This window comes from Bidens hawaiensis, unplaced genomic scaffold, assembly GCF_021521415.1.
Source record: "Bidens hawaiensis isolate Kalapana, Puna unplaced genomic scaffold, B.hawaiensis_p1.1 tig00072518_1, whole genome shotgun sequence".
NCBI classification, from domain to species: domain Eukaryota; kingdom Viridiplantae; phylum Streptophyta; class Magnoliopsida; order Asterales; family Asteraceae; genus Bidens; species Bidens hawaiensis.
Window position 1 is genome coordinate 1 of NW_027502676.1, and position 60,971 is coordinate 60,971.

Sequence of the window (60,971 nt, forward strand, 5' to 3'; positions counted from 1 at the left end):
TCAAATGGTGTTATACAAGTGAGAGCTCATATGATGAAGCTCGTAAATAACTTCAACTAAAACCGAGTGATGGTGTTTTTATGTGTAAATTCCCGATTATTGGCTTGTTGGTGGTTAATAAATTTTTCAGAAGTTAGTTAGGTATCGTCTTCATTGAATTGACAAATCATGTGACCTTGTGTCTCTTTTTTTTCTGACCATTGTTTGGCTAGATTTTGCGTGATATGTCAACATTGCTTTATGACACCAGAAGCCTGTTTAACATCATTTACTACTGCTCTTAATCCACTTTGAACTTGTGTTTTTCTTCGTGGTTGAAATGTGAACGGTTCGACAAATACAAAAAAATTAAGATATATTTCACCCAAAGAGATAATAAACATGCTTATACTCTACTCTAACTTCAAGTGCAAACTATATCATAACGAAAACTGACGTCTGGTTTAAAATACGAATATCATTGTTGGAACCCTCAACACCAAAGGACGCATGTCAAATCTATAGATCAAATGATGCCCAACTTCCACCATTATCGCCAAGGGTGGATGATCACCTTCCATGAATTGATTGCGCCACGTCGTAGGCCAATTTGTAATTCCCACTCGGTTCATGCACATCATATAATTGTTGAACGTCATTCAACTTCGCTGTTAAATCACGTCTACATCTTGCATCAAATTTTTGTTGTCCGAGTAACAACACGCCTCTCTCCAAATAGTCAACTTTCTCACAAAGTTGCAAAGTTTAACTTATGACTTATAAGAAGATAAAGTAAACAATCCCAAACACCCCCGCTAGTTTCTAGCAATTGGTTTTTAGAGTTATTATTATTATTATTATTATAATTATTATTCGTTTGTTTTTTTTTTTCACATGTCAATATAGTGTCAACCAAAATGGGTTTTTACATAAACGGCAGTTTTTTCACTCTTAATCTTATTTGATACAAATCTATATAAAGTTTCCAAAGTCATCAATTCTTTTAATTTTACTCTTTATTGTTTTACTCCTCTAGAATCTATCTACGTTATCGCCCGCAAGACAAAATTATTGGAATATTCCAACATCATTTATCCTTTATTTGCCATGGTTACCTAGTTAGTACCGTTAGTTTGTTTGGTTCATTTGGCTCTAAAAATGAACAAATATTAATGTTGTAAGAAACTATGAGATGTCTTGATTCTTTCTCTGAATAGATTTGGTTATTTATCATGTTGGTATAACTTATGATCAAATTTATTACATTATCGATGCCATTCATTGTTCGGTTATAGTTTTTTTATGGTGAATAGATATTTGTTTTGGCGAGCAAGCGTAGTGAAACTGATTGCGGGACTAGATGGGGAATACTTGTGTTGGGCTAAACTTTTTAGAAAGAACAAAGAAGAAGAAGCTAAAGAACAACCACCGCCATTGTTCGTCCAACACAAACTGCTCTGAACAAATAAAGATCCCTGGACCACATAAACAAGAACAAGAATATGTCAAACCCAAGAAAATCAAATATGTTACTAGTGCTCGACTTCAAACCGATTCAGTCTTGCAAAGAAAAACTGGAAACTTGAAAGATTTCTTCACTTTGGGTGAAAAGTTTAGGCCAAGGGAAGTTCGGTGAAGTGTTTATCTGTATAGACAAAGGTAGTGGTGAACTATACGCATGTAAATCGATTACCAAAACAAAGTTATTGACTGATGATGATGTGGAAGACGTGAGGCGGGAAATTCAAATAATGCATCATTTAGTTGAGCATCCTAATGTAATTTCAATTAAAGGGGAGTATGAAGATGATATAGCAATTCATGTTGTTATGGAATTGTGTGTGGGTGGTGATCTATTCAATAGAATTACCACTTATGGACATTATACTGAAAGAAGGCGCGGCTGAACTTACTAGAGTTATTGTTGGGGTCGTCGAGGCATGTCATTCTTTGGGTGTTATGCATCGAGATCTAAAGCCTGAGAATTTTGTGTTTGTGGATAAGAGAGAGAATGCTCTTCTTAAAAACTATTGACTTTGGAGTGTCAGTTTTCTTTAAGCCGGGTAAACTTAAACATGCTTGTGCATAATACATAGCTAATTTTAATACGCATAAGAATTAGTTGAGGATAAATATAAATGAGAAGGCGACGTAGTTACATGTAACCACTTTGTGTATTACTTATTAAAAACTAAAAATAATAGGTTAATGCGTTTACGCGGGTCTCATCTTCTTTATTTAAAATTGGGTTTGTATCGAATGTCCATCACTTTTAAATTACATTAACTTTTGATGGATTGACGCTAATAGTTTCCTTTTTATAGGTGAATTATTTCATGATGTGGTCGGTAGTCCATATTATATTGCACCAGAAGTCTTGAAACAAAGTTATGGTCCTGAAGTGGATGTTTGGAGTGTTGGGGTGATCGTTTACATTATATTAAGCGGGGTGGTTCCTCCATTTTGGGCCGGTGAGTAGTCACGTATGTGAAGTTACATAAAATTTGCAACTTTTGTTTAAAAATGTGAAGTTGATTGCTTAAAAATATATCTATTTATATTGTAGAAACCAAAGCAAGGGTATATTTGAACAGGTCCTTCATGGCGATCTTGATTTTTCATTTGATCCATGGCCCAACATTTCTGATGGTGCTAAAGATCTAGTGAGAAGAATGCTTGTTCGAGACCCCCAAAATCGTTTTAACTGCACATGAAGTTTTACGTTAGTCTTACAAATCATATGTATTCTCATTTAAAAAAAAGGTGACACTGTTTATTATTTTTTTTTTTCAGGCCATCATTGGGTTCAAACTGCTAGCCAGGCCCTGGACAAACCTCTTGACTCTGCGAGTTGCGTGTTGCCGTTTTCAGCCATGGATAAGCTCAAGAAAATGGTTAGCATATCATCTTGAATGATAAAGCCTAAAACACCCATAAACACATGCTTTTTAATCTTTTTCAATTTTTTCACCCATCATTCAACATACATTATTTCTAAAAATCTACAAACATTCTTACATGTATATACATTTTTCTTACATCCTCTCTACTTCTTACATATATTTTTTTATAACCATTATTGGCTTTTTTACCGTATATAAAATTAAAAATAGTTTGTTAGTAAAAAATTATATAAATTAAAAGTTTCATATTAGAGATACAAAATAGTGTAAATTTGTTTTTTCCAAACAAGTTTTACACTATTTCTCATTAGATTTGTATGAGAAAGTTCATTTAAGTCAATCTTTGTCTTGGAATTTGTTTTGTCAAATTTCTCTAATTTCGTGATTTTCCCAAAATATATAAATTAGACAAACTATTAAATCTCATAGTCTACCTTGCTTAAATGTTGACTCAGGCATATGGGGACGGTAACAGACCAACTGATTGTGGCGAATTCGTGGCTAGAACGTTGAATGCGAATAACTTATAAAAATGGAAGCAGTTATACTACCAGTTACCGATAACGAGCTTCAACATGCTTGTGAGGAGTATGTCATATTGTCATAGAGCTGCTCCATTCGAACAGTTGATTCTAATTATATAGACACATGGGATGGTGTTTGTGATTATAAAACTGATATGGATATAAAAATGTCATGATAATGATAATGCAACATTTGATTTTCTTCTAACTTATACTCTTAACCATTCATATTCACACAGTTTAATAAAGAACGTTATAATCAACAACAAAATAGTCCAAGGTGATGTTGTTTAGAAACTCAAACTTCTAGGTTTCACAAGACACACCTAAACTCCATTCATACTAGAAAAATTAGTATTTATAAACTTCAAAAAGTAGTACTTACTATGCTCAGTATGTTTGGCTCTTTTTTACAAGCTTTATTAAGTTGAAACTAGATTCATTACAACTCTTGTTTAATGTTGACATCAATATAACTTCAATGTTAACCTCATTAACACGGGTAGTAATTGCATTAGTAAATCTTAATGGTGATTCAACCCATTTATGCATGCAAACGAACTAAACGTTCAGTGAACTCGCTTGACAAAAAGTTCATTTATGTTTTTTTTATTTAATAAACAGTACGAACATGAAAAAAAATCTTTCCTCTAACTAAACGAACAAGCATGAACAGAAGTCGCGTTTATTCATTGAGGTGGACCAATGGTTGTGGCGCGTCGGTCGGTAAAACGCGAGTGTTGGTAAAAACCTGACGTTTGTGCAAATTCGGTCGGTTTTTGTCACGTTCGTTACATTCTTGAGCATAGGCCCGATGAGATTTGTTTAAAAAGATGGAATCAAATGGAATTGTTCAAATGAACAAGAATATGTTAATTTTCCTTGTTCTCACCACTATATCTATTAAAACACAGCCGAACAAAAAACACACCACAACTAAAATAAAACACACCGAACAAAAAACACACTTTCCATATCCACCGTCAGATCAACATATCTAAGCGCACCAGATTACTTCTTACACTTCTTAGACAAACTTCACTTCTTATTTTAACCCCACGCCTATATAACATTCATTATCGTTTATTTAAAATACAAACAAACGACCATAAACGAAAACAAACATACTCATTTTCTCAATGAATTGGTTCGTTTAAATGTCCGTGTCCATTCATTAAAATCATTCTTGTCTCTTAATAATTTATAAACGGAAATTAATAATCACGTTTTAGCAAGTATATAAAGTACGAAATTAGAGTTAAAGTTATAGAAGGAAAGATCTATATCTATAAGCAATAAACATGTAAATTGACCCGTTACCTACAAAATTCAAGCAATAATACTAATAATAATCAAATCAATTCAATTCAATTCAATCCAATCCAATCAGACGTAATTTCTGGGATCGACAGACAGAGACAAATCCGCGAAGAGAAGAAGAAGAAGATTCAATTCAACATATTATTATTATTATTGTTATTATTATTCCGTTAGTCTCCGCGTAAATCAAAACGAATAATAACCATAATTCAACATTTTCAACATTTGGGTCTTTCTTTCTTGCTTCCACTTCCTTAAACTCCAATTAAAAATAATAATAATAAAAAGAAGAAGCTAAATACCTGGTTAGTATTCTTGATTTGCTTGTATGTATGATTTTGAATTGCTTTGACTTTAATATGAATAACGTACGATTGATCTCAATAGATTTGGGTGTTTATTATTTGGGTTATATATTAACAACCATCAAATTGCTCAGTTGATCGCTGTATATATGTTAGTTTCTTGATTCTTGCTAGTTGTCATCATCTGCTCATAATTGTTGTAATGGGTTTCACTTATTTAGTTTTAGGCTCGAGTTTGGCTCGTTTTTAGCTCTTTTTTTCTAAACTCGAGCTTGGGCTCGGTTGGTTTTATTTATTATTATTATTATTATTATTATTATTATTATTATCATTATTTTATTTATTAATTTATAGACATTCTTAATTATTTTTTATAAGAAAACCTTGAATGAGCCTAAGCTCAGCTCAAGCTCGTGTATTCATGTGCAATACCTTAAACGAGCTAAAGCTCGGCTTCTAAAAGAATAAAACTTAAGAATACACAAGGCTCTCGAGTTTGGGCTTGATAGCTAAACGAGCTTTATTTGAGGTTTGAACTTGGCTCGGTTTGTTTTGAGTTTTTTTTTATCGATCTGATTCAAGTAACTCGTGAGCGGTTTGGTTAGTTTGTAGTTTGTACCCTATTTAGTTTTGGTTGTTTTTGATGATCAGTTTTGTTTTCATCGAACAAGTGCAGTGAAATCTGGTCCGGTTTAGATGGGGAATGTTTGTGCTGGACCGAACTTTTCAAAAAACGGGTTTTTTTCAATCGGTTTCAGATGCAATTTGGACGACCCGATCACCGGACGAACCTCCACCGACACCTAATGGAGTAGAAGTTAAAGAACAACAACCACACAAACCACCGGAGCAAATTAAGATCCCAAAACCCGAAAAGAAACAAAACCAAGATCAAGAATTAGTAAAACCCAAGAAAACGAAACGGGTCACGACTGCAGGGCTCCGAACCGAGTCCGTCTTGCAAAGAAAAACCGGAAATTTGAAACATTTGTTCACATTGGGGAAGAAGTTAGGACAAGGGCAATTTGGTACAACGTTTCTTTGTATAGACAAAAGTACAGGTGAACTATACGCGTGTAAAACGATTGAAAAAAGGAAGTTATTAACCGATGATGACGTGGAAGATGTGAGGCGGGAAGTTCAAATAATGCATCATTTAGATGAGCATCCGAATGTTATTTCGATTAAAGGGGCATATGAAGATAATGTAGCGGTTCATCTTGTTATGGAGTTGTGTGCGGGTGGAGAGCTTTTTGATAGAATTCTTGCGCGTGGACATTATACGGAACGGAAAGCGGCTGAACTTACGAGAACTATTGTGGGGGTCGTGGAGGCTTGTCATTCTATGGGTGTTATGCATCGGGATTTAAAGCCCGAGAACTTTTTGTTTATGAATAAAAGAGAGGATGCGGTTCTTAAAACTATTGATTTTGGATTGTCGGTTTTCTTTAAGCCAGGTATTATATCACAGTTAATACAATTTTATGTACTACATTTTACTTTAAGACCATTTTTTATTTTTTAATTTTTTTTGCAAGTGAAACATTTCATGATGTGGTTGGAAGTCCATATTATGTTGCACCAGAAGTCTTGAAAAAGAATTATGGTCCGGAAGTGGATGTTTGGAGTGCCGGGGTGATCGTTTACATTTTGCTATGTGGGGTTCCTCCGTTTTGGGCCGGTGAGTAGTTAACTATGTGAAGTAATTTTATAATTTGAATGTTCATAGAACCCATGGTGGGAATATAAAGTTATAGTTGTTTGTTTAAAAAATTGTCTTTTTGATTATAGAAACCGAACAAGGAATATTTGAACAAGTATTGCATGGTGATCTTGATTTTTCTTCTGACCCGTGGCCAATCATTTCTGATGATGCTAAAGATCTAGTGAGAAAAATGCTCGACCGAGACCCAAAAAGGCGTTTAACTGCACATGAGGTTTTATGTGAGTCTCACAAATCATTATTTATGAATTTGTTACATTTTTAATAATTATGCATCAATTCAAGTACAAATAATTTTTAGTTGTTTCATAAACTAGGCTCATAATGCGTCATTCAAATTAGTCAACTTTTGACTCGCTGGACGAGTCAACATATTGGTTATTGAGTACAGTTGGATTATCGGGTCTCCTACTTCATTGTCGGTTTCAGGAATTGAATATGTGGACTTATAATACAAGTACTTAACTAATTTGGCCACTGTTATTGTTATTTTAATAATAGTTTCTGTAACCATATTTAATAGATTAGTTATAGTGTTATACGCACCCTCGTTACAAAATTATTTTTTTAAAATTTTAATTTTTTTCAGGCCATCCTTGGGTTCAAGTTGACGGTGTGGCTCCAGACAAGCCTCTTGACTCTGCAGTTTTGAGTAGAATGAAACAATTTTTAGCCATGAATAAGCTCAAGAAAATGGCGGTCAGAGTAGGTTGACTTCAAAAGTCAACACACGTCTTCGTTATATAGTGTTTATTAAACACACAAACTTGATGCAGGTCATAGCAGAGAGCCTATCAGAAGAAGAAATAGCCGGGCTGAAACAAATGTTTCAGATGATAGATACCGATGACAGCGGTCACATTACTTTTGATGAACTTAAGGAGGGATTAAAAAGAGTCGGTGCTAACCTTAGGGAGTCGGAAATATATGATTTAATGCAAGCAGTAAGACCTAAATTCAGTTACTTCTAAAATGAGTTATTTTTGCATATATTAATAGGAAAAATATTGACTCTCATGGTCAAACTTGCTCAAATTTTGACTCAGGCCGATGTGGATAATAGTGGAACGATTGATTATGGAGAATTCGTGGCTGCAACGTTGCATATGAATAAAATAGAAAAAGAAAATCATTTGTTTGTGGCGTTTTCTTACTTTGATAAGGACGGAAGTGGTTATATTACTGCCGATGAACTTCAACAAGCTTGTGAGGAGTTTGGCATAGACGTTCCCTTTGAAGAATTGATTCAAGACATTGACCAAGATAATGTAAGTTTCTTATTCACAGAATCCTAAAATAGCCTCGTTAACCACCTATTTTAATAAAATAGTCACTGACTTTTTTATTTTTTATTATCATTTTGGCAGACAAATAATATTTGGCTATTTTCATGATTTTCTCTTAAAATCTTAATACTATGCGTATGTGTCTGTAAGAATGTTAAACGAGTACTTGCTCACGATTTATTTACATGGTATAAGGAACGGATCGCAGGTCTCTGGCCCGATGATCCTGCCTGAACTAGAATCTAGAGGCATCGATGGCGGTTTCGCGAAACCCTCACTTGGTAATCAATAGTCTTTTGAACTTTATTTACGATTTATTTGGTTTTTATTCAAACTTTTCAGGATCTGATACAATACTGTATAACCTTTATACGAAGTTATCGTGATTTAGTTTGAAACTAGGTTTTCAGAAATGCGCGTTCCGTCAATTTCATTCTCAAATCATATGATAGAATTATGTTTTATATGCTTTTTAAGCTTCCATTATTTCAATGTTATTCTCAAAGGTTGTTGAACAGAAACAGGATGTGGAGCACCATTGGTTTGTTCATTCTCCCCGATTTGCAAAGCGGTAAATTGCTTTCTGTTATTTTCATTGAATTTGTTTGTGTTATATAATAAATTTCTCCGTATATGTGTAAAATTTGTCCATTTTATGTGATTTACATTTATTTTTGGATACAATTTTCTTCTAACCTAATATAGTTATTAGATGACCACATAGTTGATGCCCATCAAAGAAGATGAGGAGAATCAAAATTACTATGCATATACAAGAACTTTTAGTCTAACTTCTGACATTTATAGGTATCATTCGTTTTTTATATACTTCAATTATTAATTGATATTAATTTTAGTTGGATCTGATTTGGTTTCGTTAAAAATAATAAATTTTGTAGAAGTACCCGATACTGAGAGTTCATTCGTTACGCAACCACCTGTCACACAGTCCCCGGGAAGGGCCAGCACGCAAGCTAGGTTAAAGCAGGTGTAGTAAACTAAAGAGTTTAGGTGAAAGCAAAAGAGCCTACAAGTATTCATTTCTTTCTTTAAAATTAATTTCATTATTATTAATATTAAACTTATTATTACTGTTATTATTATTATTATCATCAGTATTACATACTAAATATGCTTATCTACATAAATTGAGTTGTATAAAGCTTTCCTTTTATATTTAATAAGAGAATGTAAATTGGCATTTTAGATATCTATCGTGCTTACTAAAACCAGTTGATTTAAATCTCTGTAATCACTATTTAATCTCTATCCATTTCACTTATTTGGGTTTGTTTTGGATTGTTTTGATTTGCAGGAACTAATACTTGGATCAATTGACATAGTGGATGCAAATTCTATATCCAGTGGTTATGTGTATTTCTCTACATGCTCTGTGATATGTATTAAGGTAAGGATGCTTATTATTATTATTATTATTATTATTATTATCATTATTATTGTTTATCATTTTCATTTTTATTATCATTTCTGATTATCTGTTTTTTTTAGAAAATGAAGATGTTATATACAATGCAGTCAAGAAGAAGGATCTGAAACTTGTGCCATGCATATGACTTCGGTCGCCCAGGTTATTCTTTCTTTCCTTTTACTTTATTATTATTATTATTTTTGTTTTTGTGTAAAATTGTAATTACTGTAAGGGATATTTAATAGACAATAATGGTCAGAGGACTAGAAGAGCGTTTGTCTTCTAAACGGGATAAAAGTCATGTTCTTTTTGGCGACACAAAGGTTTGCATCCTACTATTGATAAGGTTTTGCATGGTGTTTGATAGTTGTTGTTAAAATAATCATATTTCCCTTATTAAAGTGGTTTTGGAACAGCCTAAACGAAGCTAGAACAACTCACTTTTATTAAAATAGGATTACACTGAAACTGACATGCTTCAGTTATGTGAAGATCATCATGCAAATCGAAACCGATAATTTGGCTATGGTGTCGGTTCCGTTAACCACTGGTTATTAATCGGTTCGGGTCATTTCCAGATAGTTAACCGATGTATTTGATTTAAATTTTAAACAAAAGCTGGTGACACTTTTCAACCTTTTTTTATTGGTGATAATTTTGAACTTTTGGGACTTAATAACATTATTATGTCAGGTTGCTATGAAATGGATGTCATTGCATCTAAATTCTATGAAAATATAGATAAATTAGTTGTGTCATATCAAGAATGGAGCTTCATATCATTCAGAATGCCTTTCAAATATTAGGTAATCTTGATCATCTTTCATTAATATTGTTATCTTCTTGAGTACCTGATCTTTAGTGCTTCAAATTATTGATCTTAATTTTGTTTATTAAGGCTGGAGCTTGTGAGGATTGAAGAAGATTTCGGATCAGCTGCCGTTCTCCCGTTGAACCTTGCTTTGCACCATGAGACACATGCTTTTTATGAAATATGAGATTCTGCTATGGTGATCTTTTTGTGTGTTATGAAACTTATGATAGTTTGGGTTTTTTTTTATGTCAAGACTTCTTAACTTGTGGTACTTTACTTATCTTAAATACTTTTATGGTGAAATGTATATGGTACATAGAAGTGACTGTATTCTTTTAATCTCGAACAAGACTCAAAACTAATTTTCGTACTGGTAAATATTAGACTTCATGCGCTTAGTTCCTTTTATATTAATCACCTTTGTTTTTAAGTGGGTGAAAGCTACCACTTTATCCCTTGGGATATAAGGTTTAGGTATGCTTTGCCTACCTCCCATTGTCTGTAGACCCTACTAATAACTTTACTGTGTGAGATTTTTTTTTCATGAATCGTCTAGTTGTCTCTGTATATGATTTATTTGTTACTGTTATACAATTCATCAATTTTCATGTTATTGGTAACGTAGTAGTACCATATTTTAGTATTTGTTTTTCTGTTTTGTTTAGATTTCTCAAGTAGCAGTCTATGTTTTTATTTTACTGTGCATTTATGTCTGGGTATTGTTTGGAGCTGCGCTTCTTCTTGGAAGCAACTTTTCTATGACTACAGGCTAGGGGTGGCAATCTTGACCCAAATCCTTTCAAACGGGTTAATTTGAGTTTTAAAAATTAAATGAGTTGGTTTGGGTAAAAGGTTTTAACTAAGGGGGTGTTTGGGATTCCTTATTTTCATCAACTTATAACTTATAAATTTTTTGAAAAGTTAATAAGGTGTATAAGGTGTTTGGTAAACCATAAGGCCTTTTGAATTTTAACTTACGGTGATGGCAAAATAAATGGGTTTTGAAAAGTTAGGAATCTCTAACTTATTAACTTAATGAATTTGATTTACTTATTACACCCCTCTAACCCTCAAAACCCATTACACCTCTTTTAAAAAAAGTGTCTATTTTAGTCATTTTGGTATTCCCTAACACATAAGCTAATCCAAACATTTTTTCAAAAACTTCTTTTCAAAACTTCATAAGTTTATAAGTCCTTTTAACAAAAAGTCTTTTTTCACTTAAATAAGCAATCCCAAACACACCCTAAATGGGTCAATATGAGTCATTTAAAATTCCATCCTTTTAATTTTGGGTCAAAATGGGTCGACAGGTTCAAAGAAATGGGTCGATGTGGGTTAGTGTCCTAAGGAAATGTGACAGATTTAGGATCGGAACGGGTTTTTGTACAATACAGGTTTTGACACGAAACGGGTTTCAGATTAGAACGGGTTCAGTTCATGTTTCAAGCCAACACGAGTTTTCATCCGTGACGGGTTGGGTTTTGGTTTTTTTTTGGTCGATTCCGGACTCGTTTTTGTCTGCCTTTTCGGTTTCGTTTTTGTTTGGTTTGAATTTTTTTAGTTCCGTTTTGATTGTTTTTTCTATTTCGATTGATGTGGTCCGGTTTTGGCTTTTTGTTTCATATTCGTCGGTTTTTTCGGTTTCGGTTCGATTTTTGGTGGGTTTTTTTTATGGAACGAGGACAACATAGGAAACATGTTAGTGTTTTTACTTTTTTTGTTTATGATTTATATTTTGAGTTATAATTTTATTTTTGAATATTTTTTTGAAAGTGGCGGAAGGTTAATCAGGCATCATGTGATGGCGTTGATAGCCGAAAGACAAGGGCACATGCACCAATCAGTCGGTGTCCCGATGATTGAGTGCTATGTGCCTTATGTCCAAGGATTGATGCAAAACTACTATCGAGCCGGGGGTCTCACCGGAAGCAGCCTCTCTATCCCTATGGGATAGAGGTAAGGCTGTCTACATCTTACCCTCCTCAGACCCCACCATAGCATTGCTATTGGTGGGATATACTGAGTACGATGATGATGATGATGATGATGATGATGTTTTTAAGTGGGTGAAGAGAAGCAATAGAAAGAGATGTAAGTTAATATTGTTTTTGCCTTCAAAATAGAGTATATACCATTAGAGATAAGCAAAAAAATTGGTTCCGGACCCTTTTGGCCGGAACAGGAACCGATTTGGACACGCCAGAACCGGTTCCACCAATACCCAATCAAAACCAGACCCAACACTACCTGAAACCTGATCAAATACCCGAACATACTTAGAACCGGTTCATATCCGACCCGGTTTTTGACTTTTGTTTACCACACCCGAAAACGGTTCCTACCAGGTTCCAGTTCCTGCAAATACCCGGTTTGTGCACCTCTATATACCATTATCGTACCGATTCAAATCGATGCCAACTACTTACCCGCCGCATCGCGCGGGTTTTTATATATATATATATGGTTTCTTCTAAACTGATGGCTATCTAAAATCAAATATTTGACCATTTATTATCTATAATTTGAGTTAAACAATAATTTTTTAGTTATTTTTAACAACTTTAGTGCAACTGGTTGTCGAGGGACTTTAAAAGAGTTACCACCCGCATACAACTCATCTTACCCCAAGTTTAAATCCTAGAATAATGGTATTCGTCCCTATTAACGAAACACACTTTATTGGAATCGAACCGAGACCACAAGAAGATCCCACAAAATTCCTGTCACATGCATGGTTTAAACCTTACACATCCCCTAACCTCAAAATTTTTTTAAAATCCAACATCAAACAAAGAAAGTTACAAAATGCTCTAACAATAACGGTAATAACAAATGCTCTAACAATAACGGTAATAAAAGAAACTCTATAATATTTTACTATTAACAAAAGTTACAAATGTTCTAACAATAACAGTAATAAAATAGATTATACTACGAACAATTACAAATCTTTACAAACAAAAAACTGTGATTTAAGTATTTATGTTTTTCTTAAAAAATATATATTTAAAAGGCTATTGTCAATCGCATTAATTGGAATAATATATTTTTGTTGAAAATTTTAACAAACAAATCTTCCCCGCCACTGAGTGATGGGAGGGAAATCCTGAATTTTAAAAGTTACATATTGCTCCCTATACTGTTAACTGTTTGCCTTCTTGTATTATTAATGTTTGCAATTCATTTTCTCATTGTACATGAAATAATTTCTCTATAAAACACTAAACAAATATTACACTCACTTCATTACAAATGATCATATGAGAATTGTATAGAAAATTTGTGTAAAAAAACATAAAAGTTTAAAACTTAGGATTACTTAGCACGTGACCATTTACGAAAATATATTTGAATGTATTTTATTAATAATATGAACATGCTATATGTTACAAGTGTAAAACATTAAATACATAATTATTAACGTATTCCTTACGCGCTTGTGCCAAGTTTTGTGTTTAACTGCATACATGATTATAACTTGTGGTTCCAATCCATGCAATACAGATAACTATAATTGAATGTATATGATTAATAGTACGAGGCTTGTACACTTAAGTCACAATGACATTTTTCAAATTTTCAAATATGTTATCATTAGCTTATTCCTTATGTGTGCATGCCTATTTTTGTGTTCAAGAACATATACAGAGTATAATTCATGATCCTAATTTATACAACGTGTGTCTGAGATATGCAACGTAAAAGCATTAATGCACAAATAACACAGGTTAAGTTATTAACGGTTAAGAAATAGATAAAATAAACACAAAGCATACAAAGACGAACTACCGTAATACCAATCTACAAGAAAACATACGAGAACAATTTTCTTCATAAACACGACTTATCACAACTTTAAGAGGTTATCGTACATCTAAAGGGTGTCTTACGCAATTAAGCATATTTCAAAGGGTCTTTAATAAGTTAAACCATAATATCCGCTTCAAAATTTTCTCTCTCTGACGCTCCTGATTTCGATATATCTTATTTTTATCATTTAAAATGTGATAAATTAATAATATTAATAATAATAATAATAATGGATCAATTCATAACGGTGAGATAAAAACCCTAATTTCCCACTATCTCTCTCTCTTTCTCTCTCTACGCAAATCCTCTGTCCACAGCTCCAATGGCCGACGGCGTAAGCACCTACCAGAGCGGCGGTGGAGCCGGCGGAAAGCTCCGGAAGAAACCTAGCCGCCGTAGTTCTCACGCCACGCCGTACGATCGACCTTCAACCGCAATCAGAAACAATAATAATAATAATAACAATAATAATAATAACCCTAGCTTGTTAGCAAAGCTTGTGGACCCTGCGTCTCGGCTGTTATACGCCGGTGCTGATAGGTTATTTGGCGTGTTTCGTAAGCGGCTTAATTCTCAACCTGTACAGCGTCTGACAGGTTAAAAGCTTTTTTTTTGTTAGGTTAGGGGTTAATTGAATTTGGATGTGGAATTAGGTTAATTGATTTCGTGTATTGTTTATGTTGATTGTGTCTATTTGCTTAAGAAGCTAGGGTTTGTTTGATTGTATTTGTTAATACCTTGTAAAAGTGCTTATTTTTAGTGCCAGTTGATAATAGTTATATTATTATGGTGGATTGTTTTGCTATTGTTTGTTACAATGGCTTATATTTGGTTAGGTTTTAAGAAAAGGTGTGTTTTTAATTATATAGGGTATACATTTACATTTGAGTGGGCCTAGTTTTGCTATTGAATTGATGAAATTTTCATAGTGTTTGCCAGGTTAAAAGCTTTTCTTGATTAATAGGGTATTTATATTATGTGGAGGAATTAGGTTAATTGATTTTTGTGTGCGACTGTTGTTGGAATTAGATGTGGTTTTGTATGGTTTATTGGTTGTTTATGTTGATATGCTTAGGGTTTGTCTGACTGTATCTGCTACCTTGTAAAAGAGCATATTTTTGGTGCCACTTTATAGTAATTCTATCATCATGGTGGATTGCATGTTTACATTGGCTTATGTTTGTTTTGGTTTCAGAAAGGCCTGTATTAATTGTAGGGGTGTGCATTTAGATTTGAGTGGGGCTTAGTTGAGCTGCTATTTGATTAAAGCTTTAGTGGGGATTTGTTTCATGGATGAGAATTGGGAATAGTTTTTCTGTTAATACTAAGTTTGTTGTTATGTTTGTGAATGTTCTTTGAAATCACCAGGGGTATGTACTATGTAGGTCTCTGTAGATGCGATAATGGAATGTGCTACATACAATCATACATCTTATATCTTATTGCTCAGTTTTTGTTTCACTTATGTTTATACCTCACAGCATAAATGATGGTTGTCTGGTTTTATTTTGTGCTCATTATGTTCATCTTTGTAAGCTTGCCATTGAGTCAAAAGCGACAGACGTGTAAATTAAGTTGATATAGAAACATAGGTTTTCAATAAATTTGGTTTTAAGAAAAGTTATATGTATGTATATATATTCTAACCAAATCATGCTTGACTATCATAACGAAAGACCTTTTATTTTTTTATTTCACTTTTGTTAGAGCAGCTAATTAAGTATCTAGCTTACAGGACTATTTATGAGTGTGACTGTTTTGTGTTGACTTGAAATGATAATAAAGGAGAATGATTAAAAATGTTGATATCATTATTGATTTGGTAATTGCTAAGCCAATAAATTCATAACCCATAGTAGAGGTCACATCGTTGGGGGATATAACATCTAAGTTGTATGGACTTCATTGTTGTTTGAAATTTTAACTGAAACAGAGCAGGGTCATTAATCAAAAAGCTGACATTATTTCTATTCACATTGCAGAAGTTTTTAAAATATGTATTACTATGGGTCATAAAGTATGCATCAGTCACTAAGATTAGACAAATTTTAATTATAGTGTTAGAATATTTACTGTGGGCAACCAATCAAGTTTTTATCATTATGATATTTGATAAGTGGTTTGATACTTTCCCGCTACCTGTTTTTTTAAATACATATATATATTTTTTAATTCTTTTTACGTTCCTCACTATGACTTTATTGTGATCAGGGACTAATGAAGAACCAAGGAATGGATCTCAGGATGCAGTTCTAAATGTAAGTTTATTATTTTTCTAATACATTTTTTCTTCCCAAAAGTTACTTTTGCTTTGTTGTTAATAGATACTCTTTTCATCATCATAATCTTTATATGTGTTTTTGGCAGTCTGCATTAAAGAATTCTGCTGTAGTAGTTGAACCTAGCACCAATGATGGTGCACCTGAGATATTAGATCTTGAGAATATGCTTAAACAGAAGACTTTTACCAGGTTAGTTTTGTTGTTTTTGGGCCAGTTACAAAACATTGCCATGATCTGTTCTAGGGTCTAACATACAACAACAGTAGGAAATAAACTGAAGTAAGCTTACGAAAATTGCATACTTGTGCAGATCTGAAATTGAGCGTTTGACCGCATTGCTGCATTCAAAAACAACAGAGTCGAATGTTGTTGAAGCGGATAAAGCGAAGTTTCTCAGCACATCATATTATGTTTCAAAACCTGATGCATTCACAAGTGGCACATTGATCAAACATGTAGAAGAGAGGGAGATTGTGAACTTTGATGCTGCAATTTCTACACCTGTTGTCAATTCAAGAGTAAGTTGTATTATTTTGCTTGTGGTTATTTGTTTTAGTTTTGAAACTTCATCTGTAATTGGATCATCATAGGCCTTTGAAGATGATGTGGCTTCACCTGCTGAGCTGGCAAAGGCCTATATGGGGACTAGGCGTACAAAACTATCTCCAATAACCCCAAGGTCAAACAGCCATGTACCAAGACAAGATTTAGTGTTGCTTAATAACACAAACACTTTTCTCAAAACACCTACCACATCACATACACCAAAGACTGCAGTTGCTACCAAGGCTTATGAAAATGGTTCAACAACCTTTAGATCTCGAGGCAGATCTGCTTTATACAATATGCCACGCACACCGTATTATAGAGGTCCTTCAACTTTAAGTCAAAAGGTTAGATGAACCTAAAGCCTAATCTTCTTTGACCTTGTGTAGTTGTGTTATGATATCCTTTTGACCTTTTATTATTTCGCTTGATTTTAGGGTGTGGCTTCACCATCTGCTTGGGAACATGAAGGGTCAATTGGATCAAGCAGAATGGTATCTGTTTACTTGATGTACTATTGTTTTAATAACATGCTTTTCAGTAACTTTTAAGTTTTCATTGACTTTTCAAGTTTTTACTTCAGGCTGCAAAACGTAGGAGTTCTGCACTTGATGACATTGGGTCTGGTGGTCCTATGCGTAGAATTAGACAAAAGGCTAATTTACCATCACACCAGAGTTCTTTATCTAAACTTGGTACAAGTCAAAAACTTTTAAGGAATGAACTCGAACCAAAAGCTTTAAAGGCTGTAGAGGAAACTGGGGAGATTGTTAAACGAAACCACAACTATGGTTCTGTTCCTACAGAGTCTAGTCAAATGGCGTTAAAAATTTTTGAACATCTCGATAGAATGAGCCCAAAGGAAAAACCTTCAGGTTCCAAGCTAGCTGGAATTACTGAGAAAATCGACTCACCAAAAGGGTTATCAAGCTCTCAAGATAAACAGAAATCAGAGGGTAAACAGCGGTTGTTGTTTTTGGATGCTCGTGAGTCAACTTTTCAAAGCAAAGTAACTGTTGAAGAAAATGGTTCAAGAAATGTTAATGGAAGTTTTACAGCGCCGGTAAGTGGTAATGCACCAATTGTTAGAAAAGCTGGTTCTACAAGTAAACGAGCTTTTTCGATGAGTGCCCATGAGGTAGGTTAAACTTGTGATCTTTCCATTGAATATTTTACCACTTGCAACTTGCAAGTTAGAAAAAAAGCAGTGTTATTATACTTTTTTTTTTGTTTTGTGAAGGATTCTTTGGAGCTAGATGATGACAACCAGTCTAATGGGCATGCATTTATCTCACTAGATGAAAATAAGAAACTCGGGACATCTGTGTTAGCAACTAAAGATGTTTCTACTAGCGTCGGTCAAACTGCATCACCTCGAGCTGACCCAATTTCAGTTACACCTGAGTTTAAAAAAGGGGTAGTATCTTCTGATGGTTCTGCTTCTAATACCCAGAATACCGGTGTTAACTTCCCTGTTTCAACGTCGCCAGTTTCTCAACCAACTTCTATAGTGGATACAGTTACATCTCAAAATAAACCTACAGTGTTCCCAACTTTTGGAACAAGTACTAGCAATAGTGCTGGGCCTTCTGGAGTTAAAGCGAACGCTAGTCCTGATGCAAGACCACCTGGCTTAACCAGGTAATTAAGTTATTTTACTGCAAATTACGTTATTTTTCGCTTATAAGGTGAATCTTATGCGCATTTGTTTTTCTGGTGCTTGGCAGTTTGATTGATTCAACCATGAACGGAAATCAAGCGTCATTTTCAGCTTTCAATAAAGATGATAATGTCAACACTCAGAAGTCCGTAAGTTTGTTTGCTAATTCAGGATCACCATCGTCTGCCAAACTCACAACTACATCAACCGGTGGTATTTTTTCATTTGGTGCCTCAACAAATAGTTCAGGTATTGTTAACGGGACTTCTGCTTCAGGTACATCAGTTTTTGCTTTTTCATCTGTTCAACCTTCTGGAACCGACGCAAACAAGATTTTCAGTAGTAGTTCATCAACAGTTATCTCTTCTGCCACTACTGCTTTTCCACCCTCTACCACCACCACCGCTACTGCCACCTCTTCAGCCATCAGCAGTTCTTTTCCTACATCCATGCCGGCATCCATATTTAGTTCTGGCTCTGCAACTGCTTCTTTGTCTTCCGCCTCAACGGCTCCAACTTCACCTTTTGCCAGCACATTCGCCACATCGAGCAATGGTGGTAGCACATTTGGGCTCAGTTCATCATCAGCTACGTTAACCACCAATGGATTTCAGGGTAGTACACAGGCAGCATCTACTTCAGTTACACAGGCAGCTCCATTCAAGTTTGGTTCAGGTACAAGCGAGGTGCCATCATCCCCTTCAGCAAGTTCTCTTTTTAGTTCTTCTGCTCCGAGTTTTGGTCTTACTTCTGCCGCCATCCCATCAGAGATCAAGCCTGGTGGTTCAACCAGTAGCACCACCACCAACATATTTGGTTCTGGTTTTGGTTCATCACCTAGTTTTGGTCTTAACTCTACTGTTGCTTCATCAGAGACCAAATCTGCTAGTTCCACCAACATGTTTGGTTCTGGCTCCAGTTCAACGCCTAGTTTTGGACTTAGCTCTATTATTGCTGCCTCATCAGAGACCAAAGTTGGTAATCCCACTACAAACATGCTTGGTTCAGGTTTTAGTTCAACACCTAGTTTTGGAATTGGCTCTACTGTTGCCACATCAGATACCAAATCTGGTAACTCTACTAAGAACATGTTTGGTTCTGGTTTCACTTCAGCTCCTAGTTTTGGAGTTGCTTCTGCTGTTGCCACATCAGAGACCAAATCTGGTACACCCTTTTCGTTTCGGGCATCTTCTACATCTATGCCTTCTGCTAGCAGTTCACCTTTCATGTTTGGATCATCTAATGCTAATGCAGTGACAGCCCCTTCAACAGGATCTTCTATGTTCTCATTTTCTTCAAACCCGGCTCCAGCTTTTGGAAACCCAACTCCTGTTTTTGGAGCTTCACCCACTAATAACAATGATAATATGAGCATGGAAGACACTATGGCTGATGACATCAACCAAACACCCACCCCATCGATTCCTGCGTTTGGTCAAGCCTCCAGTAGCACACCACCTCCTTTCATGTTTGGTTCAGCCACTCCGACCACACCATCAACGGTTCAGCCACCGGGTTTCATGTTTGGTGCACAGACAAACCAACAACCGCAAGTGCAAGCGCCTTCCCCGAATCCATTTCAGGCACCACAGTTTAATGCAGGAGGAAGCTTCTCCTTAGGTAGTGGTGGTGACGACAAATCTAATAGAAGAATTGTTAAAGTTAAAAGACAGGTCCGGAGGAAGTGAACAAACATGTGTAAACATCACTTGTTATGGCTTGTTTCAACTTGTGGCAGGTAGATTGTTCTTGTATCTCATTTTTGGAGGAAGTGTTTTGTACGAGGCTGATCGGTATAATGTTTTCGTTTTTAATTGTGTATTCATGTAAAAACATACAAGGTAAAGACCAAACCTTTCTAGAGTCATAATGCTAATATAGCTTGTATTTCTGTTTTTTTTAATATATGGATGCTTTCTTTAGCGTCATTTGACCATGGTTCCATATACCATTGATCAACCGATTCGTGTGCCTTTGGTAGTGTGTTGGGTGCTCATTTAATAATGATGCAACTGTTTTTGTGTCATGTTTATATCAATATGTGTCAAGTGTTAACTACTCTTAGAACTGTTTATAAGTTTATATAAAACAGAAGTGGAGTATATGCTTTGGCATCAATTAGAATAAAGATAAAATAATGGGGAACAATGGGCCATGCAATGATCATATTTGTGAAAGCTTAGGTGTTGTGTTGGTACCATAAACTCAAATTGTGGTGTGTATAACTGTATATGATCAAATATGCCACTCATGATAACATGTGGGCTACAAGAGGGCTTTTAAACCACTTTTTCTCCATAGTAGGTCCTTTTATGGTTACTTTGGTCAATTCATAGTAGTGGACCAGTCATACTACCCTTGATAAGAACAAATACATTGGATACAACTGTTGTAATTTGAATAATATAACAAGCAGACACAATACAAAAAGTTAACTGTCATGTGTGTGAACTTTTAATAACAATCTTGCTCCCTTTTGAATATGACACTTGAATTGAACATACACTTCTAGAAGTTCTCCAACAAAAAAAAAAACTACTAATTGAGCCCTTGGTATGTTGCGGGGTTTGTCGGATTTTAACATGATCGACATGTGTAATTAAAACACTAGCAATTGAGCCTCTACTATGTTGCGGGGTTTGTCGGGTTTTAACACGATCGAAGCGCCTACGTGTAGAGATTTTTTATATCACTATAAATGCACTTACAATTGACGAATAATTCTACCCAAACCCGTTTTAATCTGAAATATTTTGTCCCGAACTTGTTTTAACTCGAACCAAAATAACCCCTTTTATGTGACATGTCCTGACACGACATGTTGCCTGACCCGACCAATACGTGTTTTTAAATACCAAATGCATTATTAAAAGAAAATTAAATAAAAGAAATTTACATAAATATTAAATAAACTAATTAATAGATATGAAATATTATGCTATTATATATTATATTCATTGAATATTTTATTAATATCGCAATATGGACAAAATGGTAAATGATAAGTTGTTTATGCATCAAAGTTGTATCAAATTCATCAAATATTTTTCTTACACGTCTAAAAACTGGAAGAAAAAAACTAACCCGTCCTAACTAAAAAATAAGTAAATATTTTGTTGAATATGTAATATACTAGATATAATAAACAACAAATAAATAAATTAAACATATTTATTAATTTTATATTATTATTATTATTATTATTATTATTCGAACATAAATACTTAGTTTTTTTACTTTAATAAATTCTACTTTCACAAAAGTTTAAACAAAGAAAAACGACCACTGACCAGTTTAAAGTTTATTGGTGCAAAAAGAAAAAAAAAATTAAAAAAAATCCAATGGATGACATTCCATTAATTCAGCTACCACTCCTACAATTGTAGAGAGAAAAAAATGGATCATAAAGCTTATTTAACAACTTGTGTCACATTCCTTTCACTTTAGTTAATTTTACATTGCTTCAATCCATTTATTCAAATCATTAAACTCCATAAATGGCCTCATCAAAACGAACATTTAGAATGTTTGTAGAAGAAGAGCTAGGCATCTTCCCACATTTCCTTCTATGGGCTGTTCTTGAATGGATGCTAATCGTCTCGCTTTACCTCGACGGGTTCTTTACGTTTATCTCTAACAAATTCGCAGACACATTCGAACTAGACCCCCCGTGCGTGCTATGCACACGCGTCGACCACGCCTTATGTGGAAAAAACCCGAATTTATATTACAATGACTCAATATGTGACTCTCACAAGAAAGACATATCATCCTTAGCATATTGTCATGTCCATAGAAAGCTTTCGGATATTAGAACCATGTGCGAATCTTGTCTTCTTTCGTTCGCGATTGAAAATAACTCAGATTCGGATAATAATAATAATAAAGAACGAGACGTGGATGATCGCAAACCACCCGAGAACAAGGTTAAAAATGTTAATAAACACGAGAGGCCAAGAGCGTATGACCCGAATTTGTGTTCGTGTTGTGGCGAGTCTTTGAAGCCGAAACAACCTACTAAAGAGTATTCTACAAGTTTGTCGAGCCTTCGTGCGTCTTCGTTGATGCCAGCGAGTTCTCCTAGAGCTTCGGCTTTGTTCCTGTCTTCTACGCCTCGGGCATTTTCTACGTTAGGGCCCATGACGTTGCCTAGAGCGTCTTCTGCGTTGATGCCGGGTTCTTCTCCTAGAGCGTTTTCTTTATTGTTCCCCACGTCTTCGCCTAGAGCGTTTTCTTCGTTAGCGCCTATGTGCTCGCCTAGAGCGTTTTCGCAAAATCGATACACAGAATTCAAGTTTGCAAATGATAATGAACCGGACATGCCCGAGGACTATAGCATGAATATGAAACGTGAGTTTACCTTTACTTACTATGTAAAATAAAAATAGAAAGTGAAGCCTGTTTTTTATGTAAAATACAAAGTCCAAAGTTTATTATGTAAATGTTTTGGTCAAGGGGCAAGATAGATGATTTTTCCTTTCTAAATTAAGTTTTTATTTTTTTTTAATTTTTGTTTTTTACAATAGTTAAAAGGTTTTTACAATATTTTTCCTTTTTTGCTTTGTAACGTTTACTAATGTAGAAGAAATTGTTGTTATTAATGGACATGTGTTAACTTTCTAATGTGTCACATGGCACATGTTTGAACGTTTTTATCCATACTTAGATGACGTGCTCTGTAGTAAAGTGTAAACGAACAGAACGTTCGGTGAACTGTTTGACGAGAAATTTGTTTATGTTCGTTTGTTTAATAATCGAACGAACATGAACAAAATATTTGTGTTCGTCTAATTAAATAAACGAACATAAACACAGTTTCGTTGTTCATTTATATTTGTGAACGTTCGTTTATGTTTGCTTATTTAAGTTCGTTTATTTATATTCGTTTACATATTAATAGAAAATAATTAAATATTATCTTGAAGAGTTACTTAATTGTTTTATATTTGTTCATTCGTGTTTATTTATGTTCGTTAATGTTTGTTTGTGTTAATTAATATTTGTTTATATATGTTCATTTTTTTGTTTTTCTTTTTGTTCAGTTATGTTCGTGAACTATTCGTTTAGAAGTTAAAAAATAAACATAAACGAACACAATAATGCTCATTTTTTAAATAAACGAACACAAACACAAAATAATTGTTCGATTAAGTGTTCGTGTTCGTTTAATCTTAAATGAACAACACGAATATGTCCTTTTTGGTATTGTTCGGTTCATTTCGAGTACCAGTTCTGGACCAGTGATTTGGCTGTCACCCACCTCTGCCCAGCAGAGAGGTGATCGACACTTCCGTCCGTACAGTGCTTCAAACGGCGCTGCTTTAATACTTGCGTGGTAGCTGTTATTATACGAAAACTCTACCAAAGGTAGGTGAGGTTCCCAACTTTTTCCGAAATCCAACACGCATGCACGCAACATGTCCTCTAAGGTCTGAATAGTTCGTTCACTTTGCCCATCCGTCTGAGGATGGTATGCTGTGCTCATATCAAGACGGGTGCCTAGTGCGCTTTGCAGTGACTTCCAAAAGTGCGAAGTGAAACGAGAATCTCGATCAGAAATGATTGAGACAGGCACTCCGTGTCTAGACACCACTTCTTTCATGTAGACGCGAGTCAGTCTTTCCATTTTGTCCGATTCTTTAATCGCTAAGAAGTGTGCCGACTTAGTCAACCGGTCAACGATCACCCAGATGGTATCGCATCCCGTCGGTGTTTTAGGTAATCCCGTGATGAAGTCCATTGAAATGTGTTCCCATTTCCACATTGGAAGTTCCGGTTGTTGTAGTAGGCCAGATGGTTTCTGGTATTCTATTTTGACTCTGGCACAAGTCAAGCATTTGCTCACGTAGGTGGCAATGTCGGCTTTCATGCTTGGCCACCAGTAAAGTGCCTTTAAGTCATGGTACATTTTATCTGAGCCGGGGTGGATAGAATATCGGGACTTGTGAGCTTCGTCCATCACTAGCGTTCTCAACTCTCCGTATCGTGGAACCCAAATCCGGTTCTCAAAATATCGGACCCCGTCCGATTTGGTTTCAAGTTGTTTGTTCATGCCCCGCATGAGTTCCGATGGAAGATTATCATCCTTCAAAGCTTCGAGTTGCGCATCGCGAATCTGATCGGGTAAGCTGGTATGAATCGTGAGTTGCAGTGCTCGCACTTGCCTGGGTTTATCGATTTCTTTTCTGCTGAGAGCGTCGGCCACTACATTGGCCTTGCCAGGGTGGTACTTGATGGCACAATCATAATCCTTAAGCAGCTCGACCCAACGGCGCTGTCGCATGTTCAGCTCCTTCTGATCGTAGATATGTTGGAGACTCTTGTGGTCGGTGTAAATGGTAAACTTGGTACCATACAAGTAATGCCTCCATATCTTAAGAGCAAACACCACAGCTCCGAGTTTTAAGTCATGGGTCGTGTAGTTCTTCTCGTGAATCCATAGTTGTCGAGAGACATAGGCTATAACCTTCTCGAGTTGCATCAGCACACAACCGAGACTTTGTATCGATGCGTCACAGTGTACCTCAAAATTCTCCGTTCCCTCGGGGAGGGCTAGAATAGGGGCGCTACAGAGTTTGGTTTTCAACAGTTGAAAAGCGGATTCTTGCGCGTCACCCCAATTGTACTTAGTACCCTTGTGAGTCAGAGCGGTGAGGGGTTGAGCAATCTTTGAAAATCCCTCGATGAAACGTCGGTAGTAGCCAGCCAGTCCTAGGAATTGCCGCACCTCAGTCAAAGTCTTAGGTGCTTCCCAGTTTTTGATGGCCCCTACCTTACCGGGATCGACATGGGTACCGTTCTCGTTGATCACATGTCCTAAAAAGTGAACCTCGCGAAGCCAAAATTCGCATTTCGAGAGTTTAGCATACAGTTGTTCATTCTTCAACAATTCCAGAATTAACCTCAGGTGTTCTTCGTGGTCAGCCTTGTCCTTGGAATAGACCAGGATATCATCAATAAACACAATCACAAACTTGTCGAGGTACGCCTTGCATACTCGATTCATGAGATCCATAAATACGGCTGGTGCGTTAGTTAAGCCAAAAGGCATAACCGAAAACTCGTAGTGACCATACCGTGTTCTGAAAGCCGTATTTGAAATATCTTCTTCGCGCACTCTTAATTGATGGTAACCAGATCGCAGATCGATCTTCGAGTAGTAACTCGATCTTTGGAGCTGGTCAAACAGATCATCAATTCGGGGTAAAGGATAACGGTTCTTGACCGTCACCTTGTTCAACTCCCGGTAGTCGATACACATGCGGAAAGTCCCGTCCTTCTTTCGGGCAAATAAGACGGGGGTTCCCCATGGCGATGAGCTAGGTCGGATAAAACCTTTATCCAATAAATCTTGCAACTGAGTGGACAGTTCCCGAAGCTCCGCTGGTGCGAGCCGATACGGGGCTCGTGCTATGGGTGCTGCACCGGGTGTCAACTCGATTTGGAATTCGACTTGTCGTATAGGAGGGAGTCCAGGCAAATCCTCCGGGAAAACTTCCGGAAAATCTCGCACAATCGGTATCTCTTCAATTCGCTTCTCCTCCGCGGGTTTCTCAACAATCTGCGCCAAAATTGCCGGATGACCCTTTCGTAGATACTTCTGCGCCTTCATGAGGGTAATGACGCTGGTGGTCATGCCGCTTCTCTCACCCCGGATCGAAATGATCTCGCCGGAAGGGGTAGTAATGTGGACTATCTTGTCATGACATATAATCTCTGCTCGGTTCTCGGATAACCAGTCCATGCCGACAACGACATCGAAACTACCAAGCGTAAAAGGTATGAGGTCGATATCAAAAATATGACCTGACAGTTTTAACTTACATCCCGCAAGTACATAAGTCGTTACTATAGTCTTACCGTCAGCTAATTCAACAGGAAACTTAGCATCTAACGGGGTTGGAGTTAGGTCTAAGAGTTGACTAAAGGCTTTCGACACAAAACTCCTATCAGCTCCAGTGTCAAACAATACAGAAGCAAAACAATCGTTCACAGGGAACTTACCAGTCACCACGTACGGATCATTGCGGGCTTGACCCGACCCAATAACAAAAGCTCTTCCTTTACCATTGTTTCCACCACCACTGCCACTTCCATTACCTCCATTGTTGTCGTTCTGTTTCAGCTTGGGACAATCTTTCCTGAAATGACCCTTCTGACCACATTCGAAACATCCCTTAGTCGTCATAGGTGGTTTAGGAGCACCCTTTGTCGCAAGGTCTCCTCTACATTCCTTTGCCTGGTGACCCATCTTTCCGCATCTCAGACACTTGACACGGTCATACGGGCCAGCATGATGATAGTTGCACCTGTTGCACTTTGGATATTTCCCAGCATATCCGCTCAAACCCTGCCCGCCACCGTTGTTATTGTTGTTGTGACCCTGATTGTTGAAGCCCCGAGTGAGTTCGAGCTTACGGTAGTGTTGTTGCTGTGGGGGGTTCGAGGATGAGGATCTGGTGTTGTCAAACTTTCTCTTTCCATTGCTCGGGTTGTTGTTGCTGTTGTCAGTAATCGGGTTGTCACGGGCTTTAGTGGTTGAACCCCTAGGTGGTAGCGCACCTTGGGTCACTGCTTGATCCGTCAGTTTGTGAGCTAACCGGATCGCTTGTTGAATCGTGGCTGGTCTGGAAGACGTCACCATGCCCTGAATTTGCGGTGCTAACCCATCAATATACATTTCAATCCTCTTACTCGGCGGGTCTACCATCCGTGGACACATCACAGCTAACTCGTGAGAACGGGCAGTGTAGGCTTCGATTTCTGAACCCACCATCTTCAATGACCAAAACTCTGATTCCAACTTTGCAATCTCCTCCCTAGGACAGTACTCTTCTCGCATCATGTTCTTGAACTCCTCCCAGTTCATAGCGTTAGCCAGTTCCAATCCAAGGATCTGCACGTTTGAATTCCACCAAGTGAGGGCAGAATCTTCAAGTGTTCCAGCAGCAAATTTGACCCTACTGGCAGGGGGACAATTACACATCTTAAACGCCGATTCGGCCTTCTCAGCCCAACGCAGGAAGCCTATAGCTCCCTCAGTGCCCTTAAACGTACTGGGCTTGCAGTCAAGGTAATTCTTGAAGGTACACGTTCCAATTGGACCTCCAGCTTGGTTCTGGACATGTGCGGCTAGAGCGGCCGCCGCGTGGTCGTTCAGCAGAGTTTGGAGTTCGGCTGCAGTCAAGTTGATGTTACCACGTCCGTGTCCAGCGTTTCTTCCTGCCATTTCCTAGAATCACAGCATAAAATGTTAAACATGAATTTTTCTTTCATATGAAACACACCATACATGTAATAAAAGATAGGTAAGAAAGAAATAAGAAACAAACATCACATCACAAACACATATTAATCCAAATAATAATTCATGATTAAAACCATTGTATTCGCTACAAAGTATTTAAAACCAATTCTTAAAATCATAGAAAATAATAGTTTGGATGGAGACAACCCCTCCATCTAGGTGTTATCATCCTTAGATGTCATCGTCTGAGGACACCTCTGAGTGTGCCTCCTCCTCAGCCGGTTCTTCCTCCGGTTCTTCTTCGGGTTCCTCCTCGGGATCTTCCTCGGGATCCTCCTCAGGTTCCTCTTCGGGATCTTCTTCGGGATCCTCTTCAGGCTCTGCCTCAAGTTCGGCTGCGTTCTGAGCAATTTGCATTTGTAAGACATCGCAACGCTCTAAAGCTATCTCGGTTCGAGTCCTTGCTACTTGGAGTTGCTCTTGCAAGTCTATCATCTCGGCTTGCATCTTTCTCATAATCTTCATCTGTTGATCACTAGCCTCTTGCATTTCCTTCATTGCCGCTGTCATGCGGGAAATTTCCTCTTTAGTTTCGGTTCCATCTTTTAACAGTTCGGATACGTTCGCTCTCGTATAGCGCATGTAACCAACATCACGCTCCAAACAAGAAACAACAGATGCGAGCACACGCTCTACAGGTTCGGTTATAGGTGGTAGGGTGTTGGGGTAAGCAGGATGGCTCGGGTGAGGTAGCGGGGGAACTTGTTCGCGATAGACCATACGCCTAATCATATTAGGGTACCAATCCCAACTAACTTCGTTTTCGTACATGCCTCCGGATAAGCGATACCTCTTCGGTGCAGGAGCTTCGAGTTCCGGGACTACACGGGGTGGCGATGAGGTAGGTAACTGCAGTTCCTTCCCATGAGCATGAGTCATCAGATCGGATGATGATGATGGTGGCGTCGACATCCCTACAGGTAAGCCGTGTATGCGCGCGCGTATGAGTGAAAGAGGTAAAGAGATAAGATAACAAAGACTACACAAACATATGCAGTGCGTATCATTATAACTAATGGGTCGTCGCGGTTATAGTCTAGTATGCATGCAATTTCTAGTTCGCTATAACCAATGGCTCTGATACCTTACTAAAGTGGTTTTGTAATTAATCGAGAGAAAAAAAAATGTAACACCAATCTGGAACATTAATTTAGGAGTAAGTTAGTTTGCCGTTAAAAAAAATCCGGAACATTAATGCCATTGTTCCCTTCAGATTCCGAAGAAATGATTGAAGATTTAAGCAAAACCTTTAAATCAAACAAGTTCTTTGGGATCCCATTAACAGAAGTAGTTGCAAGTCCTAGATGGGCTGTTAAACCTCCCAAGAAAGCAGCTCCATCAGATAAAGATAAAACCGATTCGGCTTTAGAAACTAACGAAGACGACGAATATTCGCTTATTCAACAACTAAAGAAACAAGTTAGTGACAACAGAAAAACACTTGTAACATTGTATATGGAACTTGACGAAGAACGTAGCGCTGCAACCGTTGCAGCCAACAATGCAATGGCTATGATCACTCGGTTACAAGCCGAAAAGGCTGGTGTTCATATGGAAGCATTGCAGTATCAGAGAATGATTGTCACACCCTCAAAATCCACTAACGGAGTTTTACCGTCAGAGGGTGTGAACTAACAGGATCAGAATCATTAGTTATAATCAAACCATAAAAACGTTTAAATGAAATTAAGTGCGGAAGCGTAAAAACCAAAAGACAAAAGTTACGTCACGCAGGACGACTTAAAATCCAATGACAACAGTTTAAAATCAGTTTGCATAAACAAAAGTGTTTTCAACAATGCATGATCCTATACCGCGTGCCCGCCTCGGCTACCTGAGAATAACATACTAAAAGTGTCAACACGAGGTTGGTGAGTTCACAAGTTTATCTAAAATAAAGCGTTTAGCGTTTTGCGTTCAGCGTTTTGCGTTACCAGATAGTGTTAAATCAATTATATATCGATAGGTAGCTAGCCTATACAACAAGTATTACTAAGTGTTCGACACCGAAGCTGACTGTTTATCAAGTGCCTTGCCACCAGGTCATCCAGACCATGGTAATGTGTTAGCCAAAATTACACCCGCTCGACCTCCAGTCGAGTTTAGCGTTGGGTGGGGTTTGTCAAACCCAGTAGTACTACTCAACAGTGACTCGCTATTATCCAAATATTAACCGGTTCGATGTGTAGGACTTCAATTGTTTCGTTTGCCACTTAGCCTTTACAAGTGATATATAATTTACTAACAAAATCTTAAAAGCGTTTTCGGAGTATGTTATCTCCCCCAAGTGAAAAGCGTTTAAAACAGTTTAAAAGGGGAAAGTGAAACTCATTGTTTGCGAAGAATTCCCAAAAATAAATCACCAAGTGATGCGCGTCACAGAAAACTCTCTCTAGCGTTCTAAAACAACAAAGAGATTTTCTAAGTGTCGGAACTATTATCGAGTCTCTAGACCCGGCACATAATTCCTAAGCACAAGATACGTTTCGTGTTTGTTTGTGAATCGTGTGTGTCTTAACAAGCACATTTGTGATACGCTACGTGTGTGAACAATCGTTTACGTGTCATGTATTAATAATGTACATCACTAGCAACTATTCCCCGCAGGGGCAATTTGGTCAAAACACCACAATTATTTAGCAAGTATTCCCCGCAGGGGCAATTTGGTCAAAACATAGCAATTAACTAGCAATTATCATGTTTCATGCATTTTCACAAAATTCAGCAGCTAGTTTCACCGAGACAGAAATTCTACTTGAAAGATTATACTATACCACCGATCATAGCATCTCAATTAATTCATCAAAAATCATCACAAAAGCATACATGTCTTAGGTTTCCAGAACATATTTTATTATATTTTTATTCCATATAGGTTTCTCACAATAATCAAATCATTACAGCAAACTCATAGCAGTCAAATTCATGCGCAACAGAATGTTATTTGAAATTCCCGTTAAATAAAAAATCCAATAAATTCAAGACCACTTGGGTTAGGTTCCTAACTCAACAAGTCAACTTCCAAAAGTGGAACCAACCCAATTGGTCTCGTAGTTCATGAGATATAACATTTACAAAACAACCTAACAGCATGTCTAACAACTCAGCTTTGCACAACGTTTTTGTAAAATCATAAAGGTTAACTTTTACACGTCCAAAAATTGAAAATTTATATTCTTTAGAAACTAGAATCAACCTAGTTTACTGTAGTATCAATAATCTCAACCAATTTTCACATTTACACCCCGATACAGTCAATTGAACATCAACAACACAATCTGTCCAGAAACTGTTTGCATCCAAACTCAACATATTAACCATCTATAGACCACAATCCACTCATATGACATTCTAGACACCATAATCACTATCCATGCACATCAATTACATATTACATACATGATTAGGGTTTTATTTGATCTCAAAATCAAAGATACAACAATTAACATGTAACAATATCAATTCTAGTTATCAATCATCATCAATACATCATCAAATCAAACAAAAATCATATGAACACAATATATGAAATTTTCGGAATCTAGGGTTTGTAATTAACCCGTTAAAAATCGAAATTAAGTATAAAGGATGCATAGGATAGTCGTTTATACCTTCCTAGCACCTTAATCTTCAATCAAACTTGAACAACCTTGATTGTATGTGTGTGTATGAGGGCCGATCGCAAGGAGAGGGGGAGCAAGGGGGCTGCCGATCGGGTTTTGGGAATGGGGTAGAGGCTAGGGTTTAGGTTAATATTAATAATAATAATATAATACACTTTGGTCCCTTAACTTTCAAATGTTACTTTTCTAGCTTAATTAACTAGTTCTTGCATATTAAGTTAACGTTTATAAGAATGTTATCACATAACACATAAGTCTAACACATAATTATCACATAATTATTGTTTTGACGTTTTTCGTTTATTCACCACTTGTTTGCGTCAACTCGTTTGCGTTTCGGTGCAATTCCCGAAAGACTACACGTGTAGTAAGTGTCAAGCGTCATTTAAACCCTAGTTTAAATGTAATGCGGTGTGCGTTATAGATTCAGTAATCTTTAAGTTTGAATTGACGGAGTTGAGTTAACGGAGTTAACCTGAAATTGACGATTGTCACATCATTCCCATGTTAAAGAATTTTCGTCCCGAAAATTTGAGTCAAGTCGTGATGAGTGTTTGAAAAAGTAAGAAAAATTTTCAGTTTGTCATAATGATGGATGAACAAGCTGAGTATGATGAAGAAGCCATTCAAATCCTTAAGGATTTGCTTTTGAAAAAAGAAGAAGATGCTAAAGTTTTGGAAGCAGAACTTGATCTTTATAGAGAGCGGTATGGGGAGATCAAGAAACATGATAGTGATGAATATGATGAATATTATGACGATTTACAACCTCGATTGTTTGGTGATAAATCCGAGAGTTGGAGCGTTGCGGATGATCACATCGGTGATGATAAAATGGAGTATCTTGGTGAATCCTCGGTCGATTTTGAAACCGAAAGATGTCAACTTTTTGGGATGTTGAAAGATATTGAAGATCATATTCATACATCTTCACAAGAAGATCATAACCAAGATGATAATAAAGGTACAAATGTGTAACACTCATTTGAGTTATTTTTTTCATTTTACTTGTTATAAATATGATTAATATTTAATACCAACTTAAAATCATCAAAATAGACGTCTTGACTAAAAAAACTACGAAAATAGCCTTGACTTTTTGAATTACAACTATTTTCCTTCTCTCGTGCCAATTTTCGCCCGCCTGTATCAAAATGACAACTCTGGTTAAGTAGTAATTTTATTTATGGCTACATGGTTATTTTGATAATTTTTTCTGTCAACATGGCTATTCTGGTGATTTTCGCTATTAATAAAAGTGTGCCGGTTATAGTTGACATGTACATTTATTTATAGGTGATGGAGACAACGCTACACTTAGGCGAGAGGTGAATCAACTGAGAGAGAAGTTGGCAGCTATCGAAGCCGAGAGTGGATTCTTGAAGCACACCACGATGGCGCTCGAAAAGGGTGATGAAGGAACAAAACTTCTAACGGAGATAGCGGAACATTTAAGAAAAATTCAAAGTTAACTTAAGTTCACTTTTAAATGAAGTGATTCAAATTTTAGGATTTACATACACAAAACTTTAGATTAGCCCTAATTAAATTTTCTATATATATGTTATAGAAGTACATTATATATATTCACTAATATTCATAAAAGTGGTGAAATTGTCACAACTTGTTTTTGTAGAAAACGAGTTTGTTATATTTACACTAGGCCCATTTATCAAAGAATTTTGTAAATTATGTTTATAAAAACTAATTTCATGCGGAGTTTATAAATTTATTATAAAATTTATAGATTATTATATGAATCGATTATTGGATTTTAATAATTTCAATTTTCACCTATTGACCGGGAATAATTCAAACTCAGAAAATGTCTACAAATAGTCTAAACTTTGAACACATTTTTCTTCAACGATCCATACTAACCGAAAGCTAACTACATTAGTTTTTGACGACATGGATTGCTTATGTGTCAAAAACGTGTCTTCTTACTGCAAATTTAGTGGCTGATTTTGTGGGATTAGCTTTAAGTCAGTGTGAGATCGTTGTGAGAAACTACGTTTAAAGTTGAGATTGTTTGTAAACATTTTCAAGTTAGAATTAATCATAACCTACAAGTGAAAGTATGAATTATTGAAATCAATAACCCCCCTTATATGAATAGACCTTGTGAATTTAAAAGTAGTAAAAAGTTATTTAACAGGCAATAATATGAATTGACCATTTTGTTATGTTTAAAAGTTATAATACCAAAACTATTATAAAGATTTAGGGTGTGTTTGTTTGAGGTCTGAATGACTCTGAATGGGTCTGAAGTCTGAATCGCTCAGACTTCAGCTTGTTTGTTTCAATAAAGGGTTACATCTGAGCGATTCAGACTTCAGACCCATTCAGAGTCATTCAGACCTCAAACAAACACACCCTAAATCTTTATAATAGTTTTGGTATTATAACTTTTAAACAAGCTTGTTTGTTTCAATAAAGGGTTACATCTGAGCGATTCAGCAAGGCTCTTATTGATTCAGATTTGAGATATCGATGAATGGAAAAGATACCAAATTACCCACGCAGACAACCATCGCTTGCTCCTTTCTTCTTCTTCTCTCCAGGCATCCCAAGCACAACACTACAATCCTTGCTCGATTTCAACCCGATTTCAGTTATAAATAGGTATGATTTTTTGTTTCCTTACTCGATTTCTGTTCTAGGGTTTGAACGTCTTGAACGAATAGGACTGGAAGCTAGGGTTTATGGTTCGAATGATGTTCAATTTATGCTAATTGATATTCAATTTGGTTGGATCTTGCTTTTGTATTGACAACTTGGTTTCATCATGAGAAGTTTTAGAACTTTTAAATGGTTCTGTTATGATGCTGAATCTTTTTAATTTTGTTATAATAAGTATGAATGAAAATTAGATTATTAATTTTTTAGGAATTGGAAACTCGATTCCTAAATCTTTGTGTTAACCTAGTCATGTGGCATGTGTGATTATGTGTTGTGTGCTTTGGTTTCAATTTCATTTCATCTCCTCCACCGTATGGTTGTTTCTTCTAGAGTTCTAGTAGGCCGCTTCTGCTTATAACTTCTTCGTTTTAGGCGATTCCTTTCGATTGCCAGTTTCACTTTTAGCAAGTTTTGAGGAGTCAAATCGTTATCTAGGGTTGATCATGGTCCAGATTTAACGGTTTTACGGTTTTTAGGTAAAACCGTGAAACAAACGGCGAGTAACGGTTTTGATTATTGATAACAGAAACTGAACCACTGAAAGTTAAAACCGAACCATTACAAACAGTTTGGTTCTGATTTGGTTTCATGGTTTGGACTTTGTTAGGCTCTTATTTAAAACACATAAGCTTAAAATAAAAGACATAGTCCGAAAATACATAATACATCTTTTAACAAAACTTTTCATATGATTAAACACATCTTAATTTTAAGCATTTAGAGTGGAGTTGTGGGCGTACACTTCTGAGTTCTGACCAACAAAGAGGAAAATCACATATATAACTAACTAGGATTGAATTAATAGCTAAATTAGTGTTCGGTTTTTCTAAATATGATATAACCTCTAAAAATACAAATAGTAAAATATATGTAATATACAATATTAAAAAAGTTAAAATATACATTTAGATGTTACTGCCTTGGTATACAATGTAGGGTTGTCATTTGGGAACGGTAGTTTGGTGTCGGCCTTGGTATTCGACTTTTGTATGTTTATGCAAGACTTTAGGTAATATGTAAGCTGCAAATGGGCTGCAACAATTTTAGAATGAACTAAAAGCTTGCAATCTGTTAAGTTGATAAAATTAAAGTATCTTTCTTTTAACATGCAATATGACTTTCTTTTCTTTAAAAATTGATAATTAGTTTCATAAATTAATTCCACTGACTAGGTAATATCTACGTTGTAGGTCAACCCACACTGAACGCACCAGCGTTATAACGGCCCGGTCACCAGCTAGGGTAATACACATTAGAGACCTAAAACGCTATGCATCCCCGATCACTCTCCAGGTACAAAATAACAATCCTGGAAACAACAATCCTGGAAACACACCCCGATCACTCTCCAAGTACAAAACAAACCACTCACTTAAACAGTTAAACGCACTATACACTAACTGCAAACTCATTATCACCAGACACAGACACTAAAACACTGAAGTTTATAGTAAAATTGTCAGGATTGTTATGAGATAGATAAATACGATAGATTTTGATGTGTTTCTGAATTTAATCCACTGAATTGTAGGATTTGTAGCAATATAGCATGGATTATGAAGTTTATAGTAAAACGATTCATTTGTGTGTATTTGCAGCAAAAGGACTTATAAATCACATCTTATATGAAGCTCATGAGGTAATGGCATTATGGCATGCATGAAATTCAACTGAACATCATAATGGGTGCTGAGTTCATGAAGTCAACAACATAGTGGAAAGGTGCTAGCTATTGAAGGATCGTCCAACAAAAGTACATAACTTTTGAAGATGAGTAGCTCCCGTTCAAGTCTTATCTTCTTTGCGAGTTCACACTCATTCCATAGTTCATACTCTTCATTGTATAATGAAAGTTTGCATTAAGATGTATTTTGGTATTGGTTATAATGAAAGTTTGTAATACGATGTATTTTAGTCGGTTGTAATGAAAGTTTGGTCATTCAATATATTATTAACAGCTAGGACTAAACATATATATTTCATTCAACATTATGGGTAAAATAGTCATTATGTACAGTCATTCAGAGGTTCAACCAAACAACACTTATTGATTCAGCACTTACCGGCTTAGATTCTCTTAATCATTCAGACCTATTTCTGGTTCAGCACTTAATGGTTCAGCATTTGCCAAACATCCCCTTACATAAAAGAATCTAAACAATCAATACTGATAAAAATAAATTAAAAATATAATGCACATGTTAATTAATAGATCCACCCTCACACTGTTGGACTTGGTGAAGATGAATATCTGTCTAAAATCTAAGCCTTAAGAATTAAAGAATGAAAATGGAGTGAAGTGAGCCACGAAAGTAAGACATGAGGCATGTAACATGTTATATGCCATATATAATGATCATGCATAATAGCCAGCCAAGAGTTGACTATCTCACATCACATGCGTTGACATTTGCCAACTTTGGGATATTGCATTTTGGGTGGTTCATGATGCCAATTTTAAGTTGACTTTCCAAATATATGGACTGAGTTGACAAAGCAAAATCTATCTTGTATTGATTTCAAAAGAAGGCCCAAGGTTTTGAGCAAACGGTTATAATGTTATATTGACCCTGACAAAATAAGAATGTTTGTAGTGTTGTTGGTCCTTATTGTCAAACTAATGGTATTGAATTATTTTAACATGTAACCGAAGCATGAGATCTTATGTAAGGGAGGAGCTTTAACTAAACAAAACATTGTCACGTAGGATATTCATTAACTTTTTCTTTTCTCAAACACATGTGATAGTTTAACCAAAAACAATTATTTTTTAATATAAAAAGGGACATATTGATTGGTTGGTAAAAAGAATGACCCCACATGCACCCCCCACCCCTTTCCTTTTTCTCCCCTCCTCTTGGCGCTTGGCAAAATGCAATGACACCTCCCCAATTATCAAGCTAATATATAACATAAACAGGGCCTAAATTAGGGCTAGAGGAGTGGTGTGTTAGAGCGTAAAGTCTTACGCACAACTCGGTTTAAATTTTTGAGTACCTTTACTATCGCTTCAGTGGTGCCACCAATAAAGAGGACACTCAAATAATTGTTGAATATCAAGTTATCTCACACGCAACCAAGTTCAAGTATTTACATGTGTGCGTCCAAAAGGGAACGAGACATTGAAAATGATGTTGCTCACCACGTTTAGGTAGGCTGGTGTAAATGCGGAGCAGTCACAAAAGTTTTGTGTGATAAGAGATTCCCAATAAAAAATTAAATGAAAAATTTTATAGGATTGCAATGTATCATGATAAGTAATCAAATTCTTCTTGAAAATCTGGGGTCACGTGAATTTCGAGGGGAGGATGAGCAAAGACAAACCAAAATTAACATTTGACGAGTAAATTAGATAGAATTTGTTAAATATGTATCTATTTAAAAAGTGAAAAAATTTATTGGACGCGTAATATAACTCTTATTTTTAAGGCACACTTATTTGGCAACTATTTTTTAGGTGTTCTTTGACGCTACTCTAGGATTTTTACAAGAATATACATCATATGAATACTAGGATCTGTAAGCACTATTTAACTTCTAAGTGTTTCATTACCCTTTTATGTCTTCTTCTTTCTTTGCTATTCTAAAATAGTAAAATTAGTGTTATATCATCACCTAGTGTTAAGTAGTTCACTGCTGTTGGTAGTATTTTTCATTTTTGATTCTCTAATATATACTTGTCATTTGTAATTATTTTTTGTTGTAAATGAAAATAAGGATTTTTGTAGCCACAAATCTCACTGAATGTCTGAAAACATCTCTATGTTATGAGATAAGGAAAATTTATTAGGTTCTAACCCTTTCGAGCCTTACTTTATGAGTGAGATACGACACCGACTAAGTTTGTTTCTTTGTACTCATTCAAAATAAAAATAATAATTATTATAATAATAACATTATAATATATAATTGCCGAGACCTAATATAGTGATGTGACTGATCATTTAAATAACACATAATGTAAAAAATAATTAGTTAAATGATAACAACTTAATTTTAATTATATAGAAAAATAATTTATAGTTTATTTTATATAATCACAATTAAAGGGTGTTAAATTTTAATTCTATTCCTTGAAGAAAATCAAGTGTATGAATATAAATTTAATAATTAATAATTGGAATATAAACAAAAAAGTCACTATTAATACTATTGAAAAAGTGCATTTATCCTTTTCAATAGTTTCAATTTTGATGAGTTGTAAATATCAAAACAAGACTAATTTTATTGTTTTTCTTTTGCCTTCTACTCCAATTTTCTTTGATATGTACATCAACCACCCCATATTCTATTTCACACCTTTGTTTTGTTCACATTAAATATAATATTTTCTTTAAAGTTAGCACTTTCCTTGTAAGGTCGGAGTTTTAATATGCATATACTAATTCAACCGGAAAACATCAAAATCGTCTATGATGTTTGATCACTATTGATTCTTTCATATGTATAGATGAAAGTATCGGTAGTGATCAAACCTCATGAACGATTTTATAAAATGAATATTTCCATGCATGTAAAAATAAATACGTATATCAAGAATTCGAACGTAGGTAATGGTGATTAGTGAGTCAAGGTTTCCTCTGGATCCAAACGTTGTTCAAAAATATTTTTCATGAAAAAATAAACACATATAGTAATAGTAGTAATAACAACAAATATTAAAATGATAACCTTATAATATGCACGCTACATAACTTAGAAGGCCAATAGTTATCGCAACCTTAATCACATGCCCCTTTAGACCCATATAACAAATTTGTTATATCCTTTTGTAATTACAACACCAAACAAGCCCTTGTTTAAAATATTATTATCTTAATTAAAGTTGGAAACAAGTATTAAAAATTTAAGGGTTAGGCTACTCTTTTGGACCATTGTATATGTATTTAGTTATTTACAAACCATAACATATGTCTTGCATGTATGATGTGATGAAGACTGCACCACCAATGAATGAGTCAACATCCAATTAGTTAAATGGGAAAACATGTTTCATGATCCAAACAACCATAAGTATTTAAAATTGTGGTCACTTATTTAAATAAGGATCCAAATTTGACCTAAACCACCAACAATTTTAGGTCACTTTTAACTTAGGTAAGATATTAGGGCCAACATTTGGTATGGAAAATTGTGTTGGTTTGATGTTAAATCCAATTCTATGGCTATTGTACATTGGTATGTATACATGGAATTCAAATTTATCAAGTTGATGAATAAACTCATCACCAAGTATTAAATTTATTTTGGAGTTCATAAAGCATTTACATTCATGAATGTTGGCATACATGTGCATCAATTTTTTATGGTTGTATTAGTGGCGGATCCAGAAACTTTCACCAGTGTGGGGGGGGGGGGGGAATTATGTTCGATATAAGCACTCGGTTGTAACCGGTCAAAACAGGTCGAGTATAATGAGTCAAAACATGTCAATTGTGCAAGTTTTGGTTTTAAAAGCTGCATTGCATAAATCAATTCAACTTTTTCAAAAAACTAAAAAAAATAAACATGTAGAATGAATAGCCACCATGTCTGAACTCGGGAGCCTTGTAGTTGTATCGACCTATGTATACTATTGCTTACCCGTGCATCAAAAATATATATGCAGAAGGGTAATAATTAATGCATACTATTGCTTTAAAGGTTGATATTATAGTCCGTTCATTTAAAAAACAAGAAATTGATTTGATGTTTTCCGTTTCCATTTGAGCTTTCTAAACGCCAAGGTGCATTCTTAATTTTGTCTAGGGGGGCATGTGGTTTTTTTTTTGGATTCCTCTAACATATTAAACTTGATGTGTTAATTTCAGTGGGTGTCTATCCCCTCCTAAAGCATGTATGAATCCGTCTATGGTTGTATATTTATTTTGACTTTGATTAATATAAAAGAATATAATGATGCTATTTGCTAGTAATTTATGGCAGAGTCCTTAATAATTTTTATATATTATCATATTATAATTTGTTATAAAAAAGACCTAAAATACATTTATAGCAGGAGAACTAAAAAGGGTTAGGACATGTAAACCCCACCAATACTTTGTAATGATAGCTTTTTATAAGTATGAAAATAGATCTTTTTTAAAAGAAAAGAAAGTATTTATAAATAATTCAAAATCATACTTTTTATTTGGATAATTTCTTAAAATAGCCCATTAATGATAAGAGATTCTAAATTCTCCCATCAAAATCGTTTTTCCAGATTTTTCATTCTTCTAACGCATCGCCGACGATGTGTTAGGTAGTTCCGCCGACAAGTTAAGTAACACATAGTTAACGATATGCCAGGCCTTCAAACACATGGTTAAAGATGTGTTAAGTTATGGTTGGCGATGCATTAATTATTAATACTTTACACATCGTTAACCATAAATTAACATTTAACGCATCGTCAACCATGTGTATTCCACCCCACAAGTCGTTATCTGATTGGTTTACTAAACTCATCGATGTATTCCCTAACACAACGTCCGAGTATGAGATATGTAAGGGCCAAAACTAGAAACTTTAATTAGTTGAGACAAATTTGGATTCTCTTTCTATAAGTGGGCTATTTTAAAATTTTCCCCATTTTATTTTGAAAATCTATAATATCATAAAACTAACCAAATTAATTTTTCAAAAGTAAACTCTTTTATGTTGTAATAACAAGGTTCCGTTTAATTTATAGAATTATTATAAATGGATTTAAATTCTTTTTAAGTGGGAGGCAAGGGAATGTGTCATGGCTTGAACCACGCATACGACAAGAATTTGGGAACAATATGAAGTCTTGGTACGACTCCAACAAGCGTATGCTATTTACAAGAGAGAACACAAATGTTCTAGGATTCAAACTCGTGTAAAGTGGATTGTGTACTTGTATGTGAATGATAAGTCTCTCAAAGTCCCACGACCACCAACTACACTAAAATCGTTCAGAAATCATAATTAACGTTTCCAAATTCCAACATATCAAAGAAAACAAAAAACATATATTTTGGGAAACTTTATTAAACAAAGAGTTCATAAAACTTGACTTAGATGTCACAAAAGCCTTTAATCCTCTTTGTGTTTGAACTTTTTATATTTCATTTCATCTATTTCCACCACCGGTGGTCCTCTGCCATTCTACACCACTAGTGCTACAACCATTTCTTCTAGACTTGTCCATAAGATAATAATAGACTTTGACTTCGATCACCATTGTGAATTTGTGATGGTGTGCGATAGAGAAGTGTCTTCGGATTTGGTTTGCGAAATTGCGAGACATATAATAAGCGTGTTTGGACCTAGATTACAAGACTAGAAGAAGATGGGTGGAAAAGAAAATGTTTGTGAGGAGACGATGATGGAGGCCATAGTCTTGGAGAGTAGGGGTGTGCAAAAAAAGGGATATATGAATACTGAAACTATTATGAATTATCTAAAATTATTTTTTTTATTTTTTTTTTCAAAGAGTTGAATTATATTAAAAATAGTTCCAATTACAATAAAGAGGCAGGTAAGCGGGCAACAAGCTGCGCCGCCACCCTCTTTTGAACTCGAATTATTTGAAATACAGATATTCATAATATTTTTGAATTTATTAAATAATTAATTGATACATAATGTATTAGGCTGAGGGGTGTGGGGGGCCCGAGTGGGGGCGCCAGCCAATAATATTGTGACGTGTGGCAGAGAGAGAAAGTTGATAAGATGGGTGTTGGTAGTGGTGCTCGCGCCCCGGGACATGGTGTGGAGGGGCGCGAGAGGGGGCGCGAGCGGTTGTATTTTTTATTATTTTTTAAATGTAGTAAAAAAACGTATTATTAAAAAAACTCAAAAATTATTTAAAAAAACACACATTTTTTTGAAAATTCATAATAAAAAAAAACATACTAAAAATTAAACAAACAATAATATTTAATAATAAAACTAATCTAATACAAGATCATCTGGTCGCCTCGCCCACAAATGTTCAACCAACTCATGTCGAAGATCCCCGTGTATCTCACGGCTCTTGATATTTGCTATGTTATGAAGTTTTTGTTGATCACTGATTGTGGACGGTTGTGGCGGAATGTCACCTTGGTAGTTTTGGCATATAGCTTTGCCCTCGTCTTCTATCGTCATGTTGTGTAGGATAAGACACGTGTAGACGACGTCCATTATCCTCTCCCGAGTTCAATAACGTATCGGGTTCGCCAGAACATAATATTGTTTTTTTATAGCTCCAAAAGCTCTTTCAATATCTTTTCTAGCAGACTCTTGCTTCTTCGTAAAATACTTCCGTTTGTCGGCGACTGGATCTGTAAAAGCTTGAACTAACACAGCCCATTCGTTGTAAATACCATCGACCAGATAGTACCCGTACTTGAAGAGTTCTTCATTTGCAACAAAAGATTGAGGTGGTTCAACCCCGTCGATAAGGTCGTTGATCAAATGTGACTGATCGATAACATTAAGGTCGTTATTTGACCCAGCAACACCAAAAAAAGCATGCCAAAACCAAAGATCCTGTGACACCGCCGCCTCAAGTATGAGGGTCGGCCCTTCATGATCACCACGGTGGAACTGACCTCGCCAGGCCGTTGGACACATAGCCCATCCAACATGCGTACAATCGATGCTACCTAGCATCCCAGGAAAACCATGTTTTTCTGCGTGCACCTCATATATGCGTTGGATGTCATACGTTGTAGGTTTACGCAGATATCTCCGAGCGTAAGTCGATATGACTCCTACGTACAATATATATTAAAAAATGTAATAAATATTTAATAAAAAGTAAAATTAATGTTTTTTACTTTGGCAGAAAAAATGAAGGGATTCACGTGCAACCCTTTTCGACATCTGTAAATACTCATCCAAAGCGTCCGACGAGATGCCGTACGCTAATTGACGGATAGCAGCCGTGCATTTTTGAAGAGGGGTAAAACCGGGAAGACCCCTAGCATCCTCCCTTTGTTGGAAAAAGGGATACCGTGCCTCTAAATCACTCGCTATACGCGTGAACAATTGCCTGCTCATTCGAAAACGAGTTCGAAAATCCGACTCCGCGTATACCGGTTGAGGGCTAAAATAATGCCTCATCAAAGTATCGTTAGCACCCGATCGATCACGATCACGAGGTGGTGCTCTAACCCTCGGGAGTCGGGGTTGATGGGCTTGATTTTGCAAGAGATTGACCACGGTTGCGGTCAAAACTCCCCCTACATGAAGAAGCAAATCATCCTCTTCGGAGGAGTCGGAATCAGACGAGTACGACGACATAATTTTTTAAAAAAAAAATGGGACGATGGGTTGTTTGGAGATTGAAGTTGTGTTTGATATGGTAAAAATGGGTTGATTTAGGGGTATTATATAGGATTTTGTAAAGGTTTTTTTAAAAAAGTTTGAAAGAAATGGGTAATATATAGGAAGTGTTGTATAAAGAAATGGGTAAGTTTGGTGTTTTTTGAAGTTGTGTTAAAGTGTTGTATAAAATGGGTAATATATAGGAGTAGAAAATTTTTTTTTTTTTAAAAATTTAAGAGCCAACGGCTCATTTAACTTTTCAAACGGCTCTTTTCACCATTCCCCAAGCCCTAAACGCCACACATGTCCCGCGAACCCCCTTGCGCCTGCCTCTTTTTCTGCGCTCGCGCCCCTCTCGCGCCTCGGTGGTGTGGTGCTCGCGCCCCGGGGCGCGAGCGGCTGTCCTCTTGCGCCCTTTCTCACGCTCCACACCCCTCAGCCTTAATGTGAACTTGATTAAACTCTTATAATAAATTACAAAAAATAGTACCAACTTTTAGCCACCACATGTAACGTGTGTGACAGAGATAAATAGTAATGATTAATTATTGGTTTACATGACAATTTGATATTGGCTCTTTTTATTCTAATTTACGTTTCTAATTATGTACTTTAATATAATTCCTTTTTAAACGATTTACACTTTTATACAATATAACTAGAAAGTGATAAAAATACAAAAGTTTTCATCTTAGTAAAAGATTATAATAATAGCAGGAGCCGGAAGGTCAAGGAAATTGGTAACCTGATAACAATGAAGCTGGCGATCGAAGCCCCGGTGAACGGCATCCTTTATCACCATCATCTACCTCAGAGATTCCCATTTTTTATTTAACCAATTTACGTTTTCAACCCTAACCTAAATTTTATTAGAGTTACCAGTTTAGTGATTTTTTGTGGAAGATATATTTTTTCTTCTATCTTTTATATACGTTTACTTATTTGTTTAATTTCTTGTTAATTTATTAAATTTTAATAGAGTTATTAGTTTAGCTTTAATTCTTTAATTATACTTTTAGTTAAACACGGTTAGGTTAATAAATTTTTATAAAAACTAACAAACATTATATATATATATATATATATATATATATCTATCTGAAATAGAAGACGTCGTTGTTTAGATGTGTGTTTTGTTTGTGTGCAACGATTCGGTACTGCCGGCCCCCTTCCTGCCTTCTTCCAATCAAATAACATACATCAGAATAAATATAAATATACCACCTGTAATAATAATATTATTATTAATCCTCAATCTCTCTCGTATTCAATTCAATTCAATTCAATTCTAATTACCAAACAGAATGGTTGTGGGTATGATGAAATGGAGGCCATGGCCACCGCATTCATCCAAGCAATTTCAAGTCAAGATTATTATTCAACACCTTAAAGGCTACTATGGGTCTAACAATTTGGCCGTTGAAGTTAAGTGGAAAGGGTGTAATAAGTCCAACAATCGGTTGAGTTTCAAACGGAGGAGTGTCAGGAGGAATGTTACGAAACATGGGTCGTTGAAAGATGATGGGATTGTTGAATGGAATGAAGAGTTTATTGCTGTTTGTGATTTCTTGGCCTTCAAAGATGATGGATTTCATCAGTGGGATGTTGCATTCCAGGTGTTCGATGTAAGTCCTCAACCAAAAAGTTTTAATTTTTTGTTATAAAAACATGTAATTTGTAATTTTGTGATCACTTAATCAAGAAACTTTATTAAAATTTTGGGACTTTATTGAATATGTTTTCAGATATGTTAATCTCAACCATTAATATTATTTTCAATGTTTTTCGGGTATTCAACAGAGAAATATATCTGATTAGAGTCTTGGAGGATCATCAAACTGCATATCAGCATACTCTTAGTTTCTTAGTTTTATTCGCAAAAAGGCCTCGCCAGAGCCGGCCATGAGGCAGGATCGGATGGTCGACTGACCCCGGCCCGACACCTCGATTGGCCCGAATTTTTTATTTTTTTTTAAATTATTTATATATATATATTTGGAAAAAAAATATGTATTCTTAATGTTTAAACCGAATTACTCGACTAATTTAAGACCCAAGCTTTTTTTTTTGCCTTCGGTCAAAAAACATTTCACTATTCTCTAAGACGGCCCTGGGACTTGTTAAACTGCTGCTAGTCATCATGATCATGATCGTGATCATATAATAATTAGAGTTCTCGAACCATTTTTGATCTTGATAATTTGATATAATATTATTAGTATTTGGTATGATAATTGGTATGATCACTTGATGATCAATGATATCCAGCATGCTTTAGGCCGGGATTAATGCACGTATTATGCTTTTAGTGGTTTGATTAGATTAAAGAATAAAAACGTTACTCCACGAGCTTTTGTCAATTAAAGAAGGTAGCCTTTTTAGTATTTTACGAATTTAAAGCGATAGTCGTCTTTTGATTATTTTTAAACGATTGTCTAACGTGCCGTTCATACAGAGTCGCTATTAACATGAATGATGACTGCTTTAGAAGCCTATCTTTAGGTGATTAGATTAGATGAAGGGGTGTTTAGAGTTCCTAATATTATACTCTACCTGCCAAGGTTGACTTGGAATATAGGAATACCTTACCTCAAGGATATAGTAAGCAACCTGCCCCAAACATCTTACTTTATCATATTTCTCTACAGAAAGAAGCTTCCGTTTGTCTCTTTTTGTATTAAAGGTATCTTCTTTATACAAATACCAGACTAGTACACAAATACCTGTAAAGAGACCATAATGGGTTGTGCCATATAGAACCACTGTCATTGGGCCAAAGCCCACTTGGTTTTTATGTATAATCAGACTAATAGTTTGTTTTCATTCAGGGATCAAATCAAGAACCAAAAAAAAGATATTGTGCTGTTGCAACTGGATCATTAAACCTTGCAGAATTTGCTTCATCTTCTGAGCAAAACGAGACCGATATAAGCATTCATCTTTCAGCTCCTAGTGGCGTTGCAGAATGTGAACCGATACTTTGTGTAAGTCGCTTATATATATATATATATATATATATATATATATATATATATATATATATATCTCTTGGGTTTTGATAATTGAGTTGTCATTAAATTTATTAAATATGCAGATATCTCTGAGCATGCAAGAGCTGAGGATAGAACGTGATAATGCAGAACAAGCACAACGATCTGTCATGCACGATGAGCCCTCAAGCGTTAAATCTGGTCTTCAAAAAGTGAAAATCTTCAGGGGTTTATCAGTCAACGGGGCTAAAAAAGCATGTCGTGAAGAGGAGGGTACTGGTAGTGATGGAAAAGGCTCAGTCAGAGGTTATGATGCTGATTACCCGTTTGACACTGAATCACTTGAAACAGATGAACTTGACTCGGAGGAAGTCAAAGATGAAGATTCCATTGTTAGAAAATCTTTCAGTTATGGAACTCTGGCATATGCAAATCATGCTGGAGGGTTATTTCACTTCAATTCAAGTTCTAGTGAAGATGAAGATTGGTTATACTACCGGAATTACAAAGAAGAAATCGAGTATTCCAAAGATTCCATTATTGATCCTGTAGAAACACAAATCCCAAAACGAAGCATATTTCCATGGAGGAAAAGAAAGTTGAGTTTTAGATCCCCGAAAGTTAGAGGCGAACCGCTTTTGAAAAAAGATTCTGGTGAAGAAGGCGGGGATGATATAGATTTTGATCGCAGAATGCTGAGTTCTTCTGATGAGGTAATTTTGTTAAAAATCTTTATATTTCTTTATATTTAATAAAGTAATAATGTAGGGTTTGTATCTCTTCAGAAGTTTAAAAAAAATTAACAACTGTTTTGAGGGCAGTTTGTCATTTATTATATGCAATTTTGTGATTACATATAATAAATGACAAAACTACCTCAAATAGTTTTAATATATTATTAAATAAATAAAATGATTGGATGTTAAGAGTTCTTAAATTTCTTAAATAATTTGCGAGTTTTGAAATGATCCTGATACTTTATACATATGTAACTTTATTTGACTTTTGGTTAAAAATGTGGCTGCAGCGTAAAAGTGATGTGGAAACGAATGCAAACCGAGCTTCGATCTCTGAATTTGGAGATGACAATTTTGCAGTAGGTAGGTGGGAGAAGAAGGAAGTTATAAGCAGAGATGGGCACATGAAGCTTGAGACCCAAGTTTTCTTTGCTTCAATTGACCAAAGAAGTGAACGAGCTGCAGGTGAGAGTGCATGCACCGCGTTAGTTGCGGTTATAGCCGACTGGTTCCAAAACAACTGGAATGAGCTGCCAATCAAGTCACAACTCGATAGCTTAATCCGAGAAGGGTCACTAGAATGGAGAAATCTTTGTGAAAATGAAGTATATCGGGAACGGTTTCCAGATAAACATTTTGACCTAGAAACGGTCATCGAAGCCAAGATCCGGAATCTTGATGTAGTTCCTGAAAAATCATTCATTGGGTTTTTTCAACCTGAAGAGATTAAAGAGATTGATCTTCATTTTCTTGATGGTGCTATGTCGTTTGATAGCATATGGGACGAAATCAGTAACATCGGGTCAAGTTATACTGAAAACACGAACCCATTGGTTTACATTGTAAGCTGGAATGACCATTTTTTCGTGTTGAAAGTTGAACGAGATGCGTATTATATTATTGACACGTTGGGTGAGCGGTTGTATGAGGGGTGTAATCAGGCTTACATGTTGAAGTTTGACAAAGAGTCCGTGATTGAGAAGTTACCGGTTGATACTAAAAAGTTGAATGAGAAGGTCGGTGATGAGAAAGATCCTAAAAAGTTGAATGAGAAGGCCGGTGATGAGAAAGTCAACGTAAGTCAAAGTGGCGAGACGTCGTTGGCAGTTGTAAGTAATGCCAGTGAAGTCGTGTGCAAAGGGAAAGAGTCGTGTAAGGAGTATATCAAGAGCTTTTTGTCAGCGATCCCGATAAGGGAATTGCAGGCTGATTTGAAGAAAGGGTTGATGGCTTCATCGACTACTATCGTTCATCATAGGCTGCAAATCGAGTTTCACCACACGAGCTGCGGTTCGGTTCAAGCAGCACTGGCTATTAGCCCCGGTATGACTTAATGGTTGTTTTTGTAGCCTAGCATTCAGCCGTGTTTCAAATGTAAATGTCTAATATACTAATACAAGGCTGTTTGAATAATATTTAACTGTCCAACTGAATTTAACTAATGAAAATATTTGACAATGAAAACACACCCAGTACAGGGGACCTGGCATAGATTGGAAGCAGAAATATACAGAAATAGTAACTCCTAAAATCTTTAGATAAACACGGTAAACCGACTTATAAATCACACGTTTAGGCTAAATATGGGGAGTAAAAAGATTGTTTTTGGTAAATTCTTGATTGGTGTAATCGGGCTTTAAATCAAGGATTCGGGTTTGACAACTAGGCCGAATCGTTCATTGCTGTTTGCCATGATCCGAGTCGTTGAGACCTTAACCGTGACCCAAGTTAGTCTAAATACGAGTCTGCTAACTCGAGCCTGCTAACTCTTGAAACAACTAGTCGTACAATTATTTAGTGGTATTTAAATAAAAGAATATGACTATGAAAACAAATTCTATGAAAACAAATTCAGTACATGGGATCAAAAAAATATCAACAGCGAAAGGGACATATGATCAAACCATTCTCATTACACTTCTTACACTTCTCCCGCAACAACCTGTCACCGGAGACAACCACTGCAACTAATACACACCACAAACCGAACACTGGCACACCCTTCGCACGGCCCATTCGACATATTTAACGGAATTCCAGCCAGAAGCGGCCGGAATCTCCCTTGTTCATGCAACCTTAACACTTCCTCTGCTCCTCCAATGTATCTCCCCTTTATAAACAACCTCGGTGGTACCGTTCTTCCGCCTAGTATCCTAAACAGTTCATCTCTAAAATCTAAATGCATCGATAGATCCCGTTCGTAATACGATACCTTGAAACTCTCGAGTAGAGGCCGAATACTCGAGCAATCCTCAAACGTCTTCCGAATACTTCTTAGTCCCGTTGTATACAGAATCACCGACTCGCTTCCACCCGGCGGATAAATTCGTTCAAATTCCAAAAGTGGATTCTCGATTTCCTCCAATTTAATCGATTTTAACGGCCTTTCACCGATATCCCGCAAAACCCTTTTCTTCCTCTCTTCTTCTTGAGCTTTAACTTCCATAACCGCCTGCTTAAAAGCCGCCAAAAGATTCGGATCAAATAATGTATCCGAATCCAAATCCGGAGGCCGAAAAGACAAGATCTCAATCTTCGAGTCCTCGTCGACACCCGAGCCAACCGAGGGCCGAACATTTTCTTTCTCCGCTTCAACAAAACCTGTATCGGATGATTCGGATCCATCTTCATCATCAAGATCCTTCATGAGCTCGGATACATCGATAACTTCATGTTCTTGACATACTTCTTCTTCAGAAACCAAATGGGTTTCAATTTTATTGCTCGGTTTCGCAAATAAGTTGTCGATTAACCCGACCGCTGCATTAACATGGAGGATTCGATCGGGTTGCAAGTGCCCGATTGTTTTAATCGTCTTCAGTTTCTTCATAAATTTCCCCTTCACACTACTCATGTTGTTATTATTGTTCTTGACCTATACATACAAAAATTATATGTATATATTGGTTAACAATATTCAGTTTCTTGAAGTGAAGAGTGTTAGGTTGTTTTTGGGTTTAACGGCTATAAAGTTTAGGAGGGTGTGTATTTAAATTATTTAGTGATCAGGTGAGATGAGGTCCACTGTAAGGTGGAGTCACGATGGTTTTGGACCGTCGGATGGAGCTATTTGTTTGCTTTAGATGTTGATTGGTAGTGTCGTAGGCAACGGTCGAGCCGGAGTGACCATTTTTTATGAAAAAATAAGTTTGACCAATTCTTTTGGCCTACAATTTCTCATCATTTCTTTTTGATTTTTTCATTTTTTAATAATATGTAATGCGTTTATTTTTTTTTTTACAAACACTTGGTTATAAAACCTCTTAGGGAGGTTTGATGGCGTGAGGTTTAATCCACACCCAAACTTAAACACAGGAACACGGGCGAACGATTATGAGGACCATGGGTGGCATCAACCTCCTTGTTTTTTTGCAAAGTAGTGCAAATTTACTTGTTTTTCGTCTGAAAATTTTTATACATAGTTTAAATTTACTTGTTTTTGACTGAAAATTTGAGCTTGGGCCCAACGTTTATCATTATATTTATACATTGCCCGGGTGTTATGACACATGAGTTGAATTCGAACCCACGATGTCAAACAACAGAAACCCTAAAATTTACGAGATGGAAATGAAATTATATGAATTACTCAAGTGCTTTAGAATCAAAACCAAATTGTTTAAAATCATGAAATTTGAGAAAAATGTCAACTTGAAATGGGCAGGGCCGGCTCAACTTCTTTGGTGGTCTAAAACGATATTTAAAAACGATGCCTTGTTTTAAAACAATCATCTTATTTCACTCTAAATAAATCAAAGAGGTTTTCATCATTTTTCGCAAATACATAAGTGACATAGTTTCTCACACATTCTTCTACCTAATTGAGTTTAAATGTCGCTCAAATCACACACATATCCAAAACCCAAATTACAAATGTATGATTATTAGTTTTGTTTTGAATAATGGAGGCCTTAGGATGTAAGGACCTAAAGCCTTAGCTTCATTTCGTTGTCCTTAAAAACGGCTCTGGAAATGAGGTCCAAACGAGGGCAAGAAGGGAAAACTTCGTATCACGGTATTCTATTTATAACCCACTTGTGTTTATGTTAATACTTGAATTATCTCCTAATCAAATAATCATTAAGCAAACCTTGTCTTCATACAAAAAATTAGCCAAACGTTTTATTTATTTATTTATTTAAATGGTTGCATCTTTAAAGGTGTTTACGCATCTACAGACGAAAAAAATAAAAATACTAATTACAAGTAATAATGTCCGGCTGAATATACAGTATAATCTATTAAGAGAATATTATTAAGGTGCCTCATACTTTAGAAATCATAGGGTTTAAGGCTCTTTGTGGATTGCTGAGTTAGATTAGAAGTAGTTTAGTTGGATGTACGAGCTGTTCTTAGTTTCTTACAACAAAAAGAAGAAAAAAAAACCCTTATTAATGAAAAACAAATTACAGCTAATTAATTGACTAATGATATTTCTTTATTTATTCGTCGATATCTATTAGCTTTTGTGAAAAGGTACATTCTAATTTTCTAATTAAGATATGCATAACGAGTGTGAATAGAATAAACTTAATTAGTCTAAATACAACAAAATGGTTGCCAAAAAACTAGGCAGAACTAACAAAGCAAAAAATTAAAAAAATAATTAAGTTACATATATAAAAGTCTAAATCAAAAAAAAATTTATACCAAGATGTTGGAAAAAAACAAAGAACGTTTATCTTTAAGCGGTGAGGGTTCAAGTCTCATGATGGACATACGATAATAAGATAAGAAAATGTGTGAATATTTAGTCTTTTTGGAAAAATAAAATAAAATTTATACATATCAAAAAAGTCTAAACTCGTTAGTCGTTACCATTCAAATACTCAATATCGATCATTAGTTCATTACACTTATCCCTTTCTAAACAAATTTTAAACTTTATACCATTGAACTCTAAAATATGGGAGCATCACCTGACAGGAAGATAAAAATAGGAAAACCGCATAAACAATTTTTTTTATTACACTGACTTTTATTCATAAATATAAGGTTCAATCATGTAGTATTGTAGTGTGTAACATTTAGTTGTTAAAAATATATATGTATATGAGGTTAAGGACGTCTTTACAGATTACAACTAATTATATGAAATAAATATTGATCATCATGACATCATCAAGCAAATAAGCAAAAGCTACACGTATTAGATACATAAACAGATCACGACATGATGTAACCTCGGATAAAAATATCATGAAATTACACTTTGATATAACTCATTGGATAATTATTTCATTTATTATATAACTAATAAATAACAATGTACACTGTACACTTATAAAATATCAACTTAAGAAACTGTACAGAATCTAAGTCATGAATATTCTAATTATGAGATTTACATACAAGTTACAACAAACACGTTCAATTTGTTAATAAATAATTACTAAGTCAACGTGGTTAAATTGATACAGGCAAACTTCCGACACATTGGACAAGTCGGATGAGCCTTCAACCACGTATCTATACACTTGACATGAAACAAATGGTCACATTCCGGAATCAACCGGACGAAATCCGTTGGTTTATAATCCTCCAAACATATTGAACAAACCGTGCCCTTGACATCTGTGACGTTGTTAAGTTTATAAGGAGTTGTTATCTCAGAGTAAACAAACGTAGGGAAAGTTACAAGAACATCATCATCAACACCCTGAGAGAATCGTTCAAGGTTGTTGTCGTTGTACCTATAGTTATAGGCAATCGTGACTTGTGGACGTGGTTGAGAGTCCTTGCACTGACAAGTGATGTAGGTGATGATTATTAGGAGGATCACCGTGAAGAAGAATCCGACTAGGAATAAGTAGTTATGGCTTTGTTCGAGATTCTTGGCGGCGTCCGGGGTTGTGTAGGGTGGTGCTACGGCGTCCATTGTGATAATAATTTTGTGTATAGGAAGAGTTGGAGAGGTGTGAAGTTTTCATATGAAAACTTGTATAGAACATGTTGTCAAGTTGATAATGCAAATGTGTGGCTACTAGGTCTTTGTATATACAAAGTCAAAGTCAACTGCTCACGTTACGTGTAGCATATAGCAAGTAATGAAAATATAGTTTCTTAAGCGTTTCTTTTAACTAAAATTAATAAAATGACAATTATTAAAAATCACATTAGATCATATTTATCCAATAAAAAAGTTAATATCAAAAGTACCTATAAAAAATACGTAGAGTTTCTATGTTTAATTATTTCACTCAATTACTCATATACAAGTAATAAATGAATGAATAATTGTTACATTAAATTCTGAAGTATATATGAATTATCTTTGATAGAAACAACATAGACTTAATAGAAAAAGTGAAAAACACTAGAAACAAAAGTACGATCAAATTACTGAAATTCAATAATATCAAAACCAGCAGAAAATGCTTATTTTGCTTATAAGAGAGGCTACCTTACTTTTTTAAATACAGAGAGTTAGTCATGAAATGTTCTACATTCTAGATTATTTATTTATTTATATGTGTGTGTTTGTGTGTCGAAGATAAAATCATAACATTAATTTTTATCAACGATTTATATTATAATAAGTTGTGTTTATATATACTCATGTCTAAACCATAACTCCGTAAGTATAAAAATATACAATATACAACTAGACGTGTACAAAGAGTGTGATATCCTCAAGGAATTGGGAGAGGAGCTTAATATCAAAACGGGTCAGGTTTTAATGTTTCTTTTAATAAAGGATGACGGGACCAACCCAAGTGGCCAACCTATGTTGAACCTAAACCCGTTGAGGCCGGTATCCCCGAGGATAAATATATATGTATGAAAATTCCTAGTTGACCCTTGAATTCCTGTGGCCAGAGGTGTACAAAAAACCGGTTCAGAACCTGTTAACCGAATTGAACCGGTTCGTTTCTCAAACAGGTTTCTAGCAAACTAGTTTCCAAACCGACCAAACCGTCGGTTCGTAGTGGTTTTGGTATTTTTCATTAAAACCGGTAAAAACCTGTTTAAAACGACCCGAACCGGCCTGGTTTAGTTTGGCTACTTCTATGCTTAAACCGGTTTTTAAAACAAACTGGTTTAGCCCAAACCGGTTTGGAATATGCAAAAACCAAACTGGTCCGGTTTAAAAAAAACGGTTCCTCTTGTGGGCTGTAGTCTGCCCATAATTCTTTTTTCCATTTCTTGTTATGTCTTGATCCATTATGTATATTGATGCCCATTGTGTATTCTGGCCCACTTTATTATAAATCAAGCCCACTAAAATTCATTTATTCCACTTCCATACCATTACGGCATTACCACGTGAGCAACTGATCTAATCATATTTGAAAGTTGAAACCAATAATTTTTCTTTTTTTGTTATACACATACTTAGCCCACCAGTCTCAAGTTTAGATTTGCTGCATCGTTTCCGCTCATTTATTTATATAACCAATTAGTATTCTAGAATTCTTTCTAATCTTTCCAACACTCATCTTGTCTCTCGCAACTGACCAGCACCTACAAAAACAATGGAAATAATCCCAAACTAGACTGACTTCTAGCTAAACTTATATAATATTTTCAAATTGCTGTCATATCAAAGGATTAGTATTCAAGTTATATTTGCAAATTTGCTATCACATCAACAGGTTAAAATGCATCATGCATTGAAAGTAAGTGATAAAAACGTGTATAAAAATGAAATTAACAAAATCAAAGGGACCGTATTTAGTATATTTTTAAAGAAACTTTCAAAAAACAAAACAAAACCCGAACACACCTCGTTTAAACCCCATTTTTCAAAGTGACTCATCCATGTTTGACGATAAGCGGGTTGTTGATTGTAAGTTGGTTATCAGTAATGTATTTCATAGGTTAGTATGATTAGTGTGACGAATAGAAATATGATATGGTGTAACAAAACTAACATTATTACGACTAACCATATGCATTAAGGAGGAAACTCATCATACGTGAGAAAACCTCTTTTTCTAACCAAAAATCCTCAATTTTTTTGGTTATGAGACCAACCGATATCTTCTTTTTTAAATTAAAGTCTAACCACTTGGGTCACGTGTCATTCCAATTAATTTATCTATCTACTATTATATTGGAAAACATCAAAACAAATTAAATTTGCATGCACACCTTAGCACACACACATAACCATTGAGATCGATATGTGTACATGTGTTCATAAAGCACACGCAAAAATATACACATGGCATGCAAACCCTACCCTAGTTGCTCTTTTCTAAACATTCCCTAATCTTTGGTCTATATCATCATCATTTCTTTGTTAGGAATCATCGAAACACAAATTTCATCGGTTCAGAACCCGAATAATTTTTTTTAGAACGACCAACTAAGTAACGTCGGGTATTTCGTACGCGGCCCCCAATGGCTAAAGGTAGCCTGAGCCGGCCACGAGTCCGGACGGACGAAGCCCCTAGCGGTCCACTTGTTAAGGGATTCCTCATATAAAACCCGACCTCCACACCCGCCAAACGGCACGACAGCGAGGAGCCGGTAAAACCGGGTGAGATCAGGTTTCGAACTCTCGTATCTCCCATTAAATTAGTGATAGTGAGGTTTGAACCCCTATTTCTCACTAGTAAAGTGAATGCTCAACCATTGAACCGCATCCAATTTATCAATCCAATTTATCAGAACATGAATAATTAATTACGAAAATAAAATTCTGAATTAATTAAACATATCGAGTTGATTTCACCGAACTATACATACCGTCTGACATTGGTATGTTCAGATTTAGTTTTAATCAAGTTTTTATAAAAAATATAACACGAAAAAAATAAATAATAAAGTTAGAGTAAAACTTGGGTAAACACGAGGGATGAAAGTTGTAATTATTTCTTAAATTAACAAAATTGGACTATAGCTGAGATACCAAACTTGTAATTATATTTGTTGAAATCAAATGAAATTGTGTAGATTGTGTTTAAAAGACCACTTTGTCCTTTGTTACACTTGTACCTTATGCATTGGAAATTGTAAATCCCTTAAAACAAACGTGTTATGTATTATATATAGTAAAGATAAAGATATAGGGGCGATACAAATAAAATAATATACTAAGCATATAAATAAATGGAATTACAATTTTGAATTAGATTATTATGTTATAAAGAATAATAGTAATTATAATTACCCTAGTTTAAAAGTTTTAGAGTAATAATAATTACTCTAATGTTAACATAATTACCATAGTTATTTGTACATTTCTCATAGTAAATTATCATTTGTATTTGATACAAACCATATCTATGAACACGAAAATATCTTTAAAGGATTATGATTTATGTATAACACTAATTCAATCCTTAATGTTATCTAGTTGTAGCTAAATTTTCGTCTAAATACAATTATATTAGATTTTTAAATATCTAATACGGAGTATTAATTGTTATGTGACGCATTATAGAATGTAACTATTACTAAACATACGAGTATCGCCAATAGTTCAATTTTGTTATTAAAGTAATTATCGATGTAAATTTCAAAATTAAATTGATGGCTAGGCCATTAATCTGTCGACATTTTTTAATAAGTAGTCTTTAGTATATTTTAATTTCCAATATAAAATATGTATTATCCGTTCAGTTTTATTACTTAGCACACACCAGTCACGTTACGGCCTTTCATCCATAACATGTGTATAACTTGGATTCAACTATATGTGCATTTATAGCCTAAATGTTTGTGTCACTAAGTTACATTTATGCATCAAAAGTTTTGAAAACCATTCAAGCTATGCGTTTTATTTTTTAATCATATTTGAAAAGAGTTAACGTATTTCTGGTAATAGTTTTCTCTGAATTCAGTTTTCTAGTAACTAAATATGTGTTCTTTTACCTGTAATCAATCATAGGTTTTGAAGGATGCGGTTCTCATGTACTAGATCCCAAGATCTTAGTTTTGAATGTCAAAATTTGTTTAAAGCGTTTATTTCGTTCATTAGGTTTAAACCCTTATGAATCATTTCTTTCTGTCAGACTATCACAATAGTTAGATTTATCAATCTGTTTATTTGAGTAGCCTTTATTCTTTTAAACATGTTTCTTCACGAGGAAGACACGTTCTTTCAATAAAAACTATTTAGTTTGTATTGTTTAGCTTTGAAAACTCAAGGTTTCATTATAATTTCGTCTAATATCATGGCTTAGACTTTAATAATCCACTAAAATGATAACACTTACCTTTTATAAGCTTAATAACTAGCCATGAGGTCACGTCGGACATCAACAATGCTTGAGCGTCACGTCGAAATAGAGAACACAACTCAAACTTAGAGGATTCAGGGATACGTCACGACTCGAGATACCATGGCATGCACTTCTAGGGATACGTCACGACTCGAGAGAATATGACTCCTTACTTGATAACATGTATATTCATTTTGTTGATAACTCCCATGTTGAAACCAGCAATCATGCGATGATGATGTGTCATATCAAGATATAAAGGTTAACAACAAGCACAAAGAAGCTTAAAACACAATGTTGGAGTTTAAGAAAGCTAGAGCATGACAGAGAGTTAAGAAGTAAAGGAAACCAATGATAAGGAGACCAAAGATGTTGAAGGTATTGTCATCAATTGTTTTCCTATATTGTAGGATCATTTTCTGTTTTTATATAGTATGATTAGGGCTGTTCAAAAAGCCTGCGGCTCGTGGCTCGCTCGAAAATAGCTCGGCAGCCTCGGCTCGAAAAAGCTTGATTCTAAATAAGCTCGACTCGACTCTGCTCGATTTTTAAACGAGCCGAGCTCGAGCCAGGGTCAGCTCGGCTCGTGGCTCGGTCTTGGCTCGACTCGTTAGCTCGGCTCGTTTAGATTAAACCCTAAATTTTAATATCTATGTATAATAATATCATACCAAGAAATAAATAAATAAAAATTATACATATATTATGTCACTCGATACCTTAAACCTTATAAAAGAATAACGAAAATAAAGCAAATAAATTTATAAATTCTCTAGTTTATAAATTTTATATAATATGTATGTTCAAATTATATTTTTTTGTATTTTAAATATCAAAATTTGTAAAATATAAAATAAAAAAATAATAAATAAAAAATAAAAAAATTAAAGGAGTCCGGCTCGACGAGCTCGACTCGAGCTTTATACGAGCCGAGCTCGAGCTCGATCTTTCAGCTCGATAAAAAAACGAGCCGAGCTCGAGCCAACTCGATTAAGTTCGAGCTCGAGCACACTGTGACTCAACTCGACTCGGCTCGTTTACAGCCCTAAGTAAGATCAACAAAACTAATAATAAATGAAAATGTGAAAACAAAGGTAGCGGTGAACAAATTTACGAAAGTACTCATCAACTAAAATTCTTTATTCTACGAACTTGAGTTTTAAGTGAAGGAGAATGATATGAGACATAACTCGAGCGAGTGGCTTGTATGTGGACATATAGAAACGAGGAGCATAGTAAAAAAAACAATCTTTAAGTCGCAAATTGAATAATAATATCACTTTTTTAATATATTATATATTTTTAATCTTATATTGTCAGTTTTTATTCTTTATCTTGATTTTTACTAATTAAGTGCTTATGTTGGCCAAATTATATTTGATTACGGTCTTTATTTCTTTTATATATCTAGTTAATTTGGCCGAATTAATGTGTAGGCTAATATAATAGTCTATAATAAAGACTTATTATATGATGTTTGGGAGATTTGAATAGTATAATAATTTTTCTTTTTTGTCAAATGGCTATAATCTACATTTTTTTTTCTTAACGTCAAATCTCTCTCTTATTTAACTTTACATCGATAACATTGTTCTTTTATCTAAATGACTAAATGTTTGCCAGAACGTATTTAGTATTTTGTATCGGTTTCGTTCTATGAATGTTATTGACCCAAGCTCCAGATATGAGACATGCTACGGCATATGCATGACAATTTCTCAACAAAGACTTTGTGTGTGGCGTATTGCGTACAAATTTCCCCTAAAAGTAATGATACACTTAATACCAAATAGTCCACATATGTTGGAAAATATCATTTAAACAAATTATTCAAGCCTCATCTTATTTCTTGCAGCCCACTAATTAGCACCCCCCCCCCCCCCCCCCCCCCCTCCTCTTGAAATGCTTAATACAATTTCAAGTTTTGGTCCATCTTGAAATGCTCAAGTCCGTATCCGTTTTTGTTTTGAACGACCCGTTTCTTACTCCATCAATTGAAACTCTTAGGCTTGTCCGACAAATACGTATGATGTTTTACTTTCCATATAAATACGAGCTATTATTGTTTTGAATAATTTGGATGTCATAAATTTTAAACCTCATATCTAAATAATTTTTTTATTAATAACTTATCACAATGATGAGCAATCATAAATTTAACTATTGAAAGATAGGCTTCCATTTCCAAGTATTAATAAATAAAGTCGATGATTAATACAGGTTATCCACTAATGATAATCATTTTCATATATAAATAATATTATCTTGCGTGTATCTACGTGTATGTTATACATAAAACTTTCAACTAATACATAACAATGTTTAATAATGCAGCCAACAAGGAACATGCGTTTCTATATAACTAGTTGGTGTTTCTTTATTTTATGTAACATTAATGAAGAAGCGTGTATCGACTTACTTGTATACGATCAACGTTCCTCGGGTACGAGTGTGCTATATCACAGATGGTTTTCCGATATACGAGTTCTTCCACCTACAAAACGAACAGCACCGTGAGCTTACCCCTCAGAAAGGGACAGAGGGGTCCTCTTTGGGGTAACCCTCCGGTGTGAGAATCAGATATTGTAGGAGAGGATAATCAGGATGTGAAAATGAGTAAAAGACTCATATATTTTCTTGCATGCCCCCAACTGTGGAGGCGGCCTAGTATTTATAGTGCTAGGGTTTCCAATGATTTGGCTCAGACCCAATTAGAGCCTTTTTAGCCTCCCCCTATTGCTTCGCGCCACGTGTATTTAGGACACCTGGTGCTCTTTCATTGATTATTCTCTGACCAAGGTATTTCACCTGACCCATGTGCCATCACGTGGTAGCACATGGGCTTTGCTGAGTTGTCCACCTTTCATTGGCAGCTGTCAACCTCAGCACATTCTTTATTCCTTAAAAGATACCTTCTGGAAGGTTGTCTGATGAGCACAATCACGGTTGTCCTTATCCTGATTTGGATTAGATTATTGTCTCATTTATGCGCCTATCCTGGGGATGCGCGGGGTCTTCTCTTATTCTCACACTGAGTGTGCGCGCTGTGTGCATATGCGATATGTGCCACGCACAGGTGTTTCGTGCGCTTGCGCATAGGTTTCGGCTTTGTGTCTTCGTGACATCTTGATTTCAAACTTTTTATCCGTACTTTATGGGTTGACCCCGCCCCGCTCGATGTTGGGGCGGGTGCCATAGCCCTTCAAGCCCCCCAGTCAAATGTGTGTCTTGTCTCGCGCGAGCGAGGTAAGGGAGATATTAGACTCAATGGTTCGCTTTCTTAATAGGGTTTGTCTTTTTTTTTTCATTTCTCATATGTGCGTTGCGCGAAATTCCACCCCTTTGGTTAAAACGAATCGTCAATGCACGTGGTTGGTTGGTGTTGACATGCATCAGAGGTGGAGGCGTTATGTGTCAGACCTTTCGTGTGCTCGAGGTGCTACAGTGGCCTTTCATGTCTCCTCATACAGTGTCAGGAACACGTGTCGCGCTTATGTTGGCCTACGCCTACGAGTGGGGGCGCGTGAGCGTAGGTCTGATTATTACTTGTTTCTTTTCTCTCCTCTGGGCCTATAAAACCAAACCTTTTTGAACGGTTTTTTCTTCATCTCCATTGTC

General features: G+C 35.5%; 6 protein-coding genes and 2 pseudogenes across 7 annotated transcripts; 6 read left to right on the forward strand and 2 right to left on the reverse strand.

The window, feature by feature from the left end:
• The first annotated feature begins 1,281 nt into the window (after positions 1 to 1,281).
• Positions 1,282 to 2,891, forward strand: LOC143606018 (calcium-dependent protein kinase 1-like; annotated as a pseudogene).
• Positions 2,892 to 5,727: 2,836 nt separating this feature from the next.
• Positions 5,728 to 8,049, forward strand: LOC143606010 (calcium-dependent protein kinase 1-like; annotated as a pseudogene). Its single transcript, XR_013148659.1, has 6 exons — positions 5,728 to 6,501; positions 6,570 to 6,712; positions 6,823 to 6,975; positions 7,344 to 7,459; positions 7,531 to 7,698; positions 7,801 to 8,049. The product of XR_013148659.1 is annotated as a calcium-dependent protein kinase 1-like (transcript).
• Positions 8,050 to 14,329: 6,280 nt separating this feature from the next.
• On the forward strand, positions 14,330 to 20,512 carry LOC143606017 (uncharacterized). The gene is made up of 9 exons (XM_077081932.1): positions 14,330 to 14,692; positions 16,308 to 16,354; positions 16,464 to 16,567; positions 16,689 to 16,896; positions 16,969 to 17,271; positions 17,362 to 17,418; positions 17,508 to 18,062; positions 18,165 to 18,565; positions 18,652 to 20,512. The coding sequence occupies exons 1-9, from the start codon at positions 14,419 to 14,421 to the stop codon at positions 20,270 to 20,272; spliced, it is 3,570 nt and encodes a 1,189-aa protein (XP_076938047.1). The 5' UTR covers positions 14,330 to 14,418; the 3' UTR covers positions 20,273 to 20,512.
• Positions 20,513 to 22,081: 1,569 nt separating this feature from the next.
• LOC143606011 (putative myosin-binding protein 5) lies at positions 22,082 to 22,966 on the forward strand. Its single transcript, XM_077081927.1, has one exon. The coding sequence runs from the start codon at positions 22,082 to 22,084 to the stop codon at positions 22,964 to 22,966; it is 885 nt and encodes a 294-aa protein (XP_076938042.1).
• A 6,119-nt stretch (positions 22,967 to 29,085) lies between these two features.
• LOC143606012 (putative myosin-binding protein 6) lies at positions 29,086 to 32,986 on the forward strand. Its single transcript, XM_077081928.1, has 3 exons — positions 29,086 to 29,472; positions 32,094 to 32,478; positions 32,811 to 32,986. Exons 1-3 carry the CDS (start codon positions 29,086 to 29,088, stop codon positions 32,984 to 32,986), a joined length of 948 nt encoding a protein of 315 aa, XP_076938043.1.
• An 11,733-nt stretch (positions 32,987 to 44,719) lies between these two features.
• On the forward strand, positions 44,720 to 48,595 carry LOC143606015 (uncharacterized). The gene is made up of 4 exons (XM_077081930.1): positions 44,720 to 45,079; positions 46,283 to 46,438; positions 46,549 to 47,157; positions 47,472 to 48,595. The coding sequence occupies exons 1-4, from the start codon at positions 44,759 to 44,761 to the stop codon at positions 48,513 to 48,515; spliced, it is 2,130 nt and encodes a 709-aa protein (XP_076938045.1). The 5' UTR covers positions 44,720 to 44,758; the 3' UTR covers positions 48,516 to 48,595.
• A 531-nt stretch (positions 48,596 to 49,126) lies between these two features.
• LOC143606016 (uncharacterized) lies at positions 49,127 to 50,273 on the reverse strand. The gene has a single exon (XM_077081931.1). It carries the CDS (start codon positions 50,033 to 50,035, stop codon positions 49,127 to 49,129), a length of 909 nt encoding a protein of 302 aa, XP_076938046.1. The 5' UTR covers positions 50,036 to 50,273.
• A 2,300-nt stretch (positions 50,274 to 52,573) lies between these two features.
• On the reverse strand, positions 52,574 to 53,059 carry LOC143606013 (RING-H2 finger protein ATL32-like). Its single transcript, XM_077081929.1, has one exon. The coding sequence runs from the start codon at positions 53,057 to 53,059 to the stop codon at positions 52,574 to 52,576; it is 486 nt and encodes a 161-aa protein (XP_076938044.1).
• Between the last annotated feature and the right edge of the window lie 7,912 nt (positions 53,060 to 60,971).

Bases quoted from the DNA above. Each gene is read 5' to 3' on its own strand.
- LOC143606011 (XM_077081927.1), top strand. From the start codon at position 22,082: ATGGCCTCATCAAAACGAACATTTAGAATGTTTGTAGAAGAAGAGCTA.
- LOC143606017 (XM_077081932.1), top strand. From the start codon at position 14,419: ATGGCCGACGGCGTAAGCACCTACCAGAGCGGCGGTGGAGCCGGCGGA. The intron at 14,693-16,307 runs GTTAAAAGCTTT...TATTGTGATCAG, and splicing joins ACCTGTACAGCGTCTGACAG to GGACTAATGAAGAACCAAGG. The intron at 17,272-17,361 runs GTTAGATGAACC...GCTTGATTTTAG, and splicing joins CTTCAACTTTAAGTCAAAAG to GGTGTGGCTTCACCATCTGC.
- LOC143606013 (XM_077081929.1), bottom strand. From the start codon at position 53,059: ATGGACGCCGTAGCACCACCCTACACAACCCCGGACGCCGCCAAGAAT.
- LOC143606012 (XM_077081928.1), top strand. From the start codon at position 29,086: ATGCCATTGTTCCCTTCAGATTCCGAAGAAATGATTGAAGATTTAAGC. The intron at 29,473-32,093 runs GTCACACCCTCA...AAAAATTTTCAG, and splicing joins TGCAGTATCAGAGAATGATT to TTTGTCATAATGATGGATGA. The intron at 32,479-32,810 runs GTACAAATGTGT...ATTTATTTATAG, and splicing joins TAACCAAGATGATAATAAAG to GTGATGGAGACAACGCTACA.
- LOC143606015 (XM_077081930.1), top strand. From the start codon at position 44,759: ATGGTTGTGGGTATGATGAAATGGAGGCCATGGCCACCGCATTCATCC. The intron at 46,439-46,548 runs GTAAGTCGCTTA...TTAAATATGCAG, and splicing joins AATGTGAACCGATACTTTGT to ATATCTCTGAGCATGCAAGA. The intron at 47,158-47,471 runs GTAATTTTGTTA...ATGTGGCTGCAG, and splicing joins TGCTGAGTTCTTCTGATGAG to CGTAAAAGTGATGTGGAAAC.
- LOC143606016 (XM_077081931.1), bottom strand. From the start codon at position 50,035: ATGAGTAGTGTGAAGGGGAAATTTATGAAGAAACTGAAGACGATTAAA.